The sequence below is a fragment of the Leptodactylus fuscus genome, chromosome 8 (assembly GCF_031893055.1).
Source record: "Leptodactylus fuscus isolate aLepFus1 chromosome 8, aLepFus1.hap2, whole genome shotgun sequence".
Lineage (NCBI taxonomy): Eukaryota > Metazoa > Chordata > Amphibia > Anura > Leptodactylidae > Leptodactylus > Leptodactylus fuscus.
Window position 1 is genome coordinate 56,470,009 of NC_134272.1, and position 60,948 is coordinate 56,530,956.

The window sequence follows — 60,948 nt, forward strand, 5'->3', positions numbered from 1 at the left end:
CGGTCTGAGAGATAAGAGGAGAACCAGGAGAGCGCAGTGTCATTGAGGCCGACTGAGCGGAGCATAGTGAGGAGAAGTTGATGGTCAACAGTGTCAAAAGCTGCAGAGAGGTCCAGAAGAAAAAGAAGAGAGAAGTCACCATTGGATTTAGCCTTTAGTAGATCATTAGAGACTTTTGTGAGAGCTGTTTCAGTAGAGTGCAGAGCGCGGAAACCAGATTGTAAGGGGTCAAGCAGAGAGTTAGCAGAGAGATAACGGATTAACCGAGAATAAACCAGGCGTTCCAAAAGTTTAGAGATGAAGGGGAGGTTAGAGACGGGTCGATAGTTAGCAGCACAGGATGGGTCCAGGGAGGGTTTTTTCAGTAGCGGGATTATAACAGCATGCTTGAAGGAGGATGGGAAGATTCCAGAAGAGAGAGAGAGGTTAAATATTTTAGTAAGGTAAGTAGTGACAGCAGGGGACAGAGATTGGAGAAGGTGTGAGGGGAAGGGGTCACTACTGCAGGTTGTGGGGCGAGATGAAGAAAGTAGCTGGGAGACTTCCTCTTCTGTGACAGGTTCAAAAGATGAGAATGGACAGTCTAAAGTGCGGCTGGTGAGGGGATCAGTACTATCGTAGGTGTGGGAGTCAATGCCACCTGGGGCTTGGGCAGTAATTTCCTGACGGATCTTATCAATTTTATCATGGAAATACATGGCCAGGTCATCAGCACTAAGGTCTGTGAATGGCGTCTGCACCTTGGGTGTGAGTAAGGAGTGAAAGGTTTCAAAAAGCCTTTTAGGGTTGCTGGAGAGAGAAGAGATGAGGGCGGTGAAATAGTCTTGTTTGGCGAGGTAAATGGCAGAGCTATATGTTTTAAGCATAAACTTGAAGTGGAGGAAATCTGCAGGTGAGCGTGATTTTCTCCAGAGACGTTCGGCACACCTAGAGCAGTGCTGAAGAAATCGTGTCTGTGGCGTGTGCCAGGGCTGCTTCCTCCTATGTGGGACTTTACGAGTGGAGGGGGGAGCAACCTCATCCAATGCATTTTTGAGGGTTTCATTATAGTGACTGGTGGCCAGATTGGGACAGGAGATTGAAGAGATGGGGGACAGGGAGGACTGTAGAGTATCTGAGAGGTGCTGGGTGTCAATAGCACGCAAGTTCCTATATGTGTGATGGGTAGGGGCGTCTTGTGAAGGGGAGAGAGCACTGATGGTGAGAGATAGAAGATTGTGGTCAGAAAGCGGCAGAGAAGAGTTAGAAAATTTAGAGACTGTGAGGAGTCGATGGAAGACTAGATCAATCGTGTTACCGTCTATATGTGTGGCGGAGGAAGAACATTGTGAGAGACCAAGAGAAGTGGTTAATGAGAGAAACTGTGAGGCAGCCGGGGAGTGAGGGGGGGGCAATAGGGATGTTAAAGTCGCCCATGATGAGGGTAGGAATGTCACTGGATAAAAAGTGGGGAAGCCAAGAAGCAAAGTGGTCCAAAAATTGGTAGGGTGAGCCAGGTGGGCAGTAGATCACAGCTACACGTAAGGAGAGTGGCCGGAAAAGTCTGATAGCATGGACTTCAAATGAGGAGAATGTGAGTGAGGGGACCGGGGGAATGGACTGAAAAATGCACTGCGGTGACAGCAGTAATCCTACCCCACCACCCTGCCTATTATCAGGCCTAGAGGTGTGTGCGAATTGTAGGCCACCATGACACAGAGCAGCAGGGGAGGCCGTGTCTGCCTGCTGGATCCAAGTTTCAGTAAAGGCGAGCAGGCCGAGGGATTTACTAAGGAATAAGTCATTAATGTATTCTAGTTTGTTACACACTGAGCGGGCGTTCCAGAGAGAGCAGTTAAAAGAGACAGGGGAGAGATGAGGGGAAGGAAAACAGTAAATATTGATGAGGTTTGTAGGCCTTCTATGTGTGCAGGGAGAAGAGTTAGTGAAGGAAGGAGGGCCGGGGTTAGGAGAGATGTCCCCAGCAGCTAGGAGGAGCAGAATGGACAGAGACAGAAGGTGGTTCAGGGATTTATGTGGGCGCTTCTGTTTGGTGTCACTGCTAAAAGAAATAAAGGGATGATTACAGAGTGTGAAAAGTGTGTGAGAGCTGTACATGGGAGAAGGAAGAAGAGAGGGACTGATATGGATGGCGTGTGGTGGAGGTGGAGGAGAGATCTGCAGGAAGCCAATGGCTAAGATAGTAAGAGACAGTGCAGCTACAGGATACCATGAGGTAAAACTTGTTGTTTTAGGTTGAAATTTACCTGGTGTTCTGCCATGGTTAGCCTGTTTTGTGCCCTGTTTAAGTGCCATGTATAAGTGCACTTTGGTTAATCTGCACTTCGGTTAATCTGCACTTCGGTGTGCACGTGGTGTGCCGGGCCGCAACCGAGGTCCGCAGTTTTTAGAACATGTCCGTAATGGCCGCAATTGACGGCACTGCACGGACTCGCCCATAGAACTCTATGGGTGAGTACGGCAGTTTACGGGCATTTGCTGATTGTATGTTGATGATCAGCAATTAGTGTTGCTGATCAGCAACATGTGGACCGTAAAAGCATTACGGTCGTGTAAGACCAGCCTAAGAGGGAAGGATGATCGGAGTAAAGATTAAGTAAAACACTTCAGGAACAGAGCGGGACATGCAGGGAGCTGCGCGGGATCGTGGGACTGGAGCTTAAAAGTGGGACTTTTCCACTAAATGCGGGATGGTTGGAAGCTATGTCTCTGTGGCCTGTGCAGTAGAAATGGATTGCCATCTCTACTGTGCATGTCTGGCAGTCACCTCCAAGCTGCTCAGGCACTTCAAGAGAGGAGGAGCCATTACCATACACGGGAAGAAGCATTGATGGGGTTGGGGGGAGAGTACTGGTGATATTCCATTTCAGAACTGGTGAAACGGAACGCCACTGGATTATCAGAAATTGAACACCCCATGGATATGGGAAATTATACTTTTTTTTAATGCAAGTAAATTAGTTAGTCAGGGGGAGGGGATTTAGTTTAGGGGAAGATTTGTAGTTTTTCTTCCGGACAACCCCTTTAACTATAGGGGCCATAACTATAGCGATCACAGTAAATGGGCTCAGAGGCAACTGTCAAATTCTTTGGCCTCCATTCTGATTTACCTTGATGGCTGACACTCGGTGGGTCACAAATTTATGACCTTTTCTCTCAGAAAGGAGAAAATGAACACTTTAATGGCAAAAAGTAACAGTTGGTCAGAAGCATATAATGAAGGAGGGATTCAGTAGGGGAGGCTGTGGCACAAACGGGACATGATTACTATGTGGGGGGAGGGGCATCGACGGGATGGGAATGATGTTAATACCATTTTTCGGGCTGAAACCCAGTGGACCCCATTATAGTCTATACGGTCTGCGGTAACCGTTTTTTTAAGCTGATTAGATTTCCGCTCGTGGGGTCCCCAAGCGGTTCACCCTAGCATTCCACTCTCCATTGTTCATGTGCATGTTGGGACCTGAAAGATGGAGAATCCGTCTGCTTCGAAAGCGGTTACCCCCAGAGCCCATAAACTATAATGGGGTCTGCCTGGTTTTATCCTGAAAAGAAGGGAAAGAAAAATCCTCCTTGCAGGACTTTTCTCTCCACCGATTTTAGGCGGCATCTATGGCAGAGTCTCATACAGAGACTTCAACGCAGATGTGTACCTAGCCTATGGGGGCATTCACACGATGTAACGTGGCACTGATTCTTGCACGATAACTCGTGTAAGGATCAGCGCTGCAAAAAAGAATCCCATTGACTTCAATGGGTTCCGTTTAGCGCACGTAACACATTGAAATTAATGGGAGGCTTTTTAACCCCTTGATTTCAATGTGTTACGCGCGTTAAACGGAACCCACTGAAGTCAATGGGATCTGTTTTTCAGTGCTGATCCTTATGTGAGTTATCGTGCCAGAATCAGCGCCGCGTTACATCGTGTGAATGCCCCCTTAGGCTAGGTACACATCTGCGTTGAATGCCCCCATTGTGTGAATGCCCCCTTAGTCGGGCAGGTTCTCGCCGAAAATCAATATGAAAAGTTTATGGGGTGTATAGTATATGGGATCCGGGGTGTCCACAGGTAAACGCTGTTCTAGCATATGGGCTCCACATCATTAGAATCCCCCAGTGGACTCGATGGACGTAGAGCCCGGTACTAGTGTGAACCCAGACTCAGTGACACTACACATACAATGGCCAGGTGTGGTGTGACCTGGTCTGAAGAAGGGTCTGTGGCCCCTGAGGGCTCCGAGTACAGGGTACCATTGTAGTGAGGCCACTATAGTTATCAGCTACTTGTGCTGGTTTCCGCCTCTCTTTCACCTCAGTCATTTCCCGCTGGTTACACTATGGCCACCCTCCATCTATACACGAGAGGATGTGGAGAAGGAGCTCAGGGCGCGCTCGTCACATAATAAGAGGAGGGGGAGACGTCATACTGCCTGCCCGGCCGGGAGGAGGGGGTGACTGGCCGTGATGACATGAGGGGGTGGTGTGGTGATGTCACAGGGGGAGGAGGAGGGCGGGAAAAAGCCCAGAGGGACAGTTTCTTGTGAGACAATTTGGGCGCTGACTGCGAGTTGTATTCTGCGCTAGCCCTGAGGTGAGTGAGTGCTAAGCGGCGGTGGCGGGTCAGTGTCTGACTGAACTTTACACATAAAGCTGTGAGGAGAGATCTGCTGCGGCCAGTCCGTGTATCAGGTAAGTGGTCCGGACTAGGGGGGATGACTGCTGCAAGTTACACGAGCTCGTCCGCCTCTGGGACCTCAGTGCTACACGTAGACGTGCTGGTCGGGGCTGACTGGCTTCTCATATAGTCTGTAGGGACTTGTAGGCGGACATGTTACTGTGGCCCTACAGGTGATGCGCTGGCGGTGCTGCAGCCACAGCTCATACATGGGGACACTAGGATGGCTGCTAGTAACTTTATTCTGTCTTCAGGTCTCTTCAGACCTTTCTTTATACAGCGCTGTGCATTTGTCTTATTATCTTCTTGTTTTTTATATGGTGACATCCTGTGTGAGGAAGGTGCAAATTCAAGGTGTGTGATAGACCTGACAGCCATAGCAATTAAAGGGAATGTGTCATGTTTTATTGTGGTTTCTATAACAAGGTTTAAAGGGATCTTGTCACATAATAATTATATATGTGTGCGTGTTAAAGGGGTTTCACAGACTTTTATACTGTTCCTAGGATAGGTTTGTTGGAGCTTCCATTGGGGGCCTGACACCTCGGACCCCACAGATCAGCTGTTTGCAGCCACTCTATGATTTTATGTTCATTGGTCACGTTACAGCTCAGTCCCATTCAAGACCATGGCCTGATTTTCAATAGGGTGAAAGGAAGAGGAATCTGAGACAGATGTCCGCCTCAAATTCCTTTTCATTTTATAGGCTGTGAATGGGAACTAAGGGTTTGATTGTGACGTCCCAGTGATCAAATCCCTAGCAATCATAAAAATGGAGGTCCCAAGTCCACCCTTTGACTCAAGAGGCAGTCTCTCATCCTGTTTGTTTCTCTATACATATATATGAGACTGTTGGAGAATAGATTACAGCATTGTCGTGTCTCTGGCAGTCTCATAGAGAAGCAGTAGCATACATGTATGACTGTTGTGCCTTCCAAATGGGAGACCTTGGGATATTCTTATCATTCTTATCTACAGTGTTGGCCAAAAGTATTGGCACCCCCGCAATTCTGTCTGATAATACTGATTTTCTTCCAGAAAATGATTGCAATCACAAAATATTTGGTACTATTATCTTCATTTAATTTGTCTTCAATGGAAAACCACAAAAAATTGTCAAAAAGCCAAATTGGCTATAATTCCACAGCAAACATAAAGGGGGTGGACAAAAGTATTGGCACTGTTTGAAAAATCATGTGATGCTTCTGTAATTTGTGTAATTAACAGCACCTGTTACTTACCTGAGGCACCTAACAGGTGGTAGCAATAACTAAATCACACTTGCAGTCAGTTGAAATGGATTAAAGTTGAATCAACCTCTGTCCTGTGTCCTTGTGTGTACCACATTGAGCATGGAGAAAAGAAAGAAGACCAAAGAACTGTCTGAGGACTTGAGAAGCAAAACTGTGAGGAAGCATGAGCAATCTCAAGGCTACAAGTCCATCTCCAAAGACCTGAATGTTCCTGTGTCTACCGTGTGCAGTGTCATCAAGAAGTTTAAAGCCCATGGCACTGTGGCTATCCTTAGATGTGGACGGAAAAGAAAAATTAAGGAGAGATTTCAACGCAAAATTGTGCGGATGGTGGATAAAGAACCTCGACTAACATCCAAACAAGTTGAAGCTGCCCTGCAGTCCGAGGGTACAACAGTGTCACCCCGTACTATCCGTCTGCATCTGATTGAAAAGGGACTGTATGGTAGGATACCCAGGAAGACCCCACTTCTTACCCAGAGACATAAAAAAGCCAGGCTGGAGTTTGCCAAAACTTACCTGAGAAAGCCAATAACGTTTTGGAAGAATGTTCTCTGGTCAGATGAGACAAAAGCTTTTTGGGAAAAGGCATCAACATAGAGTTTACAGGGGAAAAAAAGAGGCCTTCAAAGAAAAGAACACAGTCCCTACAGTCAGACATGGCGGAGGTTCCCTGATGTTTTGGGGTTGCTTTGCTGCCTCTGGCACTGGACTGCTTGACCGTGTACATGGCATTATGAAGTCTGATGACTACCAACACATTTTGCAGTATAATGTAGGGCCCAGTGTGAGAAAGCTGGGTCTCCCTCAGAGGTCATGGGTCTTCTAGCAGGACAATGACCCATAACACACTTCAGGTCAGCACTAGAAAATGGTTTGAGAGAAAGCACTGGAGACTTCTAAAGTGGCCAGCAATGAGTCCAGACCTGAATCCCATAGAACACCTGTGGAGAGATTTCATAATGGCAGTTTGGAGAAGGCCCCCTTCACATCTCAGGGACCTGGAGAAGTTTTCCAAAGAAGAATGGTCTAAAATTCCAGCCGAGCATTGTAAGAAACTCATTGCTGGTTACCGGAAGCGGTTGTTCGCAGTTATTTTGTCTAAAGGTTGTGCTACCAAGTATTAGGTTGAGGGGGGCAATACCTTTGTCTGGCCCATTTTTGGAGTTTTGTGTAAAATAATCAATGATTTTACTTTTTTTTTCATTCCCTTTTGTGTTTTTTCATTGCAAGCAAAATAAATGAAGATATTAATACTAAAGAGTTTGTGCTTACAATCATTTTGTGGAAGACTGAGTATTATCTGACAGAATTGCAGGGGTGCCAATACTTTTGGCCAACACTGTAAAAGATAAGGACCATATGTATCCTGAGAACATAGAAAGTCACCCAGGCAGCTCCAGTTAATGTCTGCTGTAATTCCTGTATTATTCAGGGTTTTAGAGGTAAATATATGAGCCACTTCAAAGACTTTTTTTTTTTTTTCCCCCTCTCTTTCCAACCAGGAAAGTCAGAACGTGCGGAATGAGAGACAAAGGGCAATGGAAAAAAGGATAAAATATTACAACACAGTCCCCAGGGAGTCACAAACTGTTCTGTTTCAGCAAGGCCAAGGATAAAAGCTTCTGATATGTATGTAGTGGTGTTCCCAGTTCCGGAGCTGAAATCTCAGGGAGATGTGTGTATATATGCCTAGGATCCCACTGTAAGCTGCAGTTTATGTACTGTGCTCCTTGAAGAGATCTAGATCACACCAAGGTGATAAGATGAGGGTATACCCTTTATATAATGCAGGTACTATCCCATGCATCTAGTTACAGACTTGCCAGATTTCTCACTGATGCTTGATGATGCCCGTGCTGTGCTTGGACGACTTGTGTAGCCGGCAGAATCTTTCCAGTGGTGTATGGGCATGGAAAACTTGCAACCTTTTATGAATGCAAAAGACTGCAAAGATTTTCCAGCTTGAGACATTCAGGGAAATGTATTAACCCATGTATGCCAGTTTTTTGGGCGTTAATAAGGTGTGTCTTTAGGATGCCTGGCCCATTCTTGCCAAAGATATGTCACATTCCCAGTTCTGCCCTCAGTTGTCACTTTTTGTGAATGCGGGTGAGGATGTCTCAGCCCGATACGTTTATTATAACTTGTGGCAGAAACTAGTGTGAGTTCTATTCCTGACTGTTGTGGAATTTTATTCTGGTGCACGGTTTGCACCCAATTTACTAAGAGGCTGTAGTCTCCTGATAACTCGGCCAGGCTTTTTGCCATTCCATTCATTTCTATGGAACTTCCAAAGAGAAACAGAATAGTGCTCACTGCTCAGCTATCATTGGCTGTCTGGTAGAGCTGAAGTGAGAAGCACATATTGGTCACATTAGGTACACCGGGCCCCTGTTTTTGTGATCTTTGAGGGTTGGAGTAGCTGGGCATGCACAGATCATCATTGCTTATCATTGGAAGCTTGGTATAACCTATTTAAAATCACTGGGAGGCAAGCCTCATGCGCTGGTTTCTTCTAATACGACCCCTCTTTTTTTTATGCAGTGTGCACAAGATTTATCACACTTAAGCTTATTTTAAAGGCTTTTACACAAGCCTCGTGACTTTGCTTTTTTGCCAGGAAAATTGTGTGTGGTTTCTGTAGTTTATGCGTTTTTCACATGCCCTTCTTTTTAAAAAGGCTCCAAAAAGGAACAATTGCAATCCAGCACAAGGAAAGAATAATAACCTCCCCCCAAAAAAAACATTGACATATGATATCATTGGAATTAAAATTTCCATGCAGTGAATTTATTGCAAAATTTATGACGCAGTTAGTTGATGTCAGTAACCGTGGAATTGCCTTGAAAATTAAAACTGGTACAAGTCTCCAGTTTGAGGATATGGAACATGTGCGGACAAATATTTCACATTCTGCAAATTCTGACTTCTCTGTACAAAGGAAGCTGTCAGAACGCTGACCAAGTCAGAAAAACTGCAGCACTGAAGTCTTCACCATGTACTGATCTTCTGCTATCAGGGACTCTCTGAGTCACAGAAACACGGGCCGCAAAATGGCACAGGAATTGGATCTGGCCTATCTGATGCAGCCGGACTGTGGGCCCGCACACAGGACCGTGAAAATCACAGTTTTGTGTAAGGAACCATAGAAAAGAATGGGTCAGTGTGCTACCCGCGATATACCTGGATAGCACACTGACCCACCCACGTTCGTCTGAATCTGGACTTACCCTTTGTATGCTCCTATGTACTGTAATGCTGCTTGCACGTGTGAAGTTGTAAAGCCTACTATATCAGTATCTTGCCAGCAGGGTTTGTGCAGCAGTCAGCACATTGATTCTCGCTTGCCTCTGCCTCCTGTGAAAACACATCTGCCATGTTTGTAGTTTGCTTTGGTTGGCTGCTCCGGCTCCCTGAAGACAGCTGTTTACTACAGCAATACTGACGTACATGTATATAGACTGCAAGGTTGTAGAGAAGGCAGAGCAGGTCCTTGGAATGACTTGTCGATGAGTGACATAATCGTCATTTGACATTTACAGAGAATGTCATCCTCCTTTCTGCAAACAAAATCTTATTAATTTGCTGCATGCCATTGACAGGTGACAAGTTCTGGGGATAGGAAATGAGATCTGCAGAAACCATGACCTTGCTTAGAGTTGTCTGTTGTAGCATTTTATGATGTGGCAGGATGTGCTAGTCTATACTGTCTTGTGAATCATAGGAATTTGCCATTGCCTGCGTACAGGTGTACACCTTAGAAAAGCAGCGTGGGACTGTATATATCTCAGGCAATGCGGAGTGAGGTTATTCAGTCTTAGAGAGCTGCAGTGCAGAAGGGCTGTCAGAAAGTGCATTATGTTACATAGCTATATCAAGTGTTATAAGTCACCTTGTATTTGTTGTACTGAAAGGTAACACTTCCTGTGGTTTACCAGTTTTGCTAATTTGAGTCAATTTACACATGGCAAATGTTGCAGAAAAGTTTGCAACTGCCCCATTCATCTGAATGGGACTTGCAGGATTCCATGTACTTTCCTCCAAACCATTCCCTCCAGATGATTGGGAACTGACTACTAGTAGCAGAGATTTCTGCCACCAGGGCTGTGGAGTTGGTAGTTCTGACTCGCTGTTCGACCTGCTGTAAAAAAAAAAAAAAAAAAAAAAAATCACTGGATGAAAGTGATCAAAACATTCATTCCCCCAGAATTGTATAAAGTTAGTACATCTGGCCCCACAAAAAAAGACACCTCATGGATCCCTGTACACAGAAATATATATTAAAAAAATTTAGTTCGTTAGTCACCAAATCAGTGATTTCTTTTTTTAAATTTTTTATATGGAGATAAAACATAACAGAAGCTACGGTATATAAATGTGGTATTTCTGGAATCCTACTGACTCTCAGAATGTGACATGTCATTTTGGCTGCACAGTAAACTCCGTGGATAATAAAGCCCATTTTTGAGAGAGTTTTTCTCTATTTCCACCTCATTCTGAACTTTTTTCCTAGCTTCCCAAAACATTATGTGGAAACAAAAAAAATGTATGCTATTTGGAAAGTGAGGATTAAAAACAAAAATCGAAAACTGGTGACAGCGGGAAGGAGTCAGTGCTTGCAGAGTAGGGCAGAACTGCAACTTTTTGTATCACTACTGAGTGACATAAAAGGTTTTTTTTTTATACTCATACAATAGAGGATTGATGTAATAGAATAGAGCAAGATGTAATAAAATAAGTAACATGACTACTCGTCTCAACTATTCGTCTACCGGTCCTTTCTGAGAGTGTCCAGTCCCTGCTGCTTTCTATTTGCGGTTCTCACATACAGGAAATGTATTATCTGCCAGTCACTGATAAAAATGTTTTTCTGCCTTCGCCAGTGATTGGCTTGGGATGTGTTCCCTATATTTTGTAGCAGAATGGTGGGGTATTGGTGGAGGTGAGTAGCCATGTTTTTTTTTTTTTTATCATGCCCCGCTGACCTCTACTGTATATAATAGTTACTTTAAGATCCCCTAAAAAGTATCTTTAATTATAAAACAGCTTTTCTTAAATAAATAGTACAAGGGAATATCCGAAGCAATGTAATTTATTTTTATTTTAACTTAGAAGTCTATGGAGAGGGTAGAGGGTCCTCGGGAAACAGCACGCGCACACACAAACACATACTGCAGCTGCTAAGCTCTGTAACATTTAGTAAATAAGAGAGTATGAATGAGGTAGTAAATCAATTACCAGCTGGCTGCAGCCTCATATCCCCCCCCCTCCCCAATAGCCTTGAGTTAAGGAAAGGAAAACAGCCTGATAAGTGGTGAAGGAAACATGACTCTTTAATAAGATATGTTAGTGTCTTATATACAGCTGTACTATTCTAGTAAGTTATGAAACATTGTTTTATGATTGGAGGTACGCCCTAACTAATAAACATTGTATACAACTCGGTGTAACTCAATAGTTAACATACTCTAAATTTGTAACTGGCCCTACCCTTAATCATAAATATATTGTTGAAGAGGACCTGTTACCGTTCCTAATACCTGTTTGTGGATAACGCTAAGTTCACACTTGCTTTAGTCTCACCGCCGTTTGGGTCCACTTGAGGACATGAAAGATGGAGAGCCTATCTGCTAAAAAAACGATGACCTGCAGACCCCATAGACTATAATGGGTTCTGCCGGGCATCAGTCGGGTTTCCTCTGTAAAGGAATTTTCTCTCCGCAGATTTTAGACTGAATCTGTGGCGGAAACTCCAATCCAGATGTGACGCTAGCCTTACTGTGTTCCCCTGAACAAACCATTTTGGAACATATTTTATTTTCAGATTGCTACATTTCTACTATTACTCATAAAATGTTATAAATAGACGACAACTGGGAGTGTATCTTCAGTAGACCACTGACCATGTCAGTCTGTGTCCCTTGTGCAAGGGGAATAATAATGTCCAATTTTCAATTTATCCATAAGTTTCTTGGAGGAATAACTGAGGAATGTGACTGTTTATATTTCATGAAGGCAGAGCATATAGAGCTGAAGATCTCCAGGCACGTGTTACTAGTTCTCTTTCCCACCATATATGTTTGCTCTGTGCTGTGTTTACATGGTAGGGATATGTGCTGACTATGTGGAATGGTTATCAGAGGCAGAGAGGACTGCTGGTGGCAAAGTGCATGTATGCCGCATGTATAACCTACTCCAGCCTTAGTATTATTTACTCTACTACAGTCCCAGTAGTCTTGGTATCTAGGTAGCTCTAGTTTTATTTTTTCTCTCTGGCTGATGTAATTCTATTACCACTACTAATAAAAAAACCGGCGAAGGCGTCTCATTACTGTAATCTCTGGGGTCGCTGCTGTTCTAGACTAAACCTGCAAAATGCTTACATTACAAATACTTGGTGTCAGGTCATCTGAATACCGTGCTACTAATAACGTAGGCTTTGTATTGTCTGTGGCCACTACTGTATGAATATTACTGCACAGACCTGGAAACTGTAAATGACAATAGTATATTATAGTACAAAATTGGCTGGCTTGTATGTGCGTGGTGGTATTTTTTTTTTTTTTTGCTTTGACTTTCCACTGCAGGTTTACAGGGCTGGAATCTGGAGAGGAATCTGAGGCAGTAGCTAGCCTAGGGCAACACTCACAACCAACATGGCACTGCAATGACCATCTGCAACAAAATAAAAGCATCATTCATTTAAATAGAAAGTTAGACAATTTTATGTGAACTTTTTTGGTTTTGCGATATATCATCTCATGTATCACAGTTTTTTTTTTAATTTTATTTTTTGCTAACGAGATTCATCAAGAATTTTAACCTTTCAGATCGAAGTTAAAATCCACAAAGACAAACATGGCCCTGGGTGTTAGAGCATTTCTGTAGTGGAAAATATGAAGGGAAGTGAACTAAGTCCCTCCGTCATTGCTCCATATTCCAAGTGGCAGCTTGTGATAAGATATGAATTGGACAAAGTCCACCTATGTTACACTCCGCAGCTACAAAATGCACTTCTATAGCCTGGTTTTACTCATGCTGGGAGGGTTTTCAACCAGATTCCTGAACTATCTCGTACCTACCTGATAACACAATAGATATAGGCTTGTGATGGAGAAACTAAAGACTGGCACTTGCGAAGTTGTAGATATGGCTGTTTTATTTATAATACAGACATCCCTCAAGTGACAATGTTGATTCCAGGATGACCATTGTTCAAGCAAGTTGAGGCCATTGTAACGTGAGACTAAATTGATTCTGAAAATTCTAAAATGTCACAAAAATATGTAATAAAAACTAAGAAAAACATTGAGAAAAAGCTTAAGATTAATAGAGATCTAGTAAATCCTTACACATAAGTCATATAGAGAAAGTGCTGAGGGTGGTAAATCACTTTCTGTGATAACAGGCACTTATTTAGGGTCCTGAAATGTGCACACAGTGCAGCCAAAAAATGACTGAACAAGTAGAACTGCCCTCTAGTGTTGAGAATCATGTCAGTGCATGGAGTCCGCTAAGGGCAAGTTTACACTACCGTAACACATGTCCGTTGCTCTCCTATTTAAGGCTGAGTTCACACAGGGTTTTTTGGGCCGGATTTTGACGCGGAATCAGCATCAGAATCCAGCTAAAAAAATCGCCTCCCCTCGAATTCAATGGGTTCCTTTTTCCGCGAGCGGTTTGTTGCCGCTCCCGGAAAAAGGAAGCAACATGCTTTTTTCTTCAGGCCGCTTGAAGACTCTCCCTCCCAACTAGGCCCATTCATTTGGGCCTAATCCAGATTGGAGTGCTGAGACTGGATGCGCTGCATCGGCATCCAGTCGTGGCTACCTGTTTTTTGGTCTCGAATCTGAGGCGGCCTCCGTGTCAAATTCCAGATCGAAAAACCCTGTCTGAACCCAGCCTTATAGGATAAGAGCAATGGACTAATGGCAGTAAAATGCCTGATACAGATGAAGCACCGTCCAATCACAACCCCCCAGAATGTCATTGGAAGGTAGAGATTATTATTAGAAAAAATCCTGGCTCTTGTCGTGTGTGTCTCGGGGGATAAACGGAAAAACTGGAATTGTGGGGCCACACGGTGGCTCAGTGGTTAGCACTGCAGCCTTGCAGCGCTGGAGTCCTTGGTTCGAATCCTGCCAAGGGCAAAAAAGCCATCTGCAAGGAGTTTGTATGTTATCCTTGTGTTTGTGTGGATTTCCATCCCATACAAAGACATACTGATAGGGAGCAAAAATGTACATTGTGAGCCCTAGATAGAGCTCAGAATCTACATAAAAGAAAAAAAAAACAAAGAATTAGCAAAGTCTTTAGGGAGAGAGGTTTTGTAGTTAAATTCACCTGCAATGACTGAAATGTATTTTTCCTATGGAAAATTGTTCTTTTGGCAGATATCACACTCTCATGGCATATATGACCCGTTCATTATTTTTGTTCCTTGCAATGTAATTGTAATGTAGCCTAGCAATAAAAAAAGCAAAATGTCAGGCTTACGGCAGACAACAAGTTAAAGTTTGTGTTGCTGAGAGAAATGTGATTTGTAGACTTGATATGTGGAAACTCGATCAGGAAACATTATGTGGATAGGAAGTGAGTTATGTGGCCATTATCCCTATTATTGCTGTTCAGATACATTATCCATACTGTCGATTATGTTCTTAATGAGAAGACTTACACATGCTCTAGCTTCAGGCCCTGGTACTGGAAGGGTAGCTTCCATTTTTAGTCAACACTTAGCTTTTCAGCTCTTAGTAAGGTCTTGTTGGACTATATCCTCTGAGCACAGGTGACTGGTACACTTCATGTGTGGGATAGAGGGGTTTGGTTAGAGGATATGTGTCTGCCGGAGGCCAGGAGATGAATTAGAGGGTAAGCAGCGAGTGCTCACTCAAGACTTTGTGCAGGTAATACACAATGTTCATGTATTAATACACACTGCTGTGCAGGTAATACACAATGTTCATATATTAATACACACTGCTGTTGACCCCAGATACGTTGCCTCCTTTATATATAAATGTTTATGGTTTTGTGGCTGGGGTGTTGAGACCAATAGTTCGATTTCAACGTAATATGATGGGCACCTTGCTAGACAATGGAGGTGCAGTACAGTATACTACATGTATGGGATAGATGGGTTTGTTCCCATAAGATTTCTAAAAGTTTTTTCCACCTGGTCTTTCCGTCAGTACATTTCTTATCTGGGAGAGTAGGTTTATACAAAACTTGCGTGCCCTTGTCTCTCCCTTTTCCTTTTTTGTTCCCACTCTTCCCCTTTTATGTATCATGTGTCTTCTCTCCCTCCCTATTTCATTCCCCTGCCTTGTTTTTTATTACATCATGAGCATATTTTCCATGCTGTTTACTACAGTTAACCTGTCGGCTACATGTAGCATCGGACGTTTCCCAAAATGGTATAAATAAAAAATACATCATACGGAAAGTACAATTTGTCCCGCAAAAGTTAAGCCCCCATACAGCTCAGTGAATAGAAAAATAAAAACGTTATGGCTTTTGCCATACGGGAGTAAAAAAAAAAATTGCTGCAACAGGAAAGGGTTAAGACCGTTTACTCAAATTCTTGCACTGTCTATAAATATAATGTAGATTGTACAAGGTTTGATAGTCCTAAGAAACCAAGTTTTCCACCCTTCCTCCCCCACCCTGAGCTTCCTGAGTACCGTTGTCCTTTTCTTCACTACATTGTGAGTGGCTTATACAGGAGTGAACCAGGCCGGGTGCCGCAGGGCATGAGTGTACCAGGGTACTGCTGTGCCTGACAATGGCACGCTTCATGAATTATAACATTATTATTTACTAAACAGCCTCACATTTACTGTTTGTTTCGGCCTCGGATCGAGAAAAAAAAAAAAAAAACGAGTATTAACCCTCATTTCAGTAGTGAAACACAACGTCACAATTTTTTCTTCTTCTCTATATATTGTATAAAAAAAGTTTCCATAAACCTAAAACTTTTAGGATGTGTTATTGAAGCACTTCCTACACCCGTGTGATTCATTTACACTAAGGTTAATATGCAGTATAGTTATCCTCACAAGCTGTATACCGTATTTACTGTCTTCAAGACTATATACAGGACTTGTAGGCTCTAACCTTTTTACTAAACGCTTGCGCTGCTATGAAGTACATCTGTCAGTGGTTTTGACCCCTCAGAATTGCTGAATTGGGATTTGGGTACAGAAACGAGAGCATTCCTTTCACTGCTGCCCCTACAAGCTCCGGATTGGACATCACTGTAGAGTCAAGGAAAGGGTTGAGGAGCATTCAGAGAGCCCGGACACGGCACTTACAGGGGCATCCTGCTTGGCACTTGGGAGAGTGACACACCATGTGCTTTATGAGTATTATTTCTCTCTGAAAGGTACAGTTTACACTGACTGACGCCCATAAAATGCTGTCAGCAGTTTTCTAGGAGTCAAAGCTGCTGACACACTACTCTTAAATAACAAATGGAGTAATACTTTAATCCCCTGTCTCTCCTGTGCTGCTGCTTCACCTATCGGTCTCTGTATCCTGGCCCCCAGCTCTGAAGCAGGAGAAGACTTGGTTCACTTACAAGATGCTAGGGGTGTCTCGCAAGACCAGGGCTTACATAATAGTACTTTTCAATGTGTAGCTTAGATGTTGCCATTACAAAAATCAAAGAAAAACTGACAAATGAAATAAAAAATCAAAACAATATCGTCAGTCATGTTTTCCAACATTGTTTCTGCAAATCTGAATAGTCTTCCGTAGTCTCTTTGCTGCAACTGTTGGACAACCATCAGCTTAGGCGCCGTTCCCACGGAGTAACACGCCACTCATTCTGACACGTCACGTGTTAGAGCGAGGCGCTTCAAAACAGATCCCATTGACTTCAATGGGTGCCATCTTACACGTCCTACACATTGAAATCCTCTGCTTAGTACTGTAGCTTTCTATCATTTCATGAATGGGACTGAGCTGCGGAACATCCATGAAACTCATAAATGTGACTGATTTGAAGCAAAAGGCCCTGATGGCTGTAGCTGTGTGAAACAGCTGATCAGTTGAGGTGCTGCTGATCTAGTTTTTGTTTCTGTAACCTCTTGACATAGACCTATTTTTATTTTTTATACCCAGTCTTCCAAAAGCCATAACTTTAATTATTTTATAACGTCGTATGAGGGCTTATTTTTTGCAAGACAAATTGTACTCGTTTGTGGCACATTTTTATTTTTCTAATGTATGATGTGTTGGTCACACTTCATTTTTTGGGGAGAGGTAAAGTGGCCAAAAAAACCTGCCTATAATGATATATTACATGGGATAAATGTGTGTGGTTTTGCAGGTTTGTGTAAAACAGTGGGCAAGCACACGGAGCCCATTATAGTCTATGGGGTCCGTGCGCTTTTACAGCACAGCGCTTGCAATTGCGAATGTATTCCGTCCAGGGGGTCTCCATGCGGACTGTAACCGGACGGAATACATACGCTAGTGTGAACCGACTCTAACTTTTTCAGGTAGGATTTTTGGCAGATGAAGGTAAATAACATAGGGATGTGAGGTTGTGTCGCCCTTCAGTTGTTTGCAGATAACATGTAGCCAGCGCACACCCCAGTGGTTATTACCGTTACACTGTTTTACCAGCTGTCACATTTTAGAATCCAAGCAACTGAGCTACAAGGTCGTGTAGAGACAAAATTTACTGACGTTGGAAGTAGTCGGCAGATTTTTATAAGCTGACTATAGTGTATGTCCTTAACACATCATCAGTTAGCAGCCCCTATAATGCTATAATGTACTGCAAATATTAGCTAGAGTAACTATTATGGGACACATAGGCTTTAGTGACTTTCATCTTAACTAGAAAATACCAGAATTTCATAGAGTTGCACTCACGAATGTGGAGATGACCTCTTTATTTGCTCAAGTTTAAAAGGAGTCTGTTGACTCCTAAATCTTTATTACACCAGGCATTGCATCATGTTCTTTAATTAAAGGGATTTTCTAAGCTTTTTGTGATTGACCTATCCATGGGATAGTCCTCAGTTACAGATCATCGGGTGTCCAACACTTAGGCCCCTGCTGATTGGCTGTTTGAAGAAACAGTGGCACTCTTTGAGCACTGCTTCTGCTTCACATGGCATGTGAAGCTCAGCCCCAATCAAGTAAATGGGGCTGAGCTGCAAAACCAAGTGCAACCACTATACAGTGTGTGGTGCTGTATTTGGTTTTCAGTGAAGAGACGGCAGCGCTCACCGGAACACTCTTCAGATAGATGATTGACAAAGGTCCTGGGTGTCTGATCTCTGTTCGGTGATCTATCCTATGCATCTAGGTCTTCAATCTGTAAGCCTGGAAAAGCCCTTCAAGCACAAGCAGACTCACATCTGCTTGTTCATTTGATGTCTGCAATTCTTAGAATCATTACTTTTATTCTATGTAAGCTGCTCGAAGCATCAGAAGTGTTGATTCCCTACATTGCTTTGTCTCCCTACCCAGCCCTGTTTGCATCAAACTCTGTACAGGGGGAAATATTAACTTTTATTAATGGTGCCAACATATTTTGCGGTGCTTTAGATATTGTCAGTTACTCTAAAAAAAGAACAACCACATGAGAAAAAATTCTTAAATATAAGAAATTTTATTTCATAATGCATAAAAAACATATAACATTACAAGGGGGGAAGTGAGACGTAAAAGACATCCACAAAAACACCATATATCTGACCAATAAGACACACAACTCCTCCAGGTATAATGTATCACAGTCAACTAGTGAGCATGGAATAATACAAAAGAAACTTGAATAATGGGGTATCAGCAACCTAAATAAATAAACAATACCTAAGGTGTGCCGAGAGATGAAGAGGATTTAGTATATTCAGGGGAGAAAAAGAACCCCAGTAAAATCATGTACCATCAAGGCACACCAAACGGTGATGTTACAAACAATCCAAGATCACATATTACAATAATTAAAGCATACCTTTCGAAGGGAGAGAGAGAGTGTCACGCACACCCGACGCACCTTTCAACTGTTAGAACAGGCTTCATTTTGGGTATACTCTTCCCATATCTGGCCTTTTTTTGCCTCTGCATTAATTGTATATTGTCAGTTACTCTCCCACAAAGGGAATGTAGATTGTGAGCCCCATCAGTATGTCTTTCGATTATGTGTGATGTGTTAAATTGAGATTTTGTGTATGCTATAGCTTAGAAAATCTGAATCTAAACACTATAAGCATCAGGTTATATACCGGGCTGAAGTGTGGTGCAGACTCTGAAGCTGGTGGCAGGTAATTCTACAACTTTAGAGTAGTGTGAATACAATGGAGTTGGTCAAAGGTGTCTGAGGACAAAAATTACAAACTCGCAAGTTGCCCCTTTTCCTTTTTCACTCTAAGGGTGCATTCACACTACGGATACGCTGACTGATTCTGAACGTTAAAACACGGCTCCTCAAAATGCTCAATAATGTTGAGGTCTGGTGATTGTGGTGGCCAGATGAGATGCTGAACTTCATAGAATGTTCCTCGGAAGATTCTTTAACATTTCTTGCTCTATGGATTGATGCATTATCATCTTGAAAGAAGGCATCTCCCTCTGGAAACAGTTCTTGTACTATAGGATGAATTTGGTCGGCCAAAAGTCCTAAATAGTGATGGCTATTAATTCTTCCATGAAGGGAAATCATTGGTCCGATGGATTTCCAAGAAATAGCTCCCCAGATCATCACTGAACCCCCGCCATGTATGACGGTTGGGAGAAGTCAGTCTGGATGAAATCATTCTTTTGGCTGTCTCCAAACGTAAACACGGCCAGAGGTCGGAAAAAGGGTAACGATGATTCGTCAGAGAAAATCCCATTTTGCCACTGCTCGAGGGACCATTTCTGGTGGTTTCTACACCACTCTAAACGCTTTGAAACATTTGTCTTTGAAAGCAGAGGTTTTCTAATTGCAGCTCTTCCGTGGAATCCAGATTTGTGAAGCTCCCTTCAAACAGTTTTTGTGGAAACTGGGTTCTGTACGTGTCTATTGAGCTCTGCAGTGATTTTAGGAGCTGCGGTCTTGCGATCCGATTTAACAATTTGCTTTAGAGTCTGACTGTCTCTCTCAGACAACTTCGACTTTTGACCAGACCTGTGCTTGGCTGAGGACGTTTTCCCTTCTCTTTCAAAAACAGTCATTATTTTTGAGACATTACCTCTTGAAACGCCAAACATTCGGGCACTTTCTGTTACACTAGCGCCTGCCATTCGTACACCAACAATTTGGCCTCTTTGAAAGTCTGAGAGGTCTGCCATTTCTAGAAGGTTATAACCTATTTCCTTAAATTTATGTGAAAAAAGGTAGTTCAAAAAAACATATCAAATAACAGAATAAAAAAAAAGTCAAGTTTTGATTGATTTGAACATGTTCAAACATTATGATGTTAAAAAGTCAAGTGTTTCCATTTTTTTTTGTCCACCCCCTGTATATATGCCTTTAGTGAATGTTGTGTTTATGTATGTGTTATCGATCCACCTCAGTGGATTGTGTGTATACAAGGATTCTTCCTGTTTGTCAGATTTTATTACTTTATAGCTTCCTGGGCAGCCAGGCATGGAGGAAGCTGACCTGTTATTGACTTCAACTCTATGAAGCCATACATGCTCCAGCTTTTTAGGATGAAGATGAGTTGTTCATCCCCCTCCTCAGGAAGTATGAGGAAGGGGTGCCCTGGCAGGGAGGCTTTGCTAAGCACAAGCTTAAAGGGATTCTACCTTTAAAACCTCTTTTTTTTTTTTTTTTTGTGGATAAGACGTTGGAATAGCCTTTAGAAAGGCTATTCATCTCTTACCTTTAGATGTGATCTCCGCCACGCCGTTCCTTAGAAATACCAGTTTTTACCGGTATGTAAATTAGTTCTCTGGCAGTGATGGGGGTGGGCCACAGTGCTGAAAATGCGATGGGGGCGTCCCCACTGCTGCTCGAGAACACAATCCTGCGACGCCTCTATCTTCGGCTGGATCCTTCCCTTCTCTGTCGTCTTCCTCCGACGCCTGCGCAGTTGGCTCTGCCATTGAGACACTAGTAGAGCCGACTGCGCATGCCTGCCGGCGGCCATTTTTGGGAGGCCGCTCTTGCTCTTGTAGTTCAATGCAGGAGAGGCCTCCCAAAAATGGCCGCCGGCCGGCATTCACACTTGCCTCTACTGGTGTCTCACTGACAGAGCCAACTGCGCAGGCGTCGGAGGTGACGCAGGAGGAAGACGACAGAGAAAGGGAGGATCCAGCCGAAGATAAAGGTGCTGCAGTGGGGACACCCCCATCGCTTTTTCAGTGCTGGGGCCCGCCCTCATCACTGTGCAATAACTAATTTGCATACCGGTAAAAAACGGTATTTCTAAGGAACGGCGCGGCGGAGATCACATCTAAAGGTAAGAGACGAATAGCCTTTCCAAAGGCTATTCCGACGTCTTATTCACAAAAAAGAGGTTTTAATGGTAGAATCCCTTTAAGAGTGCATGAGACCTAGACTAGACCTGTCTCTATTATTTGTTAATCCTCTCAGTCGTTTTTGAATTAGCCTGCTTTTATTGATATGCTAATTAGCCAGCACAGAGCACCAGAAGTTCACTGAGTACTGTGTGCTGTGTGTAAACAGGGGAGGTGAGAGCAGGGAAGGCTGATGAGTTATCGCCATCATCATTAGCAGCAGCCTTCCCTGCTCTCACCCCCCCTGTTTACACACAATACTCAGTACTGGCTCATTAGCATATCAATCTAAGCGGGCTAATTCAAAAACGGCTGAGAGGATTAACAAATAAAATGTGTGGAATAGCCCTTCTAAAGGCTATGCAAATATATGCTTAGTTAAAAATGAGTTTTCTCAATGATAGAATCCCTGTTAAGCTCAATTTACAGCGTGAATGAATGTTGAGGGCAAGATTAAGTGAGCTGATCCCTGACAGCCGCACCTGCGTCTTCTGCTGGGACAGCCCATACGTGACACCCACTTTTGGTGCTACACACCCCTGTCTGATGGCAAAGCCCTGCTGTTCCCTTTAAGGGCATTAATGCTCTGAATCTACCACAGTGATCCTACTTTTAGCTCACTTTGCTGTAATGATTTCAGGTTTCTGACTTCACTTAATGTCAGCATTAAACCTGTAATTTATGAGTCTTGTAAATCTTTGAGTTGCACTTATATGAAGAGTACAATAGGAGGCATTAACTGGCAGTTCTATAATGGATATATTGGAGATAAATGGAGTCTGTGTGTGTATGCAGCAAGGTGATGTATTTTCCGGGTTTAAAGCTCCATGTATACATGTTTTTTATGGCTAGCACACAGAGCCATTTTTTTTATGGCCCCATACATGCCTGTGTATTATGACTGCCCCATATAGGGGACTGTGAGCCTTAGGATAGGTCCTATTCCTATCTGTTTTGTGGGCAAGATATAGGAAATGAACGGGCCTGGGCAGCACACAGGTATCATCCATGTGCCATCTGTGCTTGTTTCCCATGGACCCTATAGTTATACTGTAGAGCTCTGTAACTAAGACTGCATGTAGAAGTCTAAATATACATCTTGAATTTTTCCATTCTATTATATACAGTAGATGGTTTGTGAGCTACAACTTAACCCTAATGACCAGAACCATGTTCTGTTGTAGAAAATATAAAGGTTTAAACATTTTTGCAAATATAAATCATTTTAAAAAATTTGCTGAACTTTAACGATTCTCCAATAATTTATTTTTTTTTTTGGTGACAGTCTTTTTTGTTTTGATTGCTAATAGATATGACCATGAATGCAGGAACTTCACTATTATTATTTTAAAATAATAATTATTTTATTTATTTTTTTATACTATATGAATTATGAAATCCGTGTTTCTGGAAAAGCTCCATGCACAGGCAGGTCATAGACTTATGGTGAATGGTTCAGTGTCATTGAGCCCAGATCAGGGCTTGTATAACATGGACTATGTTATATCCACATGGATCAGCCTTTCTGGCTTTTGCCCATTCTCACACAGGGCTTCAGCAGGCAACTTGCTAAATTGTGGTTTCTTCAGACCACACAACTTATTTTGCTGCCTTTGTCCCTGTATGTTCTGCTTTTCAGAGCAGTATAGTAGGTCTGTATGGCTTATTTCTAGCTATGTATACATGACTTCCCACTATACAGGGATACTGATGCCTTACTTTATCTACACAGGTTCCCCTCACAGTATGTTTGATTTCCTGTTCCCTTGTGTGTATCCTCTGTTCTCTTGGCTCTGCATTTTACATGACACAATGTATCAGCCTGCAGAAGAGACACTTTAGTTGTTGTGTTGTATCCGATAATCCACCATCATTAGTGTAATTGACTGGTGAACTTTTGCTGGTGCTCATGAAATCTGCCATTCAGCAGTTATATCGGCCGCTCTCGTGTTACATTTTGGATGCGACTACTGTAACTTCATAGAAAGAGAGGATTAGGCAGACCTATTGTTATGGAACATCTCCCATTCCGGCTGCCCACTCTCCATGTGTGCTGATTAAAACCTTCCATTACATGACGCCATCAGACGGCGATTTCTGATCCAGTTTCCCATGCCAAATAAATTAACAAAATCTACATAACCCTGGCAGTTATTCGGACCATATTTTAGTAACATTTAGAGTGTATTGAAAATGACCGTCCCTGTCCCCTCGCTATAGTTTTCAGAAGAATTAGCTTTTCCAATGGGTACATTGCTTTAATTTAGGGATCTCTCCTATTGTATTATTAAGACCCTATTAGGATATTGCTGTTTACAGAAAACTCCCAGCAGACACCAGAAGTCTCTATTTCTTGGCGTCCTTAAATAGGTGCGGATTCCGACTCATTTGGATTTTTTTTTTTTTTTTTCTGTGGCTTCAATCCCTGTAAAGTATGGAGCTGATCCTTGTGGGCGCTGCCTGTCTGTCCTCACTGATCGGAGATTTATGGCCTATATCTGTTGCTGTTTGACCTCTTCCTGCGAATCCCATGCCCACTTTGCCGTAAACACTGCAGCGAGGATATGCTGCCACTTCCAAAACGGGTGCGGTTTTGGGAATCGCAGAATGTCAATTATATCTACAGAAACAACGGCGGTTTCCCCATAGGTAGAATTGTTACAGAAAGTTCGCAGAGGAAAGCTCAGCAAACTTTCTGTTTAAAGGGCTGCAGGAAGAACCGCGATGCGTTGCGCTGCTGGTTGTCCCGTGGGGCCTTAGCCTAAAACAGTTTTTGATAAATACATGTGAATAAATGAAACCTTGTAATATGACAAATGACAAACATTTGTAATGCGCTTTTCTCAACGGGACTCAAAGCTGAGTGAGCGCTGTAGAGTATTGTAGTCAGTGGCTACTATAGAGACGCCACTATAATACTGTAAAATACTGGAGATAAACTTTTCTATACGGAGACTGATTTTGACCCTACTTTATTTTGTAATATAATGCTGTGCGACCGTATAGAATAAGACAATAGATCAAGGAACTTGCCAGCTGCAGCAGTCTCTTCCTTCCCTTCGTCTCCATAGATTTCTGTGTGTAAGGCCTCTTGCAGACAACTGGGGCCGTGGCCAGTGTGCTATCTGTGTATTTCGTGGATAGCACACTGACCCATTCGTTTCTATGGGCCCATACACATGTCCGTGAATTACACGGTCATGTGTGGGCCGACAGTCCAGGCCTCAAAATATAGAACAAGTCCTATTTTGCGTCCCTTGCCTCTATGGCTCCTATTCATTTAATGAAAGGGGCCGCAGAAGCCCGGTCAATGCTCGGTCAGTGGCACACAGGTGACAGCTGCGTCTCTCCCGTGCCGTTAATTCATGGCCGTCCAGAAGCACACGTTGGTGTATAACCAGCCTAAGACTAGATATGAGTGTAATGCCATTTTAATTGAGGGGCTGAGTGGTGGAGAGAAGATGAGCTGTGTGATAAGTGGAGAAGGAAACCTTATGTAATTAGATGCATTACAGCGCATCTTATATTCCTTACTAGCTTCTGCCCGCGACTTCGTCTGCGGGTTGTTGGCGTCGATGATTCGCCTATATTAAGCAAATTGCTGCCGTCGATGGGTTGCCTGCTCTGGCGTTTTGACAGCTCTTAAGCTGTCCTGCTGCTGAACTCGCACCGTGCCTGTCATTGTTCCGGTATCTCAGCAGCTCGCTGGGACGCCATATAATGATTGTGTTGTTGGCGTTGATAATCCACATGCTCCGGCGTTTTGGTCAGCTGTCAAGCTGGCCTGTAGCTGAATTGGTTCCTCGCGCTGTGCCCGTGATTGTTCTGGCATCTCAGCAGCTCGCTGTGAAGCCATATAATGAGCGTGTTGTTGGCTTGTTGTATGTGTGGAAAGGGGAGTATTGTGTCATTTTAATGAATGTGAAGATCCCTTTTGACAAATCTCATAAAGCTGTAGAGTCCCCTTTGCAACTCGTCTTGTCTTGTCTTGTTTAGTCTAGTCAAGAATCATTGAAAACCTACAAAAAAAATCTGGTGTTAGAAGGAGAGTGAAGTTTTACTTCTTGAGAACAGTTCTTGAAAATGCCCTTAATGACTGCGCAGATGGCTGAATAAGCATGGCTATGTTCTCTAGCGTTGCTGCAGATCCATTATGAATGAAGCATGTTAAGTCAGAAATGTTTATTTCATTAGCTCCTGCTGGTGGTGAATAATATAGGATGGTTCCTTTATGTGTAACCTTTAAGAACGTGTTGAGTGAAGGCCATGCATATATTTTGTCTTTGTTCCTATGTGTTTCAGATAAGAAGCAGAAATGTCATCTGACTCAACTTCACCTGTTACCGGCACATCAAGTGAATCGCCGGTATCTCCGCAATCTCCAGAGTCTCCGAAGAACCTTAATATACCAGGCCCTCGGCGAGTAAGAGATCGCTCTCCATCTCCTATGAGACATCTTATACCCAGTCCACTCCCAACTAGACGTACAAGAACATTTTCTGCGTGAGTCTAAGTGGTGTTTTTAGGTGGTAGAAGCTCTTCATGTCAATAACAAAAAGCCATCACCATATATCGCTACATGCTAATGAACTATATACATGCTAAACCTTATCTGCTACGACCTCTAATTGCTGCAAATTAAATAAGACGAATGTTTTACAAAATGAACTGCACAAAGTTAAAAAAAAAAAAAAAAATCTATTTCAATTACATTTTTTTCAGCTCTTAGGGGGCTTGAAACAGTGATGATTAGATCACGTGTACCATAGACTTCAATACTACTGTATTTCGGCCTATTGTAAAATTTTTGCATAACTATACTTGGAGCCTTGCAGGGAGGCAGAGTCGTGTACTGTACTATCAGCTTTCATGTTCTGTGCCCTGGGTGAAGAGATATCTGTGCTGGTACCGTAGCTCTTCACCGTCAGAAGTGTGTTCCTTACAGTCAGTCAGGAATGTCCTTCCTCACAGCAGAGCCTATAGCACTGTAGTGTGAGAGCGGGGAGGAACGCCCCTTCCCCTCCTGATAGTACTCATCCAGTGTTCTCACAGTTCAGCGCTATAGGCCCTACTGTGAAAGGCATTCCTGACTGTCAGAAACACCCTTCTGATGGTGAAGAGCTACGGTACCGGCACCGATAGCTCTTCACTGGGGGCACAGAACATGAAAGGCGATAGTGCGCTGGGGCACATGCGGTATATAAAACCGCATGTGCCCCAGGTGGTGAAAGGTCCTCCTTAATAGAATAAATAAATCACCCTCTCTCTGTCTTGCATAGTTTGGTCAGAAATGTCTGAAAGCAGGTTGTAGATCCTTTATTTGAGAGGGGGGGGGGGGGAGATATTGGGGCGCAGGGCATTGTGAAAGGATACTGTGAGATGTGTCTATTGATATTGCGTGTGGTGGGTGACATCCTATATTTACTCGGGTAAGTGCCCTGCAGATCTCTGCATATATTGATCTACATTGATTCTACTGATAACACTACTACAACATTTGTTTTGTTGTAACTGGGGCAAACTCCATGTTCATTCAAATGGGATGTCATAAAAGCTTTTGTAGGTGTCCTAATGCTTTGTCCATAGAGTGTATTTTATTCTTATTTCATTTTAATTTTCTCATTAACATATGCATTATGGTAATCCTTTATAGGACGGATCTAAAAGGCATTTTATGGACCACACTGACTGAGGTTTTTCAACTTTGCATTGTATGAGTTTTGCTGACTTTTTGCACCTTCCTTTTTTCTCACAGAACTGTACGAGCATCTGAAGGACCATTGTACAAAGGAGTTTGTAAATCCTTCTCCCGATCTAAAGGCCATGGCTTCATAACCCCCGAAGATGGAGGACCAGATATATTCGTACACATTTCTGAGTAAGTAACCTTCCTCCATAAGGAATGTGAGACGTGTATCATCTGAGCATGTGTATGGTCATACAATATACAGTGGTTAACTTGACACCTTCATTGGTCATCTTTTATCTTCTAAAGGCATTGTGGGAAATTGGACTTTTAACGCTTGTTCCACTTCAGTGCCTGTTGCCACATTTACATTCATTATTAGCTTTGGACTTGCTGACTAGTCTAAGATTGATAGCTCTTCTTTAAATCCTGTAGAGCCGGGAAGCAAAAGCCTATTATATCTGTTTAATGATGGATCCGCATCAATTATGTATAAGGTCATAAACCTACAATTGTTGTTATATCCACTATTTCATGTAGTATAAAGATTGTCTATATAAGTCATTGTCAGGTATATGAAATATATATATAAATATTTTATTTTTTTTAACTTTTCCTTGATTATGTTTTAAAAAAAAAAAATCAGTCAAAATCTGTATTCATATCGAAACTGAGTCACACTGCGGAGGCTTGTAACACCGAGAAGCTTGGTTGTGATATTCTAAAGCTCAGAATCCTCTATGTGCTTTAGAAGCAGAGCCATCAGCAGAGTAGACAAGTCTGAGAATAGGAACTGCAGATAAAGCTCCCAAACCTCACTATATCTTTAAGTGCTTGTGTCTCCCCATCTATTGCATAGATATTACAACAACACCAGAAACCTGGTTCTAGGTGCTACAGAGCCCAACATATTGGCACCTGACGTGATCACTCCCTCCTCCAGCCTCCCTTTAACTATCTGCCATTCATATGGATTTACAACATAACTTTTATTCTTGGTCAAATTATCTTTAAAAAGACAAAAAAAACTGTCCAGAGGAATAGGAAATAAAAACAAATACTGGATTCTGTATATATAAAGTGAAGCTTGTCCATAGCAAGTATTTAAAAGGGTTCACTTATTCACAAAATAGGTAATTAATATGTGATCTGTTCTAGCAGTGGACGAGGATCATGTGCCATCTTTTCTATGCAAGTAATAGGAGCAGCACTGCAATGCCTAAAAACTACCCCTATACAGAGGATGGGTGTGCCGCATTAGCTGAATAGAAAAGCCAGCTTGTCCACTGCTTTAAGGGTGCGTTCACACAGAGGAAAATGGCGCTGAATTTGGTGTGGAATCCACATCAGATTCAGCGCTGAAATAAAGCCTCCCATTGACTTCAATGGGTTGCTTTTTAATCCCTTCCCGCCAATGGCATTTTTTGATTTTCGTTTTTGACTCCCCTCCTTCTAAACCCCATAACTTTTTTATTTCTCCGCTCCCAGAGCCATATGAGGTCTTAATTTTTGCAGGACAAATTTTTCTTCATGATGCTACCATTAATTATTCTATATAATGTACTGGGAAGCAGGAAAAAAATTCAGAATGGGGTGGATTTGAAGAAAAAATGCATTTCTGCGACTTTCTTACGGGCTTTGGTTTTACGGCGTTCACTGTGCAGCCAAAATGACATGTCCCCTGTATTCTGTGTTTCGGTACGGTTCCAGGGATACCAAATTTATATGGTTTTATTTACATTTTGACCCCTAAAAAAAATTCCAAAACTGTGTTAAAAAATTTTTTTTCTAAAAGTCGCCATATTCCGACGGCCGTAACTTTTTATACTTTTATACTTTTTTTTTTTTTTGCATTTATTAGACCCCCTAGGGGTGTTGAACCCCAGGGGGCCTGATCACTAATGCAATGCATTACAATGCTAATGCATTGCAATGCATTGCAAAAAAGCATCCTTTCTTTTGCAGGCTGCATAGACCAGCCTGCAAAAGAGAGGATTTGCAGACAAGCCTGGGAGCCTGTACAAGGCTCCCAGCTGTCATGGCAACGGGACGTCAGCCCTGGAGCATGCTCAGGAGCCGGCGATCCCGGCCAAAATGGCGGCGCCCATGCGTTGCCGGGAAAACGGCGCCTCTGGCGCCTTTGACCGCGGCGCCGGAGGGGTTAATGCCTCCGATCGGTAGACACCCGACACATCGCCATATCGGTAGACACTATGACACATCGCCATAGTTACAGACCCGACATGCGGCGTACTATTACGGCGCATGTCGGGCAGGGGTTAAGGAACCGATTGAAGTCAATTGGAGGCTTTTTTTTTTTTTTTAGCACTGAATCTGACGTGGATTCCACACCAAAGTCAGCGCCACTTTCCTCCGTGTGAATGCACCCTAAGGCTCAGTGCACGCGGATTTTTTTTGGCGCTGATTTTGATACTGAATCTGCCTGAAAATCTGTCAGCTTAGATGGACAGCCATGTCTTAGTAGATTTGCAGTTGTAGAATACTTTTTCTATTTTTGGATGATGGATTGAACAGTGCTCCTTGGGATGCTCAAAGCTTGGGATATGTTTTTATAGCCTAAGGGTGCATGCACACTACGTAACGCCGGGCGTGTATGAGAGCCGTACACGCCGGCAGTACAGCAGACTGCCGAACACTTCCCATTCACTTCAATGGGAGCGCTCGTAACAGCGGCGTTTACGAGCGCTCCCATTGAAGTGAATGGGAAGTGTTCGGCAGCCCTGCTGTAACGCCGGCGTGTACGGCTCTCATACACGCCCGGCGTTACGTAGTGTGCATGCACCCTAACCCTGCTTCTCCAACTTCTCCACAACTTTATCTCTGACCTGTCTGGTGAGTTCCTTGGCCTTCATGATGCTGTTTGTTCATTAGTGTTCTCTAACAAACCACTGAGGTCTTCACAGAACAGGTGTATGTATACTGAGACTAAATTACTCAGCTGGACTCTATTAACTCATTATGTGATTTTGTCACACAATGGATTTTATTTAGGGCTATCTGAGTACAGGGGGCTGAATACTTTTGCATGTCAAACTTTTCAGATTTTTTTTCTTAAACTTAATTTTGTGTTACGTGTTACTGATGACCATAATACAGTTGCATTTAAAGGCATTTTTTAAATTAAAAAAAAAAAGCAAAAATAAAAACTATTTTTTGCTTACCTTGACAGTATTGAAGGAGAATATGTCCCTGTGGAAGGCGATGAAGTAACTTTCAAAATCTGCACCATTCCTCCAAAAAATGAGAAAAAACAGGCAGTGGATGTAGTGATAACTCATCTAGCACCAGGAACGAAGCACGAGACATGGTCTGGACATATCATCACTTCTTAGGTGCCTAGAATCAGCATCATTTTATGTTTGTTTGTTTTTACTTACCGTAACATTCATTCTTGTCTTTGCCATAAAGCTATAAACATTCCCACCACGGATGCACTGGATTCTACGTTTTATGGTTTCTCTACACACTGCCTTATTTTCCATAGATTTGTATTATACAAAATGTAATATATAAGTCTTAGGGGTTGTAATATATGGCCCCCTATGATGAGACTCCACTCAAGTCCAATCCAGAAGGTTGAATTATAAAGGCTATCGTTGGTAGAAAGAAATAGAGCGGCATTTGAGAAGTAGACAAAACGTAGCGCCACACTTGTAGTTTAGTTGGTTTTTCGCCTCATACTGTTTACCATGCACATCCGTGACTTACAGAGTGCTATTCTGATGCATACGGAGTAACCTAGGAGTGTGGAACTGTTTTACAGTTTGTTGTCTTCAATAAGTTACATTTTATGTAATAAAGGTCTGTATAAATTTAAGGATTTGGTCTCTGAGGTTTCATTTAGTTGAAATTAAAACGTCTAAACTGTGAAGTTTCAGGTTCTTACAGGTGCTGTAACACTTTGCAGATTCTATCCCAGTTATTTGGCACCGCAAAACACATTTTGCTGTATAATACATTCTAGCCATCTTTAGCACATGCATCACTTTTTACATTATGCTAATTATTTTTCTTTGTACTCGTGTCTCCTTCGCTGATAAGAGATGGCTATATAAGAAAAGAATGCTATGTGCATGTAGAGGCCTTATACAGCACATTAGCCATAATGTCAAATAATAAAGACTATAACCTCTGGTCTGTACCACACACACCAGATATTTGGAATTTACTGTTTGCAGGGAGTTTCTCACCAGATCCCAGCACAGCCACTCAGCCCCACAGATGCGTTAGGTGTCATACACAACCACCATAGTTTTATCTGCAATTGTGGATACAAAGTACAGACCCATTCATTTTTATGGGTCCAAACATGCAACTGCAATTATTCAAGGACTGCAAATTATGAAGCACGTCCTATTTTTGGCTGCATTTGCTGAACAGAGTAGGGGATCATACAGGTCTTTCTGCAGATCTGTGATTGTGGGTGATATGTGGACTTCAAAGTTGGGAGTTTAATGATTAAAGGTTTTTCTGGAATTGGGAAAGGTAATCGCTAGCCAATGGTGGTGATGGTTCTACACAATGGGGCAAACCCATTGATCTGTCCACCTACATGCCGTCTGTTAGTAGTGGTCGTGCAGAGTATTGCAGCTTCATTCTTTTCCCTTTTAATGAATCTAAACTAATAAATTCTGCCACCACTACTAAGGCCCCATGCACTGCAATTTGAGAGGTTCCTATGCTCCATTCTGTGGAATATGGTGCATGTCCTATCAAGTGCCATTGACATTGGAACCCCCACTGAAATTTGTGCAGGACATTAAAATTTCATAACTCTGTTGGATTGTGCATATGGCTCAAATATCTTCAAGGACTGCACATAATCCTTGTTTTCTACAGTATGTGGTTGATTTGTATATTTTATGTTAGTGGTTGCAGTTAGGTAAGTAGCAGAGCACAGATGCTGGGGAGGCTCATTTTAGAAATAGGTGCAGATCCCACCTCTGGAACTTGCGCCCATCAGATATTTGACATATCCTGTGAATATGCCATGAATGTCTTTTGTGGAAGAACCACACTTAAATCTGAATCTCTAACCATATATCTATATAAAGCTATTAACGTTTATATTAGGACTAACTATATGGTTTAGTGTCCCTCATAGTTGTGCAAGAACGTGTAGAGGTTAAATCAGAGTATTCATCTGATACAGCACGTGTTCTTAGAAACAATACAACTCTACATGGCAGCAGAATGTGCAGAGTCACAGGCTGAAGAACAAGGCTCAGATACAAAGAGGCAAAGACCTAAAGCACGCTGACATCTAGGTAAGACTGTCAGAAAGGTTATCTTGATATACGGATGTATTCTCACATTGAGGTCATATCAATTTTTGATACAAAACATGAGTGCAACATAAGACTACATTATATGTACAAGACTCCCTGAAGGACAGCTTTAATCTATAAAAAGCATTGTATGCGTGACATGCTAACCACACTACTTATATGCAGTCATTTGGCACAGGTTAGGGAAACACAGCAAATGAGCAAGTTACCCTGTGACTCCTTCCCCAATGTAAATTAATAAAGAAACATTGTAACCCCAAGGTTGCTGAAATTTCTAGATATAAAATGATCAAGCACTGCTAGATTTTTCTGCAACACTCTCACAGTTTTTTGGAGCGGATTTTGACATGGAATCCACCTCAAAATCCGGCTCCCATGGACTTCAATAGGAGCTGCTCACTTCTTTTTTCCGCTAGCTAGTAGCGGAAAAAAAGAAGCGAGCTGCCCTATCTTGCCCTGGATTTCTGTGGCGCAGGGCTGCCTCCCGATTAGGCGCATTCTTTAGGCCTAATCCGGAGTGGAATGCTGCAACAGGATGCTGATGCACTGCACCGACATCCCGTCATGGCTAGCCACGCAGAAGTGTTCACACGTAGAATGCAAAGTCCGCCGTGTGAACATACCCTAACATTAGTGAAGGAGTCACCGGACAACCCGGTGCACAACGGCCAAAGTTTCTGAGTAGCCTAAGAAGTTGGTAATGGTATTCAACTAAATCTAGCTCAGAAAACTTGGACAGCGTTCAACAAAATGTTTAGTTTATTAAATAAAAAAAAAGAATTCACACATTTTAGAAAGTAATAGATGAAAAATATTTTATTCATACTATTTGACCTCTCATGAAATGTAACTTAAAAATTTTCCCCCTCTAAACCTCATCCCATCTTACAATTTATACGTGAGTACACTATATATGTAATGTTGAGTTCACTCTGTAAATATATTATCGTTTTACTGGTCTTTTCTAGGAGACAGTCAGAGCTACTCTATTATCAGTTGCCCAGGTTCCTCTTGGAAACAGTCAATAGGCTTTGCTGTGGACAGGCAGGTTTTACACTAAATCCAATCACGGTACCATGCCTGATGTAAAGAGAACATTTCACAGAAGGTACCTGGTCAGCAAGGACTGACGCTCTGGATTGTGCTGTGTTGATCCAGAGATATGTGTATAGTAACAGAATTATAAATCTTCAAAGCATGTGTGTAACATGAGAAACATAGCTGACTTCACCAAACTATGGTCTGGATTTACCATTGTAAATATGGCACATCTAGTTTGGGCTAAGAATTTTTTACCAGCTAGATATGTGGGTGTGGCTTAAATGGGCCATAATGAGCCAGAATAGTGTCAAAATTTTTAGGCTCAAAGTAAGCCAACTAAACGGTGCTCTAAAAGATTATACAGTGTAAAAATACACCAGATTTATCATCCAGCATCAGCCATTGAGATAAATCTGACGCACGTTCAGACTGCCTGTTTAAGTTTACACTATTAGTAAATCTGGGCCTGTATGTCTGGTAATATTACAATACCATGCACAATAATGGTGGCGATTGTGAAAGAGAGAATTTTCTTGCCGGTGTGTAAAAATGCTGAAAACAATTGTGTGCGAGCATCTTTTTAGCAAACCAAAAACTGGTTTTGCTTATCTGCTATGAACCCATGTCCTCACTTCACAACCAATTCCTTATCTATGAGGTAAATGCAATCAACATACTCGTAGATAATGATATACTTGTAGCTTTGAAGATTGTTTCCTTGACTGTTAATTCATTGTAAACAAGGCTTTTACCTACACAACATAACCTGTTTACATGGAGATTGCCTACCACTGTTTTCAATGGGAGGCAGAGATCGAACCAGGACGCTTGGGAGGGGAAAAAAAAAAAAAAAAAGAGATAAAAAGGTGCAGGCAGCTCTGGGATCAAAAATGAAAAGGAACCGGAAACAGATGTCTACTTCAAATTCCTCTTCATTTTCCGAAGTCTGAACAGGGCTTTACAATCAACATTATTTCCTCTATGCAAGTAATCTGCTGGTTAATACCGTTACTAGTTGCGGGCCCTATACACTTCACATGACATTAGGTGGGTACTGAGAAACTACCAATGGTACAATCACCTTAAAATGGACCAAGTCCAGTGGTATGAGTCACAATTCATCTCCTGAGGAAGCGAGTATATTCAGCGATACACATGGGGAGTCTCGTAGATGGCACACAATACTTAGGCCCCTCTGATGGGAGTATGCGCCTTTAGAAATTGCGGATTCTAACTAGATGTCACATTATTATCTTTGTTGTTGTGCTTTTTTTTTTTTTTAATACCTACTTCGGATTCTTGCATACATTTTACGAAGAAATATAAACCGTTTTAGAGGGAATATACCGGTATATTGTACCTCATCATGGGCACCATCTTAGGGGTATTTGAATATTTCTATTCACTATGTAGGTTTTTTTTTTTTTTTATTGTGTTAGGGGTCATTTACACTACCGTTGCCATTTTCCATCGTAAGATGACAGCAACTGACATTAAGCTTGTCACAATGAACGCTTACAGACTGATTCTGTGTCTGTTCCCATTGACACGAATGCAAACATGACCATGACAGAATCCATCTTCAGTCACATCTATTTACTTTTGTAGGGGAAGATAGTCCTGCATGCATGACTTTATCTTCTGTTACAAAAATAAACATGACAGTAGATGGCCTCCATCATGGACATGTTTGCATTCGTGTCAATGGGAACAGACACAGAATCAGTCTAAGACCTTCAATGCGACAACTTAACCCTTTCAGGACCAAGCGTCACTGATGCTCAGGCCAAATTTAGCACTTTGATATGCATTGCTTTACATAGCAATATCTTTTTAATGACTTTTTATCTCTCAACTGTTTTTTCAGGATATAAGGCTTAAAATAAGTAGCCTTATTTGTTAAATAAACTGAGTATTTTTTGTTTCACCATAAGTAGAAGAATGTTCTAAAATGTGGAGAAAAGAACATTCTGCTTTTACCAAAAAATATTATATATATATATATATATATATATATATATATATACTATTGCACATAAACATATTAAAATGAGGTTTTCTAGTAGTTTTGTTTACAGGGGTTGCGCATATATATAGGTTTTCAACTAAAAATTAAGTTTTATATTCAGCATGGCTTATTTTCTGGACCTCTAGTCCATGTGTAAATTCCCCAGTAGTTTAGTATAGTAGAGGGCTGTAAACTGCTGATGTTCTCTAGCTAGGCTCCCTGCTGAGACAGACATCCAGGAATTAGGTGATGGTGGGGGCTGGCAGGGGTGCAAGTTCTGCTAGCATCAATGTCAATGGGAAAACAGTTTCACTTTACTATGATCACTATAAAGAGACCATGGGAAGAATATGCAAATCTGTCTTCCATGATGTAATTAGGAAGTCAGGTGCCTCAGTATTGCAAACCAATAGAGGGCGCTCACTGGAATGTGCAAGCCTGTCTTCCCTGATGTAATTAGGAAGACAGAATCTCAGTGGGATAGCCCAATAATGGCTGCTCCCTTTAACATCATGCTCGACCTTCCAAGAAGCCTTTGTTTTGCAATGATGCTGGGATTATTACCAGGTATAGTCTTCGCTTTTATCTATAAAAGTTATTATAAAAGTCCTAAAGGTGTAACTCCTGGACAATAACCTCAGCATGGAGATGCCAGCGCTTACCTCTTCTACAAGAGCAGCTATAAATCACAGGGGTGTGACTTTCATTAAGGTGATTGCAGTACTGGGCACCAGAGCGACGTAACTAGCCAGATTAGCGACGTCTAAGGGTTAATGTTCGTTGCTGTCATCCTATGATGGAAGACAGCAACAGACATCAGTAATGGTAATGTGAACTTAGTACCTTTTCTCTTACTTGAGTGTAGTGTTCTTAGCTGATTTGTAGAGGTGAGCAAACTGAGTAAGCAATTTGTAACAAGCCAGCTTCGTTACGAAATTCCCCCCCCCAAAAAAAAAAAATAAAAATAAAGCTGCTCTGCTGGCATTGGAGGAATCCGATCTATTTGATGCAGCTTCCTTGTCCTAACCCCAACTATTGACCACAGTGAAGGTGTGCTTGAGGAGAAAGTCTGCATGGAATAGATCACTGGCTAAACATGCTGTAGACAACCACTCTGATGGAGGGTGCTGTTAATAACACTTATGCCGTATCCACAGGACAGGGGATAAGTGTACAGTCGATGGGCGACCCAATGGTTGGGAGAACTAGGGACCAAAAGTCCCCCTAAAGCCACCTTGTGAATGTAGCACTAATTTCTAATAGTTAAAATGATGACCTGGCTCCATATTTTTCTGTGTATGTGAATGATAATGTGGCCTTTCCTCTCAGTGTAGGGGTTGCTGATACCTTAACATTTTCAGAAGACACAAAAAGGGAGATGAAGTGACAGATCAGTGAAAGGTCTGTATGTTTCTATACCACACCAAACCTATAAACTCAAAATGCTGGCTATGGCTGCAATTTCCTATTTATAGGAAAAGCAATTGTCATAGGAAACTATTAAAACAAAAAGTGCAAACATAAAAAAGGTCTCATCTTTACAGAATTCTGATTTAGTGGTCGACTGAAGGAAGGCCACTGAGACGATGGACCAATCCAGACACTCCAGGCAATATACTATAGATGATAAGTCTAGATAAAAGTTTCTAATATATTTGGCTTGAAAACAGTAACCTTGCATAATCTTGAGTATCAATCACTAAAATACATTATGTTCCACGATTAAAGACTCCGTCACCATTTCTATTAGACCTGATTTCCAGTCCAGTGTCCCAGTACAGTATTCCAGCATTGCTGCAAACCATTCAAGTAAATTCTTTACTGGAAGAATAACTCTCTGCAAATTCTTTGTGTGTCTTCAGGCGAAGTCACAGAATGACCGATTGTTCTTGGGTCTGTGTAGATTTCATAGTCATTACCACCCTGAGAACAAAGCCACAGATCAGTCACAAAAACTGTCAAACGCATTTTTTATTTTTTTTTGCAAGCCTTAATATTTTCTTTCAATTGACAGCTGTATAAGAGCTTCTTTTTTTTTTAATGCGCAAGGGATATTTCTTACTCCTCTGATTCTGGGCAAGCACCTGGTTTGGTGGCTAATATGCTAATTAGGCTGTGAAGTGGGTGGTCCTTGGTTACAACATACAACTTTTTACCGCCCACCTGATAAAAAGCAAAATTATCATTCTGAATGCTGAAACAGCAGCACTGATTGCTTAGGAATGGTGGGAGCTAGAGAAGAAAAAACTTCATCTGCACTGGAATCAATGGAGCAGCAGCTATTAAAAGATGCAAGAGGTGAGTGCACTGAAATCACCATTCACCAAAAACGCTGCATAGGAATAGCATGACATGTAGACCGTGTAATTCTGTCTCCATCTACTGGCCATTTATGGTAAGTCATTTACTTTCTATTACACAATAATCCAAACAACACTATGGCCCTTAACATTTTCTTTTCTTTTTATCATTACCATGTTTATATAACACCACAACTATTATTTAGCAACTTGACACTATGGTCCTGAGCAGTGAAGTGAGATAACATAGATGAATGTAGAAAAAAAGACTAATACTTACTGGCATTGTCTTATCGCCAAAGAAGTGAGTTTGGGAGAATGCCTCCTTTTCAAGAATTCCTAGGCAGTACGTTTTGTCCCAGCCATTGGGAAACACATCAAAGCTGATCTGACCACCTATTCATAGGAAACAATTGTTTAGGTTGAGACAATGTAACGCTGGGTTCACGCCAGCGCCTGAACTCCGTTTTCAGGTTTCCGTCTTCTGCATGCAGTAGACGGAAACCTGTCATGCTGTGAGCGCCGGTGAGCATTTTATGAGCTCCGCGGGGAAATCGTTTTTTTTTAAACCGAATACAGAGTACTGCATGTCCGACTCTGTGTCCAGTTTAAATAAAACGGTTTCGCTGCAGAGTGCATAAAACGCTCACCGTCGCACGCGGCCGGACACTTTTCAAGGCCATTCAAATGAATGGGCTTGAAACATTCCAGCAGGTTTCAGTCTCCTGCCCCTGTTTTGTGCAGAAAACGGAAACCTGCAGAACGGAGACCGGGCGCAGATGTGAAAGAGCCCTGAATGGAAACTGACTTATTGTTTATGGCCTTGTTCAGGTGAATTCTGACTGCAGGGCCTGAAGGCAAATACTTCAATACCATACCTATTGAAAATGTCAGGCCTTTCCCATCAAACTCCTTACGCAAATCTGCAACAAATGTGTCTCGAAAGTGTTCTTTCTAAGCAAGAGAAAAAAACAAAACTTACATTTATCAAATCAAATTGAGGACATTTAAGAAGTTTAAAAATAAATAGACATCGAAGCTTAAAAGGAGTTAATGGTCTATCCATAGGATATCTCACCAGTATGAGATCAGCAGGGTCCAACACTGTTCATCTATTCTCAGCAGCCGTTACACAGAGAACTGAGCCACAAACAGAGAGCTCTGTTCTCAATGTAGTGACTGTGCTGAGTTATTGTGATCCGCTCCTATACAAGTGAATGGGAGCTGAGTCTTCAGCTTTGTTCTCCATATAACGGCTGCTGAGAACAGACGATCAGCAGGGGCCTCAGATGTACCCTAAGGTGAGTCATCAATATCATTTGCCTGGAAAACCTGCTTACATTTTTACTTGAATGTTTGATTTTTCACATTCATTAAATAATTGTGCATGGAGGAATAGAGAGGTGCGGAGGGTTGGTAGTTATAAATGACTTTTTGACCAACAGCAATAATATGTGTATGGCCGTCTTTAGAATATATGTTCACACAGTGGTAGGTTTCAGTTATTTAACAGGGTTTTCCAGGCAATTTTTTTTTTTTTTAAAAGGTCTGTTAATGGGTTAATAAGTGCACCCAAACACCTTTTAGCAGTATTTTGAGTGATTTCTGGGAGCTCCTGGCATCTTCTGCAAAGTATATCCTCCCCACTACTTGCATTAACTCATCCACTGAAGTACACCATTAGGAAAGCGAGCCTCATTCACCAAACTATTGTAGACCCTTCTGGAAGCTCCTTCACACTCCTAAACCACCAGAGGTAGCTGAATTCTTTTGTATTTTGTTTAGTCCAGAGACTTAAAGGGATTTTCAGTGCAAAAATGTTTTATTTATTTTTTAAAAAGGTCTGTTAGTGCTATTAATGGGTTAATAAATGCACCCATATACTTTTAGCCGTATTCTGAGCGATTTCTGGGTATCTCTGTGAGCTCCTGGTATCTTCTGCATTTGTTTACATGGCTCAGCTTCCTACTATGCAACTTCCACACTAGCTACTGCTCACCTCACTCACTCCCTCCTTGTCTCTCTAGCTAACACTACTAGCCCTTCCCTACCTACTCAGCTCAACCCCTAACCCCATTATATACTTACCCCTCTTCCTTCCAGCCTTCCTCCTGCCGGACGCCCATCCTTCTTTTCTGACTGCTATAGACAAATCGCTGCTCTCCAGCTGATGATCCTCTACTGCGGACATCTCTGATGCCGCTCTCATGCTCGCGCAGTAGAGGTGGATTATATCGGCTGCACAGAGCAGCGCTGGGTCTATAGTGCAGGCATCATAGAAGGAGGAAGAGCCGTCCAGCAGGAAGAAGCCTTAAAGGTAGAAGATAGGTAATTATGATGGAGTGGATCGAGGGTGGAGTAGTAGTGACGTTCCATTTCCAGAAACGGATAGTCACCGGATAACCAGCAAAGCCCCAGGAATATGAGTAAATATACATTTTTGATAAATTGATATTTAGACAGTACGAGGGGGGAGGGTGTTTAGTGTAGGGATTTCCATTGATCCTGGACAACCCATTTAAGTCTCAAAAATGTTCGTTATTCTATGTCAATGTTTCCACCTACTTTATCCAGTTCATAGAACTCAATACGTTCCTCTTGGGTGCAATTCCTTCCAATAGGAGAGACATTCAGCATTCCATTACGAAATTCAACAAATGTTCCTCTGAAATTACAAAAGCAGGTAAATGTAAGCTTTTCTCCGAAAGATTTGCTTGTTATGAATTATATTAGGAAATATGGACGTCCTATAGTAGGGTCTTCTGTTGGAAGGCTTGGTATACTCACTGAATATTACCCATAACATCTTTCAACATTGCGGGTGTAATTCTCATGTAAAGGATGCTGCTATTTTAGTGAAACATTCCCTGCTCATGTACATGATAGAAATATCTGCTGTGAGTACCATGCTGACCAGTAGGTATCAGCACATGAAGCTGCAATGTCATATCCTATCACAGAAGACAACAAGAACAATGAAGTGATTGAAAAATGTTTTTCCAACGACTTTATTGTCTGATAAAATATCACAATGCAACAGTTTAACCAACTGCAGAAACTCAGGATAACTCTGCTACATCTGTATATTAGGGCAAGCCCATTCTGGGAAAACTTTCCATTACAAACCTTTTCTTTGGTAGTTTCAGTTTGGCAATATATGCCAGGCAGTAGTTGATTATTTCTTGTAATAAATCCTCTCCCAAGTGGGCATGGATGCTCTGTAACAATGAAAGCATATAGTAGCCATAAAATACCCTATATGACGTTTTCCAAATAATATAATATTACAATGTTATCTGGAAAGAACTGAGAATGGCAGCTGATGGTGGGTTCACACCAGCGCCTGGACTCTTCTGCATGCAGAAGACGGAAACCTGTCATGCAGAGTCTGACCTGAGCGCCGGTGAGCGTTTTTTTGCTTTCCGCGGCAAAACAGTTTTGTTTTTTTTAAACCAGACACGGAGTACTGCATGTCAGACTCTGTGTCCGGTTTAAAAAAAACGGTTTTGCCACGGAAAGCATAAAACGCTCACGGCCGGATACTTTTCAAACCCATTCAAATGAATGGGTTTGAAAGATGCTGGCAGGTTTCAGCCTCGTGCTCTGTTTTGTGCAGGAAACAGAAACCTGCAGAACGGAGACCGGGCGCAGATGTGAACGAGCCCTTAATGTTCTGTGTACTGCACTGGTCACCATCCTGCAACAAAACTACAAATCCCAGCTCTCAAACAGCAGCCCTATTCTATAGTCTAACTTAAATGACCAAGGAGTGTAGTATGGCACACCATGATGGTACTAGTCAGTGGGTTTTTGCATGCAGCATGATGGATGGATTATCCATGTTCAGGCAGTCTTGCAGTGTGATTGTTAAGTTAATATATAACAGTCTCTGGTACTTATTTTTTTTGCAAATGGCAGCTTGTGCCCTGCCTGGCACATTCACGACCATTTGTATCCGATGTCTGGCCTAATGTTTCTAAACAGGACCTGCTTTTCCAATGTGTCACAGCTCTTTCTGGCACACTTCTCTTCAAAAAGTCTCCCAGGCCTGACCCAGACTACCTCTCTCTGGCATATGTCAGCTCCGCAGGCTTCTCTCTAGTATCTGTCTCATTCTAAAGCCCTGGTGATAAACTACCCAATATACATCTGCCCGTCTTCCTCCTAGAGAGATGAGGTGACACAGACCTAGCATCCACAAGTTTATTTCTGACTTGACAGTGGCCATCTCAGTTTCCCATGCAAGATAAAAGCACACAGTCATAATCCCCAACACTACAAATACAGCGTCACCAAGAACGGCAGTGTATGAACTCCAGTGACATATGGCCCAGAGACATGTTGCAAGCACAGAAAAAAAAAAAAAAAAAAAAACTAACCTGTTTGCAAAGAAACTTTCCATCCTTATACGCCACCAGACCATTTTCAGCAAACACGTAGTCAAACTTTTCAACGACTGAAATGAAAGTTTCAATTACAGTGGAAATTGCCATGAACAGAGGGCAGGGAGTGAGATCTGCCTTATATATGTACAGTATATATTACACATGCTGAAGAGAGCAGATAGATATACATAGAGAGACACAGAGTTGGCAGGTTTATTTTACCATCATCTCCAAGCTGTTCTTTAATTTTCTCAAAATCTGATCCTCCAACAACTCCAACCTTCACCTTTTTTCTCAAATTCTGCAAAAACTCTGCCATGTCACTAGTGACTTTCTGAAATATAAAGTGTAGATATACTATTAGCAGCGTTTATAATCCAGTAATATCCCCTGTATACAAGCGCATACATATACACCAGGAAGAGAGCAGAGCAGAGAGCCATCAGACACTCACTCGGATGTTTTCACCTTCATACCACATACTTTTGGTTTATTGTTCAGCAGTTTTTTTTTTTGGTCCTCCAAAGGACCAAAAAAAAAACGGACACCATCACAGACGTGAACTATGCTGCAGTGTTACTGTTAGGTCATGTATAATACGATCTCATATGCTAGAAAATCGGATTCTGAAACTCAGAAATTTTGGTCAGTGGGTCCACACACAGATTAGCACGATTCACTGGAAATAACGCACAGTCAAAATAAACATGCTGGACGGAGGGGACATCATCCTAACGTGTGAACACTGACTAAGAAGAGTTACTGCTGCTCTAGTCACAGGTGAATAAGCAGAGCTGCAGTGTAAAGTATAGTGACTCACGGGGCGGGGTTTAGACTCCCTTAGACTCTCTGTAGACAATGCAGATAAGCTGTAGTCACTGATCACAACAACAAATAAAAAGTAGCCAAAAGTGACTTGTCCTGACTAGAGATGAGCGAACAGTGTTCTATCGAACTCATGTTCGATCGGATATTAGGCTGTTCGGCATGTTCGAATCGAATCGAACACCGCGTGGTAAAGTGCGCCATTACTCGATTCCCCTCCCACCTTCCCTGGCGCCTTTTTTGCTCCAATAACAGCGCAGGGTAGGTGGGACAGGAACTACGACACCGGTGACGTTGAAAAAAGTAGGCAAAACCCATTGGCTGCCGAAAACATGTGACCTCTAATTTAAAAGAACAGCGCCGCCCAGCTTCGCGTCATTCTGAGCTTGCAATTCACCGAGGACGGAGGTTTCCGTCCAGTTAGCTAGGGCTTAGATTCTGGGTAGGCAGGGACAGGCTAGGATAGGAAGGAGAAGACAACCAACAGCTCTTATAAGAGCTAAATTCCAGGGAGAAGCTTGTCAGTGTAACGTGGCACTGACGGGCTCAATCGCCGCAACCCAGCTTTCCCAGGATCCTGAATGGAACACACTGACAGTGTATTCCCGTATACCCCATATATACACCCCAAATCCCCGTTCCAACGGTGTGCCCCCCCACCTTCACCTCAGAAATACCCTGCAAGTCCCCTAGCAATAGAATTGGGGCTATATACACCCACAATTTTTGCTACTGGTATATAGTGCCATTGTCTGACTGGGAATTCAAAGAATATATTGGGGTGACGTGCACCCACAATTTTTGCTACTGCTATACAGTGCCATTGTCTCACTGGGAATTCAAAGAATATATGGGGGTTATGTGCACCCACAATTTTTAATACTGGTATACAGTGCCATTGTCTGACTGGGAATTCAAAGAATATATTGGGGTTATGTGCACCCACAATTTTTACTACTGGTATACAGTGCCATTGTCTCACTGGGAATTCAAAGAATATATTGGGGTTATGTGCACCCACAATTTTTACTACTGGTATATAGTGCCATTGTCTGACTGGGAATTCAAAGAATATATGGGGGTTACGTGCACCCACAATTTTTGCTACTGCTATACATTTCCATTGTCTCACTGGGAATTCAAAGAATATATGGGGGTTATGTGCACCCACAATTTTTAATACTGGTATACAGTGCCATTGTCTGACTGGGAATTCAAAGAATATATTGGGGTTATGTGCACCCACAATTTTTACTACTGGTATATAGTGCCATTGTCTGACTGGGAATTCAAAGAATATATGGGGGTTACGTGCACCCACAATTTTTGCTACTGCTATACAGTTCCATTGTCTCACTGGGAATTCAAAGAATATATGGGGGTTATGTGCACCCACAATTTTTAATACTGGTATACAGTGCCATTGTCTGACTGGGAATTCAAAGAATATATGGGGGTCATGTGCACCCACAATTTTTACTACTGGTATATAGTGCCATTGTCTGACTGGGAATTCAAAGAATATATGGGGGTTATGTGCACCCACAATTTTTACTACTGGTATACAGTGCCATTGTCTGACTGGGAATTCAAAGAATATATGGGGGTTATGTGCACCCACAATTTTTACTACTGGTATATAGTGCCATTGTCTGACTGGGAATTCAAAGAATATATGGGGGTTATGTGCACCCACAATTTTTAATACTGGTATACAGTGCCATTGTCTGACTGGGAATTCAAAGAATATATTGGGGTTACGTGCACCCACAATTTTTACTACTGGTATACAGTGCCATTGTCTGACTGGGAATTCAAAGAATATATGGGGGTTATGTGCACCCACAATTTTTAATACTGGTATACAGTGCCATTGTCTGACTGGGAATTCAAAGAATATATGGGGGTTATGTGCACCCACAATTTTTACTACTGGTATACAGTGCCATTGTCTGACTGGGAATTCAAAGAATATATTGGGGTTATGTGCACCCACAATTTTTACTACTGGTATACAGTGCCATTGTCTCACTGGGAATTCAAAGAATATATTGGGGTTATGTGCACCCACAATTTTTACTACTGGTATATAGTGCCATTGTCTGACTGGGAATTCAAAGAATATATGGGGGTTATGTGCACCCACAATTTTTACTACTGGTATACAGTGCCATTGTCTGACTGGGAATTCAAAGAATATATGGGGGTTATGTGCACCCACAATTTTTAATACTGGTATACAGTGCCATTGTCTCACTGGGAATTCCACAAATAATTTGGGGATTCATTCACCCTACATCTCAGGCTCTTGCCATATTCACCCAGGTTGTCAGTGCTGCACCAGCTCGTTCCCAGACAGCTCGGCCCGAAAAACACGTTACCTATATAGAGGATTTGGACAATGAAGACAACATGTTCTAAATCTAATGTCTGCACCTTCTCCAGAATTAAAATAAAGGCAGCGTTTAACTTTCAAATAGCACTGCACAAAGGAAGAGCTTATCAGCTTGTCTCATGACATGCTACTGAAAAGTTTCATTTGTGTATCTTAATGTAAATATAGTTGTATAAGCTTTTTGGGTTTTAGGCACTGCCAAGTTATTTATTACCACCCGCTCCCTTATAATGATGATGACGCCAAAGTCACTGTGGGTGTTCAGAGCTCACAGCTTTGGGTGACATTTGTCTTGCTCTCTGTCGGTACCAGCTGTCTTTTTGGATACCGTAAAGTTATGTTGACTTTATTAACAGCTATAGAAGCTTTAGCCAGGTTGTGACGGTGTGTAACCCTAACAACACTAAGTGGGATACACATTAATAGTCAGTCTATGTACGCTAAACGTATCACTGAAGTAATTTTTTTTCCCTCTCCCCTAATATAAGAAAGGAACAGACATTAGACCTAGACCGGGGTTCGAGGCTTGAAAAAATCCAGTATTATTTGTTCTTCATGATGTGAAATATGTGTTGAAAAGCAACCCAAGATGAAGTCAGCCATGTGTGCCAGTGTGTTACTTGGCATGCCTTTGCTGGCCCCAACTGTAAGGGTCACTCTCCATTTCCTCCATTTTCCACTCCCCTTCACACCATTTGTGGTGAAGCAATGGGATGCACTGAAGTGCACCCTCTAGCCTCGTGTGGGATAGGGACATCAGATGCCACTCCAACCCCCTCGTCTTCCTCCGCCAGCCAACGGTGCGAAGATGAGAGGAGTGTGCTCTGAATGTTTTCTGCCTAGCAGAGGCTAGTTCTCACTTACGAAAATGGCCCCACTTTGACCTGTATATCAGGCACAATGGTGTAGGTTTCAAAGAAACATGGCACCAACAAGTTGGAAAACGTGGGCCATGCGTGGACCGTGTTTGAGTCTGGCAAGCTCCAGATCTGCTACCAGGTTCCAGCCATTATCACAGGCGCAAAAATGCCAGGCCCCAGGTGTAGCAGGGAAAAAAAAATGCCATCTCAGCCAGGATGGCATCCCTGACCTCGGAGGCACTGTGCTGTCTGTCCCCCAAGCTGATCAGTTTCAGCACGGCCTGCTGACATCTCCCCATGCCAGTGTTACAGTGTTTTCCGCTAGTAGCTGGGGTGGAGGTTGCAGCTTCGTAGGGTTTCAGTCTACTCCTGCCATGAATTTTGGCCTGGGAGAGGAGATAGGCCACCCCAGTTTGCACCCGGGGAACAGACTCCACCACATTCACCCTGCCTGTCATTAAAGATAAGCACTGCAGCATCCCTGACCACAGGCGCTTGTCCATGTGTCGGTGGTCAAGTGGACCTTGCAGCAAAGCGCAGAGCTCTGGGCCCGACTGATGTTATGGGACACATGCAGGCGCAAGGCAGAGACAGCACACCAAGAGAAGTAGTAACGGCTAGGCCCAGCATAGGGAGGTGCCCCAGCTGCCATCTGCTGACGGAAGGCCTGGGTCTCCAGAAGCATAAACAAACACCAACATCTCCAGGGCCAGCAGTTTATCGATGAGGCTGTTACAGGCTTGGGCATGGGGGTGGGTTGTATTGTACTTCTGCCTGCAATGAAAAGCTTGGGAAATGTGGAGTGGCTGGGAAGAGGCGCATGATGGTGCAGGCCAAAAGGGCGCATGAGGGTGAACTCCCCAATGTGTCAGAGATAGGTGTGTAGGTGTCCTTGCATCATATACTTGCACCATATTTGGCTTTGGAAGTTAATTTTGTGCCAAAAAGTGGTTAAGACAGCGATCCCTCAGCTACTCCCGTTACACTGTCTATTGAAGTTACCATCTGTGGAAGTGGACCACCATTTCTAAGATCCCAAAGGAAGCAGGCAAGAGATGTGCAGTTCAGAAAAAAAGATGAGAAAATAAGTTTAGGCTGTAGAGCACAGAGGGATCGGAGAGGACAGAGCTGGTGTCGGCCAGGTATTCCCACAACATGCGCCTATACTTGTCCCTCCTGGTGACACTAGGCCCCTGAGTGGCAGTAATTTGTCCAGGGGGGCCATTAACGTGTTCCAGACCTAGGAATAAGTCTTCCAACAGGGTAGAGTTTTGCATGCCTTTGCTTCTACCCACTGTTTTTGCTGCTTAGCTTCCCTCCACATCTACTCTGCTTTCACCCCTAAACATCACCCCAGTTTATGCCTTTGCTTCTACCCAGGTTTTTTGTTGATTTAGCTTCCCTCTACATCTACACTGCTTTAGCCCCTAGACATCACCCCTGTCCATGTGGGGTCGGTGGCCTCGTCATCCACCAACTCCTCTTCCAATTGCGCACTGCCCCCTTACTGCAAACCGCACATGACCACAGCTTGCCTTGATGGCAACTGTGTCTCATGATCCCCACTTAGGTCCAGACAAGTCGGTGGCGGGTCCAAAACCCCAAAATTGGAAGGAAATGGCAGATGCTGCAGTATTTCTAACACCTGTTCCTGGTGCTCGGGCCTGGTCTGTGTTGTACCCTGCACCCTGCTTAACGCATCTGCCATATCCGAAGTTGTGCTGAGCGCATGCTAATGTTTCGTGTCCAGTGCAATGGATGGGATGGGATTTCACATAAGTCTGCCACCCATGGCCACTCATGGTTGAGCAACTGAGGGAGTTGACTTTGACGAACCCGAGGGTTTTGGAGTTGGAACTACATCAAAGGTCTGTGCTGCTCACACACTCTGCTCAACACATGATATGTTTAGTGCCAGCAGTGTGGAGACGTCGCACAACAGCCGTTGTTCCAGCAGGTACAGGCGTTGTAGGAGTGCATAGAGGCTAGCAGCGGCAACTATACACTTTAAAAACTATCCGCACAAGCGCCACACTTTCACCAGTAGCTCAGGAACATTGGGGTACCTTTTTCAAAAGATTAGCAGCAATGAGTTAAAAACGTGGCCCAGGCATGGAATATGTTGCAGGCTGCCAAGCTACAGAGCCAATCCCAGGTTACGGCCATTATCACACATGACAACATGCCTGGGCCCAGGTGCAGTGGCAAAAACCACATTGCCGTCTCATCGAGGATGGCATGACTCACTTTGTAGGCAGTGTGCTGTCTGGCCCCCAAGCTGATGAGCTTCAGCACGGCCCGCTGACGTCTCCCCACACCAGTGTTGCAGCGTTTCCAGCTCGTAGCTGGGGTCAATTTAACAGCGGAGGAGGGTGGTGTTTCAGCCCTCCTCCCAGGAATGTTGTGTGGGGAGACAAGTCAGGCCACCACATTTTGCGACCCGGTCCACGCCTCAACTACATTCAACCACTGTGCCCAAATTGAAAGGTAGCGTCCCTGTCCGCATGCACTTGTCCATTCGTAACTGGTCACATGGAACTTTAGGGCTAAGCGCTGAATTTAGGGACCGCCTCATGTTTGGGGGAAAGTGCTGGTGTGGACGGCACAGTGCGGTGGCGCAGTAGACACTCTGCCCAAAAAGGGCAGAGTGTCCCCCAGCCGGGATTCCAACATCTCCTGGGCCAGATTTCTTGAGATGAGGCCGTTGAAGCCTTGGGCATGTGGGTGGGTTGCGCTGTACTTTAGCATGAAATGAAAGGCTTGGGAGATGGGGAGTTGCTGGGAAGAGGCGCATGATGGCGCGGGCAAAAGGAGAAATGGCAGGAAAAGGTGAGGATAAGGGTGAACTCCCCAAAGTGTCAGAGGCAGATGTGGAGGTGTCCTGGCTCCTGGTCTGGACTGCAGCGCCAGCCCTGTCAACAGTGGAAGAGGCAGTGGCCGCCAGGCCAAACGACGATTATCCTGCGCTTGCTCTCACCCACTGAGCCCAGGGCTTGCCTTCCAAATGATGGCACCCGCAAGAGGTGGTGAGATTCCTCTCCGCAGATCTCCAAACCATCTTGGACTTGCAAATTGCACTAAATTTGTCATGTAACTGACATGTATATGATGAGTCTATCCATTGTCTGTTCATTTTGGTGAAAGTCAGCCTGTCAGCTGACAGACAGCTGTGCTTGTCAGTGATGATGTCACCGGCTGCTTGTACCCCCAGTTTTTGCTGCTTAGCTTGCCTCCACATCCACACTGCTTTTGCCCCTACACATCACCCCTATCCATGCCTGTGCCTCTAGCCATAAGTCTGCCACCCATGGAAACTCATGGTGCAGAAAGTGAGGGAGCTGACTCTGAGGAACCCTTGGGTTTTGTAGCTGGTACTCCATCAAAGGTCTCTGCTGCTCACACACCCTGCTGAACATACGGTATCTAGGGTTAGAGCATGTGGTGACCTCGCACAACAGTAGGTGCTTCAGGCAGATGTAGGCCTTGCTGGAGTGTATTGCGGCTAGCTCCAGGTACTGTAGACTTGGGAAAGTGGGTGTCCAAGTGCCGCACTTTCACCCTTAGCTCAGCTAATTTGGGGTATGTTTTTAAAAATCATTGCACCACTACATTGAACATGTGGGCCAGGCATGGAACGTGTTGGAGGCTGGCAAGCTCCAGAGCCCTCCAACAAGCTAAAAAACCTGGCCCCAGGGGCAGCGGGGATAAACAAATTGCCATCTCATCCAGGATGGCATCCCTGACCTCAGAGGCAATGTGCTGTCCGTCTCCCAAGCTGATGAGCTTCAGCCCAGCCTGCTGACGTCTCCCCACACCAGTGTTGCAGCGTTTTCAGCTCGTAGCTGGGGTCAATCTAACAGCGGAGGAGGAGGAGGGTGGTGTTTCAGCCCTCCTCCCAGGAATGTTTTGTGGGGAAACAAGTCAGGAAAATTCTTGAAACGGGAGAGTTTTGCATCTTTGCCCTTGCTGCCTATGGACATCCCTTTGCCTCTAGCCACCATTTTCCCTGCTTTGCTTGCCTCCACATCCACACTGCTTTTGCCCCTAGACATCACCCCAGTCCATGCCTTAGCTTGTACCCCCAGTTTTTCCTGCTTAGCTTGCCTCCACATCCACACTGCTTTTGCCCCTAGACATCACCCCAGTCCATGCCTTAGCTTGTACCCCCAGTTTTTCCTGCTTAGCTTGCCTCCACATCCACACTGCTTTTGCCCCTAGACATCACCCCAGTCCATGCCTTAGCTTGTACCCCCAGTTTTTCCTGCTTAGCTTGCCTCCACATCCACACTGCTTTTGCCCCTAGACATCACCCCAGTCCATGCCTTAGCTTGTACCCCCAGTTTTTCCTGCTTAGCTTGCCTCCACATCCACACTGCTTTTGCCCCTAGACATCACCCCAGTCCATGCCTTAGCTTGTACCCCCAGTTTTTCCTGCTTAGCTTGCCTCCACATCCACACTGCTTTTGCCCCTAGACATCATCCCTATCCATGCCTCTTCCCCTAGCCATAACTCTGCCACCCCTGGAAACTCATGGTGCAGAAACTTTGGTTGCTGACTTTGAGGAACCCTTGGGTTTTGTAGATGGAACTCCATCAAAGGTCTGTGCAGCTCACACACCCTGCTCAAGATATGGTATTGTAGGGTTTCAGCGTGTGTGAATGACGGACAACAGCCTGTGTTTGGACAGATGTAGGCCTTGCTAGAGTGTTTTTAGGCTAGCAGCAACTCCTGTGCACTTGCAAAAGTGGGCGCACAAGCGCCGCATTTTCAACAGTAGCTTCGGTACATTTGGGTATGTTTTTAAAAAACTTTGCACCACTAGGTTAGACGTGGGCCAAACATGGAACGTGTTGGAGGCTGGCAAGCTCCAGAGCCGCTACCAGGTTCCAGCCATTATCACAGGCGTAAAAATGCCAGGCCCCAGGTGTAGCAGGGAAAAAAAAATGCCATCTCAGCCAGGATGGCATCCCTGACCTCGGAGGCACTGTGCTGTCTGTCCCCCAAGCTGATGAGCTTCAGCACCGCCTGCTGACGTCTCCCCACACCAGTGTTTTAGCATTTGCCGCTAGTAGCTGTGGTGGAGGTTGCAGCGTCGTAGGGTTTCAGTCTACTCCTGCCATGAATTTTGGCCTGGGAGAGGAGATAGGCCACCCCAGTTTGCACCCGGGGAACAGACTCCACCACATTCACCCTGCCTGTCATTAAAGATAAGCACTGCAGCATCCCTGACCACAGGCGCTTGTCCAAGTGTCGGTGGTCAAGTGGACCTTGCAGCAAAGCGCGGAACTAAGGGCCCACCTGATGTTGAGTGACACGTGCTGGTGCAAGGCGGGGACGCCACACCGGGAGAAGTTGAGACGGCTAGGGACGGCATAGTGAGGTGCCACAGTTGCCATCAGGTCCGGGAAGGCGGGAGTTTCAACAAGCCGGAACGCCAACCTCTCCTGGGCCAGCAGTTTAGCGATGTTGGCGTTCTAGGCTTGCGTGGGTGGGTGGTTAGCGGTGTATTTCTGCCGGCGCTCCAATGTCTGAGAGATGGTGGGTTGTTGTAAAGAAGCGCCTGATGGTGCCTTTGATGGTGCAGGAGAAGGAGATAAGACAGAAACAGGGGAGGATTTGGGAGAAGTCAACAAAGTGGCGGAGGCAGATGAAGTGATGTCCTGGCTCGTCCTCTGGAGTGCATCGCCAGCACTGTGAGCAGAGGCAGTGGCATGAACGGCGGGCGACGTTTGTCCTGCCGTTGCTGCCTGCCACTGATTCCATTGCTTGGATTCCAAATGACGGTGCATTGAAGTGGTGGACAGGTTGCTCTTCTCAGGGCCCCTACTCGATTTCGAGAGGCAAATTGTGTAGACGACACTATATCTGTCCTCGGCGCATTCCTTGAAAAAACTCTACACCTTCAAGAAACGTGCCCTCGATGGGGGAGTTTTTCTGGGCTGGGTACAAAAGGGAACATCTTCGGACATTCCGGGTCTGGCCTGGCTTCGGCAAAGCAGCTGACCTCTGCCTCTGGACATGTCTCTGCCTCTAGCTACCCTTTTTGGTGCTGCACCTGCCTCAACATCCACACTACTTTCCCAGCTTGACATCTGCCTTGTCCAGGTGGGGTCGGTGTCCTCGTCGTCCACCACCTCCTCTTCCAACTCCTGTCTCGCCTCCTCCTCCTGCACAATGCGCATGTCAACTGGCTGCCCTGACAGCAACTGCGTCTCATCGTCGTCGATGAGGGTGGGTTGCTGGTCATCCGCCACCAAATCGACCGGAGATGGAATGGAGGAGACTCTAGTGTTTGAGCATCTGGACACAGATACTCGTCTGTTAGGTCCGTGGAATCGCGAAATGGAGGGGCAGGTTGCGGTACAGTCAAAGGAAGGGAGAACAGCTCTGGGGAGCAGGGACAGTTGGGGTTATTGTTCTGGGAAGATTGGGAATTTTGGGTGGAAGGAGGACAAGACTGTTGGGTAAGAGGAGGTAGAGGCTGACTGGCTGGTGGACAATGTGCTTTAAGCGTTATCCGACAGCCATTGCAAGACCTGTTCCTGGTTCTCGGGCCTACTAATCTTTGTACCATTCAGCCTAGTTAATGTGGAACTTTTGTGCAAAGCGCAGAACTTAGGGCCCGCCTGATGTTAAAGGACACACGCTGGTACAAGGCTCAACTCACCCTAAGTGCCAAAAACACTGCTGGTGCAAGGCTCTACTCATGCCAAGGGCCTCAATCTCTGCTGGTAGCTCAGCTTAAGGTCATGTAACTTTGTTTGGAAGGGCTCATGTTAAGGGCTAGAAAAGTGAATTTTGGAAGGTCTTACCACATCACACACACACACACACACACACACTCAAAATGACAGTTAAGGGTGAGGGCTTTTGGAATTCCCATTGCCTATTCCATTTGTGGTTGTCATGGGGAACGTGATTTAAAGGGGTGGTTGTTACTGTTTGTTGAGCTTAAATTGGGGTTTGTGTCCATCCATTTGGGGAGTAAATAAGGTTTCCAGGTATTTTCCCACTTTGATAGAGGTTTTTTTGAATGTGGAAAGTGTGTAGTTGTTAGGCTGTGATGTTGGGGTAATAGAGGGTCTTTGGTGTGTTAGATGCCCCCAGACATGCTTCCCCTGCTGTCCCAGTGTCATTCCAGAGGTGTTGGCATCATTTCCTGGGGTGTCATAGTGGACTTGGTGACCCTCCAGACACGGATTTGGGTTTCCCCCTTAACGAGTATCTGTTCCCCATAGACTATAATGGGGTTCGAAACCCTTTCGAACACACGAACATTGAGCGGCTGTTCGAATCGAATTTCGAACCTCGAACATTTTAGTGTTCGCTCATCTCTAGTCCTGACCCCTTCAGCCTGGCAGGCCCCGAGTAGCTTTTATGTAGTATTTATGGCTTGCTGGGACTTGTAGTCTCAAAATAACATTTCATAAAGGGACTGCATATTGTAAGTGTCAGAGATGAAGTCATTGTACAACCTCTGTGAGTATGGTGAGCCCACACATAATACAAGCAGGAGTTCCTATAGAACTACAAATCTCAGCCTGCCCTGCCGCACACAGATGGATGAGAGTTGCCATGATGGCGCAGTCTCGTACCTGCCTGGCGGCTGTCAGGGTGCCGTCCACATCAAACAAGCAGAGCACAGCTTTTCCTCCTCCAGCCATAGCAGCGATCAGCAGCGACCCCCTGTTTCGTTATGAATGAAGTGTCCACTCTCGGCTTCCGTCGTCCGGCCACATCACTGCTTCCTGGTCACGTGAGCAGCTCTGTGGTCGATACTACAACTCCCACAAGCCCTGTTCGCACTGCATTCTGGGACGTAGAGTTTGCACCGGCGTGTGTACTGGGGACAGGTACGTACTGATTATATGTGAGTGGTAGTAGGGGGGCAGGAAGAGCTGTCACTGTGAGCTGTCACACCCGCAAGGTGCCATCCTGCTGCAGGTCATGCCCTCCAACCTGAAAGAAGAGTAAACTGCTCCCCCATGGGGTGAGAAGGGGCCATGCAGCATGCCGGGTGAAAGTAGCCCTTCTTCTGCTGGACCTTTTTTATTTAACCATTTTGCTGCCTACAATTTTCTGTTTTCTTCAGACAAGTTGAATTGCAGTCTGAAGTCTAGAATAATCATTTCTGGCTATTCCCCATACACATGGTACTGGTCTTGCTGGGCAGTCTATTCTCTAGCAGTATAAGGCCGGGTTCACACCAGCGCATGAACTCCATTCGAGGGATTATATTCCCGAAGCCATATAAAAAATGTGGAGAGAGAAGTGCTGCAAGCAATGCTTTTCTCTCTGCATCTTTCTCCTTTTTCAGGTGGAAAACTGGACTCCGTTATAGTCTATGTGGTCTGGATTTCCGCAGGTAACTGCTTTTTTAAGCGGATTAGGTTTACGTTCAGGGGGTCCCCAAGCAAACCCCCTGAATGGAAACCCAAACGAAGGTGTGAATCTAGCATACGTGGTAATGCATGGTGTTCTTATCTGTTTTTCTGCTGCATTATTGCTGCAGCACATTTTACTTTTCTCTCTGAGGCAGTGGGGCATGTACAGTACACAGCAGTCCGCTCCCATCTATTATTACTACAATTGGGAATTCTATCCGGAGAAACTGTAAAGTGGCAAGCAAATAGTTATGAAAAACCCAATCCTGCTGCTAAAAAGATTCCTAACACAGAAAAAGATAAGGAAAGTTGCCTGCTGTCTATGACTATGACACAAGAAGCTACTCAGAAGGAAATACACTCATTTTGAGCAATGAGAACCTGCAGAATTCTCTCAGTATGGTGTTCAGGAAAACCCTACAAAAGTTCAGAGGCTGTGGAGAGAGACATGCTCCACTCACTTTGTTCTAGGCTTGAGCCTACTGGTTATTAAATGCGACACTTTCCCAGTAACAGTAAATGAATAGCAAATTAGTAAGAAGAGAGACATCTAGTGCCAGCAAATTTTAGGCAGAAACAGCAATATTTTAAAGTGCATTATTGTAGCAGGATAGTGTGTTGGTTCAGGATTGGCTCCTTGTAATGTGACATGGGGCTGAGACCAGGGTGAGCACAAGGGACTGTCGCCATAAACCTAGCATTCCCTAAAGGCCTAACTTCAGAGTCCTAGGTTCCAAAGTCAAAAATCTTCACAGTGATACAACCATCCCAAATTAAATATTTTTTTCTCAAATATGCCAGTCTCTTCAGGTAACAAAGAAGGTACAGGGATAGGTTATTTCAAGTTACCGTATATACGCGAGTATAAGCTGACCCGAATGTTTGCCTCACATAAGAGTTACTGATATGTGGGACATATGGAGGTAATAATTAGGTATGTTCATAATTAAGGTCCTTCATTAGTCCCCTCATGTGTCTCACATATTAGTAACCCTTATATGGGGCACACAGGGGTTAATATGAGGGGCATGATGGGGTTAACTCTTATTAATGTGAGGCACATGGAGTTACTGAAACTAAATGAATAACCCCAAGTGCCTGACATTACTAGGCAGAGTAACTAAAGGAAGGTCCCTGTGTGTCACGTTACTGTATCCTCTCCTCCATACAACAGACATCTTCCATAAGACACAATGAATCCCGGCCACTCATCTGCAGGGTAGATGCTAAATCCTAGTGTGCTATAGGACCTCTGATGACGTCATGACCATGTGATCGGACTCTGGTGTGGGCGGAGCTACTAAGATTTAGACTCAACTTTATCTGCAGATGTTACATACCAGTGGCTACAGGAGCTTTGATGACATCACTGTGACGTGACCTCATGACAAGCCAATCACAGAGCAGTAGCACTAAAGGACCTCCCCCTTCTAGGTCCTTCTAGTTTTCTGTGCTCTGTGGACCCTGACTCATGTATAAGCCGAGGAGAGCTTTTTCAGCATGAAAAATGTGCTGAAGAAGTCGGCTTATACTCGAGTATATACGTTCCCTCCTATCCAGAGGATACTAAGTTCCTTGCTGATCATGGGAGTCTGCTGGGATCCCCGTTGATCATGAAAAAAGAGGTCCCCTGTAACCTTAAATACATGTAGTGGCTGGTGACATCTGAAGACTCTCTTCATTCACTTCTGTTGGGCTGCTGGAGATAGCTGAGCGATCTAATGCTGCATTCAGACAGTGGAACAGGACCTTGATCTTGTGATCAGCATCATTAAGGGATTAGGGACCACCAGCAATTTGCAGGACATCCCTTATTTGGGTAACTTAGACTCACTAGAATACCTCTTTCAGTAGAATCAAGAGATAACCTAATATATGCATACTCGCCAGTGTTTTTCACGTAGGCTTCTGGAAAAGCAGTGTAACCATACCCTTTTGATATGGCTAATTTTATTCACATCAATGCTGTTCAGTACTTCGCAAAAGATTCTCGTTGACCACAAAAATAATGCACCAAGAGGGAGTTTTTGGAATCAAATGAAACTTTGTGTGTGTGAATGTAATGATGATATATCTAAGGGAGCGTTCACACTACCGTCGGTGTCCGACAGGTAGTGTCCGCTCCTAGTGTCTGCTCAAAATCTGTCACGGACATTAGGAGCGGACACTAGCTGTGTCTGTGACACCTGTCATTCACTTAAATGGGCATCGGGTGCGTTCTTTTGCACTCCGTGCCCGTCCTTCCCTGTCCGCAAGTGAAGATGTCCGACTTCTCAAGCGGACAGAAAAACCCGACATGTAGGGTTCTTCTGTCCGCTTGAGAAGTCGGACATCTTCACTTGTGGACAGGGAAGGACAGGCGTGGAGTGCAAAAGAACGCACCCGATGCCCATTTAAGTGAATGACAGGTGTCACAGATACAGCTAGTGTCCGCTCCTAATGTCCGTGACAGATTTTGAGCGGACACTACCTGTCGGACAGCGACGGTAGTGTGAACGCCCCCTAAGAGATTACAATATCAGTGTTATATAAGTTTATTGGGGAAAACTGTACAATTGAAAAGAAGCTCTAGTGGCCTCTTGGGTTGCCTCTATCCTGGATACAAGATGAGACACGGCTGGATATGGAGGCATACAGGTTCCTTACATACAGTATCATGTGGCATATTTGCCCATAGATGTTGCTGTTGAGCCTGTAGTTTTTGCTCACTCATAGGTTGCCAGCGTATTTATTGATTGATGGGGCCACAGAAGCACGGCTGGTGTATGAGCAGCTGAGATGACATCCATGTGCAACGGGGTGTAGGCAGCAATATCTTCTGTTTTATTCATGTGCTGTATATGGGAGACATAATAGTCTCTGCCCAGTAGCTCCAGGGAATACAAGTCACTTCATGACCATAATTAGAGACCAAGGTGGGCAGGGGTTCGGATGTCTCAGTCTGACAGATTTAGTATATCTCATGCCAGAACACTGATGCGAGTTATACCGGAAATCAATGCCAGTCCCTGAATGGTGCACATGTTTTTCCTCCTAATTTGGTGCATCCCATACCAGCAGAGAAATTGATTATGGCTGACATAAGGAACACCAGCCTTAATAAATTCCCTTGCTGTGTGACGTTCACTTTTATTCAGTAATCTTAAATAGACACACAACATGAACCTAACTTTTCTGGGATAAAAAGAAGAAAGAAAATAGCAAGGAAATCTTTTTATATGTTACTAGCTTCTGTCCGCGGGTTGTTGGTGTCGATGATCTGCCTATATTTAGCAAATTGCTGCTGTCGATGATTGGCCTCCTCCGGCATTTTGGCAGCTGTTAAGCTGTCCTGCTGCTGAACTTGTTCCTCACACCGTGCCTGTGATTGTTCCGGCATCTCAGCAGCTCGCCGGGACACCATATTAATGAGCGTGATCTTGGCATTGATGATCTGCATGCTCCGGTGTTTCGGCAGCTGTCAAGCTGACCTGCCGCTGAACTCGTTCCTGGCAAAGTGCCCGTGATTGTTGTGGCATCTCAGCACCTCGCTGGGAAGCCACATAATGAGCATGTTGTTGATGATTCCCCTCAGCTGCGCTTGAGAAGAACTCTGTTTACTTCTGGCTCCTTCCTAGCTGTCGTTGTTTGCAACAAATTAGATTCTCTTTTTTCCAGGCATGTTAAAAATTGGCAAACTGCCAATTTGGATTAAAGGTGTTTGCCCATGTCAGTTTGTCCGCACTGCCTGGAGCAGATCAGAAAATATGCAAATGTGTATAGACACTGAGGGTTAGCGTGTGTTTACACAGAGAGAGAACAGCCCTAGCTGAAATAAGGCTGCTGCTAGGAGCTGTTTATTCATAACTGTCATGAAACTGTCATTTACCAGGATAAAAAGTAGCCTGTATTTTAATCGAGGTTACAATCTATCTGTGTGGCAAATTTCATTCAAATCCGTTCAGCTGTTTTTGCGTGATTAAGGAACAAATGCACAAACTTTCACATTTATAATATTAGTAGGATAGGATAGGATATTAGTAGGAGGATTATAATATTAGTAGGATAGGATAGGATAGGATATTAGTAGGAGGATTATAATATTAGTAGGATAGGATTGAAGACCTGAGGTTTTTGGTGGTATTCAGGCAGGAGGACAAGTCCACCACTCCTGGTAGCAATTTCAGAATGAAAGGATATTACTATGTGGGCAAAATAAGTCTGAATCAGCATAATCTGTATGCTACAGTATGTCGCTAGGAGGTAGGGACCCCTAACAGCATCGATAACTATATCTATGCAACTCAGAGTCCCTCTCCAGGCATAAATTGCAGGCCGATAAATCGGGCCAAGATTTACACCTGAAACTTGGTCATGTGAATGCAGAATAAGGCCACATATGGTTTAGGCTGAGGCCCCACATTGCAGAAACACAGCTTCTTTTCTTTTTTTTTTTTTTGAGCCAAACCCAGGAGTGGATTGAGCAGAAGGTAAAAGTATGAGAACTTCCTTTATATTCCCCCTTTCATTTGTAGCCATTCTTGGCTTTGGCTGTTTCCCCTAAATCAAAAATGCACAATGCAGCAGTAAGTCAGGGGGGGAAAAAGCAAACATTTTAGGGATTGTGTTTTACTTTAGAACTTTTTGTATATCTGCTTGTTGTATTTTGGTAATTCCGCGGTAATACATGTCCTTGTCCTTAAGCAGGTTACATCACCATGGCACAGCTCATCGTCAGGTCACCGTGGCTTAGACCTTTATGTCACTTTTCTGTACAGTTGTGGAAATCTAACGCACTTTACAGAACTTCCTTTATTGGATGTGGGAGAATTTCATCTACAAATAAGAAGCCGCAGATAGCAAGCACAAGCTTATTCTGTACAGCTTCACCTATCAACACGGATGGAAAGACGGATGATTCCACCAAGTATAAGATGATCTACAAGTTTCCAGCAATAAGGTTCTGCAGGACGCTTTCCAGGTTGAAGCTTGTGCAGACAGCAATGACTGCGTTGATTCTTCCGCCTGTATATTACTACTATTTGCAAGGACAGATCACGCAGCTTTCTGTTATTTATTGTACTGGAACGGCTCTATTTGCTGGCACCATGCTGTATGCTCTCAGCGCTTACCTGCGTAGAATCATTGGGATGCTTTACGTGGATGACGACCTAACAACGGTGAAGGTTTCGCACTTGACTTTTTGGGGAAATAGAAAAAATATCTTTGTTCCAATTGATGATGTAAAACCACTTTCAGAAACTGGCGATAACAGGCGGGAAATTCTCCGACAGTTTGCAAGATATAGCAACTCTGATATTCTCTACTTTACTACTCGCTATGGTTTTGTCCTGGATAGAGAAAAGTTCACTAAGGTTTTTGGTGAATTGAAATAATTTATTTAAAAACACTCAATGATTTAGTCTGTTTTATATTATATGCTAGATTGTTATTTATATAAACTATCAGTAAATTGTTCTGATTTACCAAAATATATTAATCTACTTCAAATGGATGCCTTTATAATCTAAAATGAAGGTGACCCAACGTATGATTTGTATGCCTTGCATCCATGAGAAACAAAATAGTATATACTCCATCACTTATAATAGTGAGGCTGGGGCCCCACATAGTGTCTTACAGTAGCTGCAAAGTGGGTAGGATTCTGGTTAATACCATCCACACATTGCAGGAGACTATTCACTGCGGACATGGAATTGTGTCAAATCTACCTTCGGTAATGCTGGCAGTTTCCACATAGGTATAATTGAAGTAGAAAGTCCAAAGAGGAGAACTCTGTGGCCCTTCTGTGAAAAGCAGTGCAGGAAAAAACGCAATGCGTTTCTGATGCATTTTTTCCAGCTGCCTTAACCTAAATGGGTTTTATAAGCCCAAAAAGTTGTTTGCCTATAGGCCATCAGAATTAGAGTCACAGCAAAGTGGCAGCAGCGCTCCATTTAATAGGCCATGGGACATCACATTCATCAGTCCCCTGGACTGTTAACAGCTCAGTGGAGCACATCACTATACAATGCATGGCGTTGTGCTTGGGTAAGTAGTGAAGAGGTCACAGTACTCATCTGAATCATCTGTGGAGTTGGAGAAGGCAGACTTCAGCTTCAACATAAAATGTATGATAGTCTACACTTATAGGTACTGTATAACTGGATTCATACCCCTTATTACTAAACAAGATGGATCAGACCACAATATGGTTTATCCAGGATCTTCAAAAATTGCCTTACAGCACACAATGGCTAAACTAAACGTTCCGGCAACTTTTCATTATCTGACAGCATTTGCGTCGTTAAGAAATCTTGTAATACACGTCATTAACAAATGTTGGCTCCTTTCTGTGAAATCCTGCATTTCTTTATTC

General features: G+C 43.6%; 3 protein-coding genes across 5 annotated transcripts; 2 read left to right on the plus strand and 1 right to left on the minus strand.

Annotated features, from left to right (window-relative positions):
* Nucleotides 1-4,516: 4,516 nt before the first annotated feature.
* CARHSP1 (calcium regulated heat stable protein 1) lies at nt 4,517-30,903 on the plus strand. Of its 2 annotated transcripts, none has more exons than XM_075285008.1 (4): nt 4,517-4,591; nt 25,699-25,899; nt 27,152-27,274; nt 30,273-30,903. In XM_075285008.1, exons 2-4 carry the CDS (start codon nt 25,712-25,714, stop codon nt 30,433-30,435), a joined length of 474 nt encoding a protein of 157 aa, XP_075141109.1. In that variant the 5' UTR covers nt 4,517-4,591; nt 25,699-25,711; the 3' UTR covers nt 30,436-30,903. The 2 variants fall into 2 exon arrangements, with proteins under 2 accessions (XP_075141109.1, XP_075141108.1); XM_075285007.1 differs by lacking the exon at nt 4,517-4,591 and adding an exon at nt 4,613-4,689.
* A 6,066-nt stretch (nt 30,904-36,969) lies between these two features.
* PMM2 (phosphomannomutase 2) lies at nt 36,970-53,940 on the minus strand. Of its 2 annotated transcripts, none has more exons than XM_075285955.1 (8): nt 53,802-53,940; nt 42,348-42,459; nt 42,120-42,196; nt 40,867-40,958; nt 40,306-40,405; nt 38,619-38,694; nt 38,021-38,136; nt 36,970-37,363 (listed from the first exon to the last, which is right to left on the minus strand). In XM_075285955.1, the coding sequence occupies exons 1-8, from the start codon at nt 53,868-53,870 to the stop codon at nt 37,259-37,261; spliced, it is 747 nt and encodes a 248-aa protein (XP_075142056.1). In that variant the 5' UTR covers nt 53,871-53,940; the 3' UTR covers nt 36,970-37,258. The 2 variants fall into 2 exon arrangements, with proteins under 2 accessions (XP_075142056.1, XP_075142057.1); XM_075285956.1 differs by having other exon boundaries at nt 42,348-42,455; nt 53,802-53,885.
* A 67-nt stretch (nt 53,941-54,007) lies between these two features.
* TMEM186 (transmembrane protein 186) lies at nt 54,008-60,356 on the plus strand. Its single transcript, XM_075285009.1, has 2 exons — nt 54,008-54,059; nt 59,277-60,356. Exon 2 carries the CDS (start codon nt 59,288-59,290, stop codon nt 59,963-59,965), a length of 678 nt encoding a protein of 225 aa, XP_075141110.1. The 5' UTR covers nt 54,008-54,059; nt 59,277-59,287; the 3' UTR covers nt 59,966-60,356.
* The last annotated feature ends 592 nt before the right edge of the window (nt 60,357-60,948 follow it).

Coding starts and splice junctions, on each gene's coding strand:
- TMEM186 (XM_075285009.1), top strand. CDS start 59,288: ATGGCACAGCTCATCGTCAGGTCACCGTGGCTTAGACCTTTATGTCAC.
- PMM2 (XM_075285955.1), bottom strand. CDS start 53,870: ATGGCTGGAGGAGGAAAAGCTGTGCTCTGCTTGTTTGATGTGGACGGC. Junction 40,959..42,119: donor GAAAGTTTCTTTGCAAACAG/GTTAGTTTTTTT, acceptor TCATTGTTACAG/AGCATCCATGCCCACTTGGG. Junction 38,695..40,305: donor AGTTCTATGAACTGGATAAA/GTAGGTGGAAAC, acceptor TCTCTTGCTTAG/AAAGAACACTTTCGAGACAC.
- CARHSP1 (XM_075285008.1), top strand. CDS start 25,712: ATGTCATCTGACTCAACTTCACCTGTTACCGGCACATCAAGTGAATCG. Junction 25,900..27,151: donor CGTACAAGAACATTTTCTGC/GTGAGTCTAAGT, acceptor TTTTTCTCACAG/AACTGTACGAGCATCTGAAG. Junction 27,275..30,272: donor ATATTCGTACACATTTCTGA/GTAAGTAACCTT, acceptor TTACCTTGACAG/TATTGAAGGAGAATATGTCC.